The sequence below is a fragment of the Salvelinus fontinalis genome, chromosome 18 (assembly GCF_029448725.1).
Source record: "Salvelinus fontinalis isolate EN_2023a chromosome 18, ASM2944872v1, whole genome shotgun sequence".
Lineage (NCBI taxonomy): Eukaryota > Metazoa > Chordata > Actinopteri > Salmoniformes > Salmonidae > Salvelinus > Salvelinus fontinalis.
This window is the reverse complement of record NC_074682.1, coordinates 40,752,333-40,812,743: the sequence shown is the minus strand read 5'-3', so window position 1 is coordinate 40,812,743 and position 60,411 is coordinate 40,752,333. Positions and strand designations below refer to the sequence as shown.

Here is a 60,411-nt window from a genome sequence, read left to right as displayed (position 1 = left end):
AGAGCCCATGTAATTGATGTAATTGAGATTGATATGTACATATACTGTAGGTAGGGGTAAAGTCACTCGGCAACAGGATAGATAATAAGCAGTAGCAGCAGTGTATGTGATGAGTCAAAAGAAGGAGAAGGAGCATGCCAGCTGATTGGTGAGTAAAATATTGATGTGGCATATCAAAGAGTGAAGCATTACTCCCATGTTTGTTCAGAGAAGACTGCGTGAATCAGGCCTTCATGGTCGAATTGCTGCAAAGAAACCACTACTAAAGGACACCAATAATAAGAAGAGACTTGCTTGGGCAAAGAAACACGAGCAATGGACATTAGACCGGTGGAAATCTGTCCTTTGGTCTGATGAGTCCAAATGTTAGATTTTTGGTTCCAACCGCTGTGTCTTTGTGAGACGCGGAATAGGTGAATGGATGATCTCTGCATGTGTGGTTCCCACCGTGAAGGATGGAGGAGGAGGCGTGATGGTGTGGGGATGCTATGCTGGTGACACTGTGATTTATTTAGAATTCAAGGCACACTTAACCAGCATGGCAACCACAGCATTCTGCAGTGATACGTCATCCCATTTTAGTGGGACTATCATTTGTTTTTCAACAGGACAATGACCCAACACACCTCCAGGCTGTGTAAGGGCTATTTGATCAAGAAGGAGTGATGGAGTACTGCATTAGATGACCTGGCCTCCACAATCACCTGACCTCAATCCAATATAGATGGCTTGGGATGAGTTGGACTGCAGAGTGAAGGAAGGAAAAGCAGCCAACAAGTGCTCAGCATATGTAGGAACTCCTTCAAGACTGTTTAGAAAAGCATTCCAGGTGAAACTGGATGAGAGAATGCCAAGAGTGTGCAAAGCTATCATCAATGCAAAGGGTGGCTACTTTGAAGAATCTAAAATATAAACATTTACATTTAAGTCATTTATTCTTATTCAGAGCGACTTACAAGTACATACATTCATACTTTTTTTGTACTGGTCCCCCGTGGGAATCGAACCCACAACCCTGGCGTTGCAAGCGCCATGCTCTACCAACTGAGCCACACGGGGCCCGTGTATTGTATGTATTTGTTGAACAATTTTTTGGTTACTACATGATTCCATATGTGTTATATCATTGTTATGTTATTTCATACAATGTAGAAAATTGTAAAAATAAATAAAAACCCTTGAATGAGTGTCGCGACTTCCGCCGAAGTCGGTTCCTCTCCTTGTTCAGGCGGCGTTCGGCGGTCGGCGTCGCCGGTCTTCTAGCCATCATCGATCCACTTTTCATTTTCCATTTGTTTTGTCTTGTCTTCCCACACACCTGGTTTCCATTCCCTCATTACATGTTGTGTATTTAACCCTCTGTTCCCCCCATGTCCTTGTCCGGAATTGTTTATTGTAAGTGCATGTGCACGTTTATCTGGTGTGCGACGGGTTTTGTACCCATTGATTGTTTGTTCTGGATTCCAGTGGTTTTATGTATTAAACTGCTCCGTTGTAAACCCAGTTTTTGCTCTCCTGCGCCTGACTTCCCTGCCGCCAGTACGCACCCCTTATAATGAGTAGGTGTGTCCAAACGTTTGACTGGTACTTTGCCTAACTCCAGAGAGATAGAGGTATGCCGTTTTCATGTTACAACACTGATAGCATTTGTTATGTCAGATGGCTACTGCGTCTGCTATACAGATATAGACGTACAGAAGGAGGGTAATTAATACATTTTTTCACCGGTGTGCACTGCCTGCATATCATAGGCCTGCAATAGCTGAAGCTTAAAAATAGCCACACCATACTGTACCAAACCTACAAACATTTCTAAACTTTATTAGGGTAATATCAAAAGTAAGTCCAGCCACTGTTTATAGGGAAAATACAAGCAGAAGAGCGAACATAAACCAGGGAAAAAATGCACTACCCTCCCCTGTGCCCAATAAAAAAACACACAACCCTCCCCTATTTTGGACCACCCCTCCCCCCAGTAAATGTCGATCTGTCCCTTAGGTTGTCTTCACCTGTCCCTTATATACTGTTCTTATACAGTTTATGTGTTATACAACTCAGTGATATACACTTCAGACTACCTCACTATGATTCTGATGCTGACCTCACAAAGAGCATTTCCATAATTTACTAAACTGTTGAAAGAAGATTTGCAGAGTGATTTTGGATGAAAGGGGTTTTTCCTGATTTTACATGTGGTGCTTCCACATTTTATTAACCTTAATATAACAGATCATGACTTACATTCATGTTAAATGTGTATATGAAATAATCTTTAAGAAATGTTTAATTAATTAATCACCCAAGCACATCAGAGAGGTTCGGCATATAGGGAGGCTAATAAAATCACAGATTTGATTCGATCAAAGCATTTCTTTGACATTTTATTCAGTTGTTTGATTAAGTCCAAAACAAATCTGATTCCTCTACAAAATCAGCATGACACATGGAGCCACACTCTCTGTAGTTATGTTAAATATTCCAATAGAATTCAGAGTACTGTTTTCCGCCCATAATATAAAACCGACCAGGCCTCTCCATGATGCAACTGTTGACAGGCTAGAATGGCCTAATTATCTCATATCTGCATCCTTGAGTTTGCTTGAAGATTGCAGTATTTAACATGTTAGTGATCTTACAGAAGGACAGTGGTGTAAAGTACTTCAGTAAACATACTTTAAAGTACTACTAAAGTAGTGTTTTGGGGTATCTGTACTATACTTTAATATTTATATTTTGGACTACTTTTAATTTTACTTCACTACATTCCTAAAGACAATCATGTATCAATCATATATCATTTTTACTCCATACATTTTCCCTGAAACCCAAAAGTACTTCTTACATTTTGAATGCTTAGCAGGACAGGAATATTGTCCAATTCACGCACTTATCAAGGGAACATCCCTGGTCATCCCGACTGCCTCTGATCTGGAGGACTCACTAAACACACATGCTTACTTTGTAAAACGTTAGCTAGCTAACAGTACACTTTAACTTGACATTAGGTTTATGCAGTTTTACTACGCGAAAAAAAAAAATGAAAAGCCGCATTCGACACGATTACCTAAACATACTGACCAGCTCCAATCGACAGACGCGGGCTATATGGTAGACCAATCCAAACTCATCTCTCAGCATGTCCAGCACACTCATTATCTCAGTCAATTATGGCTAGCGGGAAGGTTGCTCTCTTTTTTCTGTGGCTAAACCAATTAGGCTTGTAATTTAACAATTTTATTCATATTTACAGATGGCATACAAGGCACATGAAAGTTCACATGTTCGAGAAGGCACTTCTGCCAAAAAAACGCATTTTGATAAAAACATTTATTTTACATTCAAACAGCTCTCCTGTGAAGTCGTGACTTGGAACATACTCCTACTTTCCTGAATAGGGTCACAGACGATTTCTGAGTGTTGAGGTGTGCCCCTGGCTATCAATAAATAAAAAAACAAGAACATCGGGCCGTCTGGATTGCTTAATATTGTCACGTTCCTGACCTTATTTCCTTTGTTTAGTCTTTGTTTAGTTGGTCAGGACGTGAGCTGGGTGGGTATATTCTATGTTTTGTGTTTCATTGGTTTAGGTGTGTATTATTGGCCCGATATGGTTCTCAATCAGAGACAGGTGTTTTACGTTGTCTCTGATTGGGAACCATATTTAGGTAGCTGTTTTCACTGTTTGTTTGTGGGTGATTGTTCCTGTTCATTGCGTTCTTTGTTTTAACTAGGTTCACATGTTCAGGTCTGTAGCGTCGTTGGTTTCATTCTGTTTATTGTTTTGTTCGTGTTTATGAAGTGTTCCAATAAATATGGAAACGTACCCCGCTGCGATTTGGTCCTCCTCTCTTCCACCTAACGACGAGCGTTACAAATATAAGGAATTTGAAATAATTTATACTTTTAGTTTTGATACTTAAGAATATTTTAGCAATTCCATGTACTTTTAGACTTTTACTCAAGTAGAATTTTACTGGGTGACTTTCACTTTTACTTGAGTCATTTTCTATCAAGGTATATTTACTTTTACTCAAGTATGACAATTGGACAACTTATCCACCACTGCAGAAGGATACAGAAAGGAAGCTTGAAGAAAGCATGCAGGGTTTTGAAAAGACCTAACCTCCCCATTCTCCTCTATTCAATAGAACTCCTACAATGGTGTCGTCTCAAAGATTCTTCTTAGCCACTATTCTGAGTCCAATTGTGTCACTGCTGAAAATTAGCCCAGACCCATGTGTCATTGTATCAACTGATTTCCCATGGTTCTGTGGTATAGTCTACTACAGTTTGGTGAGAGGGTGGTTGGAAGAGTGGGTCAGGTTTAGGTTCAAGATCATGGTGATGGTGGCCCATTCAGGGCAACACCAGAGGTGTGAAATCAGCTTTATGACACAGACACCAGTAAAAGCAGAACAACAAAAGTCCTGATGAGTGACTGTCTTTAAAGACGGTGCAGATGGCCAAAGCAGCTGGGCACATTACAGACGGATCTGGTTTAGAATGGCCCTTCAGTCTGCGCAGTTATGACATAATGAGGTTCTGAATACTCCCTTAGGAAAGGATGGATTTAACACCAAAGACGAAACGCAATCTCTCTGTAAACTGTTCTTGTTTGGTCAATCCCAATTCCCTCTCATGCTCATTTGTATGATTTTCATTATCTTTTCAATTATGTGAGTGAGTGTGTGTTTACTTGTGTCTTCTTTGTATAATCCCACAACAAGCAAAAACTCCAACATCTGGCCATAAAGTTTTCTAATTGAGGAGATGCATAGCCTCCCAACCTCAGCTGTCTGACCGTACGTACATATCTCAACCAGAAGCCATGGATTACAGGCAACATCCGCACTGTACTAAAGGCTAGAGTGGCCGCATTCGAGGAGTGGGACACTAATCCGGACACTTATAAGAAGTCCCGCTACGACCTCAGATTAACCATCAAACAGGCAAAGCGTCAATACAGGACTAAGATCGAATCCTACTACACCGGCTCTGACACTCGTTGGATGTGGCAGGACATGCAAACTATCATGGATTACAAAGGGAAACCCAGCCACGAGTTGCCCAGTGATGCAAGCCGACCAGGCTAACCAAATGCCTTTTATGCTCGCTTCGATGCAAGCAACACTGAACCATGCATGACAGCACCAGCTGTTCCGGATGACTGCGTGATCACGCTTTCTGTAGCCGACGTGAATAAGACCTTTAAACAGGTTAACATTCACAAGGCAGACGCACTACCAGGACGCATACTCAGAGCATGCGCTGACCAGCTGCCAAGTGTCTTCAGTGAAATGTTCAACCTCTCCGTGACACAGTCTGTAATACCTACATGTTTCAAGCAGACCACCATAGTCCCTGTGCCCAAGAACGCCAAGGTAACCTGTCTAAATGACTATCGCCCTGTAGCACTCACATCTGTAGCCATGAAATGCTTTGAAAGGCTGGTCATGGCTCACATCAACACCATCATCCTAGACACACTGGACCCACTCCAATTCGCATACCACCCCAACAGATCCACAGATGGCGCAATCTCGATTGCACTCCACACTTCCCTTTCCCACCTGGACAAGAGGAACACCTATGTGAGAATGCTGTTAATTGACTACAGCTCTGTGTTCAACACCACAGTGCCCTCCAAGCTCATCACTAAGTTAAGGACCCTGGGACTGGACACCTCCCTCTGCAACTGGATCATAGACTTCCTGACCCCAGGTGCTAAGGGTAGGCAACAGCACATTCGCCACGGTGAGCCTCAACACGGCAGCCCCTCAGGCATCCGTGCTTAGTCCCCTCCTGTTTCCCCTGTTCACCCACGATTGTTTGGCTGTGCACGACTCCAACACAATCATTAAGTTTGCTGATGACACAACGCTGGTAGGCCTGATCACCGACGACAATGAGACAGCCTATAGGGAGGAGGTCAGAGACCTGGCTTTGTGGTGCCAGAACAACAACCTCTCCCTCAACGTCAGCAAGACAAAGGAGCTGATCGTGGACTGCAGGAAACGAAGGGCCGAGCACACCCCCATTCACATCGACTGGGCTATAGTGGAGCAGGTTGAGAGGTTTAAGTTCCTTGGTGTACACATCACTAAGAATCTATCATGGTCCCCCTTAGGAGGCCTCAGATGTTCACATAGCCTACTGTAGCCTATATACTATATGCTGCAAATACTGCATCCAAAATAACACCGTTTTTTTTTACTGTAGTAATTTGCAGTGTAACTGCAGTTAGTGTAACTGCAGTTAATTACTGCATCCAAAATACCACAGTGTACTGCAGTTACTGCACATTTACTGCAATTTCAAAACTGCAATATTGTTTTGTAAGGGTAAATTATTCAGGTTAACCATATAGTAAATGTCTATGTCCCTCGCCCCTCCTCTCTTTCTCTCTCTCTGTCACTCACTGGGCGGATTCGATTATGCTGAGCTGCAGGGGACCAGGCAAAGGCCGGTCAAGTAATCGGGAGAAATGAGCGCCATTCTCAAATCAAATAGTAATCGAACGTTTAGTCAACAGGGCAGCATGGTGCATCGCCCAGCTCTTTTCCATAAAGTAAATGTTATAATTTTTCCCCAAAAAAATAATTGGCAAGGAAGATAAAGCGTTTAGGCCTAATATCAAAACCAATCACCTTTGGATGAGAAAACACAGAATCCTACTAATTATGCTACTACATGTGCTTAATTACGTCACTTTTGTTTTGAGCCAACTTCTCCGTGGGCTTTTAACAGGGCGCTTGGCTCAAGCCCGGGAGGCAGCCGGCGAGATTAATCTAACCCTCTCATTGACACACACACACAGACGGTTCTTACTTTATCTGTACTGTGAAATCTCTCCAAAACAAGATGCTGCCAAGAATGTGTCGATTGGTTCTCGGCACACTTCAAAGGATATCCAGTCATAGCGTACGAGGCAGTCAGTGAAGACAATGATGCAGAAGGGATACCGCCGGAGCACGTATTTTTGAATTACTAATTTCTACAATCCATTTTTTTTCTATACACTTTTATTTCTTCACAACAATATAAAACACGTTATGAGGTGTCTTTTTAAAAATTCTTTACTCTATTTTAGTTAATTAAATACATTGACTACATCAATAAAATGATAACATATATTTTAGAAATAGAGATGTTGAAGTCCACAATAAAAGGTCACCACTGTTCTATAGTTTCTCTATATTATCACATTAGAAAGAAGGTCTAAATTCTGTGTTATCACTATAATATCTTGATTTTGTATGTGGTTTTTGCTCAGGAAAAAACAATTCAATAGTGTACAGCATGTCTAACATCCATTCTCTCTATACCCCATAGGACCGCACACCCAGCTCCTCTCCTGAGAACGGGCCCCATCCCCTCTCCTCCTTCCTGGCCAGACCCTGTGGCCAAGCCCGGCTGGGGGGCAGTGGACTGGGGCAGGAATGGCCACACTCATCCTACGAAGGGACCATGAGTTCCATGACTGGGATGCTCCAGCTATTGGGCAGTGAAGTGGCCCAGAGCTCCAGTCTAGGGGTCCAACAGGTGGCAACTCTGACAGTGCCAAAACTACATTTTCCTGGACACGTCCAGAGCGGACTGGACCTTCACCCCCATCCCCACCAGCACCACCACCTCCATGAGCTGCCTCTCACCACTCCTGCTGAGCCCTCCTCCGCCCCGGCTGCCTACACCTTTGAGCTCCCCCCAGAGAGGATGCTCGCTCCTCAGGTCCAGGTTAGCTCTCATACTCCATACTTCCACCCCCAGCACAATGGTATGGGGGAGAACTTTCCTAACTTCCTCCAAGGTTCCACAGCAAGACACCCCCACCACCCTGGTCGGCATACAGAGGAAGGTCAGCAGTGGTTCATAAGCAACCTCATGGCCAGACCCACCATCACCACTCTCACCCCTTTGCCCTGGGCAGACAGCAGGTGTTGGGGAACCAACCTCAGATTGCAGCCCTCCTCCAAGGCTCCTCCAAGTGGCTGCTGGCCTCCACACGCTGCTGCAGGTGCTGCAAGTGCCCCAACTGCCAGGCCTCCTCTGGGTACACCAAGGGGGAAGGGCCACGACAGCCAGGGCCCCCAACAGGAAGCTCCATAGCCACAGGGTGGCACCAGAGGACCAGCCAGGAACATCAAGAAGGAGTAGAGAAAATACCAAAATCCAAGTGACTCGCGGTCAGTGTGGTGTGTTTTATTGAGATCCCCAGCTCCTGTCTCTATGTGTGTGGAGTTCAGGCCATGAGACCCTCAGAAAGAGCAGAAAGACAGAAGGGTGGAGACAGAGTCAAGGGCAGACCAATGGCCTTTCTCTGGAGAAAGAGACTTCTTACAAACACACAAACTTTTACACCATCAAACCATTGTCATAACAACATGTTTGTCATGGTCATTGTAGCCAGCATTGTCCACTCCGCCAGCAGGAGGCCTGTGATCTTCAGATCATGTTCTGTTCAGCATGACTGCCTGTGTGGAGATTGGTAATAAAAGCAGAAGAGTTGTGGTGGTTGAATATTCCTTTCTCATGGACCTCTAATGGAGATAACTGGTCTCAGAGAGTGACCAAAAACATCAGGGAGGAAGTCACAATACAAATCATTTTGGAAATAATGCTGTAATGCTGTTTACAGTGGCCATTTTTATTCAGTCAGCCAGTAGAGAATATCTGAATGCAGTGTTATGCTTTTCAATAACACCACACTAGAATGTATTGTACTAATTCATCCTTAGAGGAAGGACCAAATTCTCTTTTGTATAAGTAAAAAGTAGTGGTTTATTGGGCTTATTTCTTAAGTGTGTATTTTTGGGACATTTGTATTGATATAATACAATGTATTGTAAATTAATTAGATATATTAGTCAATTTAGCATGATGCACAGGATAACTGACGTTAATTGTAATTTGGTTGTCAGAAAGCCAAAAAAAGTAGTGTGATTCAATTAACACTGATCTACATTACATGAATATAAAATCAGAAATAATCAAAACTATGTTTGAGTAAAACAAACTGTTTGACCTTGGTTTCATTCAAATAAAACAATAAAAGACGGAACACTTTCAGTCATGTCACGGATTCCCCCGGTACTGCTGGTCATTCCGTGCACCAGCTTCTGAGGTCTACGTCACCAGACTCTAGGCGTCACTGAACTGTTTCATTATGCACACCTGGTTCCCATTCCCCCTGATTAGCAATTGTATATATGTGCCCTCTGTTCACCATTGTTTTGTTCGGTTATTGTTCCCAGGTCCGTTGGTCTTTTGAGTACCTGTACTTTGTTTCGGCTTTGGCCCTGCGTGTTTTGTGTACTCGTTATTACGGGTCTCGTCCTGTGCATTGTTATTACGGGTCTCGTCCTGTGCATTGTTATTACGGCTCTCATCCCGTGTATTTATTAGAGGTTGTACCTGCTCTTTTGTTTGGGATACATCCCTGTGTTTTTGTATATGTGTTTGTTTTGGGATTCGTCACCGTGCCTTTTCATAGCATGTTGTATTTTTGGGTGGAGTATTGAAACTCCCTATTACGTATTCCTACGCCTGTCTCCAATCACTTCTACAACGTGACAAGTAATGATAACTCAAATGATTGTTTAGCCATTTTGTCAACTTTTGTCAATTACTGTTGACAATATATTTGAACATGTGCGTGAGCATCTTCTATCAGGTAGCCATCTATCACCAAGTGCCCTATTTTGAGCATTTAAAGTTGTCCCTCAACTCACCATTTGAGGAAGTTAAATACCTGTAGTATTTTTCCAATACCCTCCCAAAGCCTGTTAGGTAGGCAAGATGAACCGCATGGATGCTAAGCAAATCACCAATGGATGTGGAACGTTATTGTTTAGTTTTTTACTGGATAAATTGAATTACTCTTAGTGGTGCTATTGTTGACTTTTGTATTGTTCTTGTGTGGTGGAAATATTAATCTCAAAGGCAACAGTTAGTGTTGGCTACGTGAAGGAAATGGTCATTCTGGGAATTTCCAGGATATTCAAGTCATCTCACAATCAGTTCCTTTTTGGCAGTCTTATAACATGACCAAGACCAGAAGTATGATGGGGGGGAGAAACAGCAGCACAGTGTTTCATAAATGTTTTTTATTGATATGATCCCACAGCAGATTATTTACATTCATGATGACACTGACAGATGAGCACGCCCTCTCTGTGTTCCCTTTTCCTCTCTCTCCTTCAGAGTTTGGAGTGGGCTTTGTATGAGTTTGTGTGTTTTCTTCAGATAACGTTGGAACAATGGCCGGGTTTAAGTGGCCCCTTAAATGAAGGGGAAAGTATGCATACCGAGCAACACAGAAATAATGGATAGAGTAGACAATCATGACTGCTCAAACCCTGGACAAATTCAGTCCCACAATCAAGCTCAAATATATCTCCGGCCCACAATGTCAACACTCTTGACCCAAAGGCTACTTTATGAAATGGTGGTGAGGATGAATTCAGAATAGGAGGATAGCTATTTAGGAAGAGGGACAGAATAGATATGGCATTACCTCCCCACTGCTGTTTTACTTTCCGTGTTGTGATCAAATCTGTCACACTTAGCAGTAGCATAATGGTAATATGGTCCCCGTGTTCAAGAAAAAGCAACATGAAAGGGCTGGCGACTTAAGTGGTTGTTCCCAAATGTCTATTTCTATACGAAAACAAATGGCGTTAAGAATGTCACCATATGAGTTGTACTGTACTGTAGAAATGGTTTGCAGTGTGAATAGCAACCGTTGCAACGCAGATGCATTCCACCAGTCACACACATACCAACATGCACACACAAACACACTGAGTCCATTGGTTACTTTTCCTTTTCTCTCACAGAAACATCAGAGGGCTGCATTTCTGCTTCACTTCTCGCATCACAACAGTAAGTACAGGTTTTAAAATAGTAGAAAATGTAATATGATGACAGAAATACCAACAAAAAAATCCTAATTAGAAGCTAGAGATACCATAGTAATCATAATGTTATTAGGGTAATCACAAGAGTTGTGATAGTGAAACTGTGAAGTAACCCCGCCCCAGGCCCCTGCCTGTCCTAAGTGGAGCCAGGTTAACCAGGGCTCTATCAGCCTGCCCCTCATTCGCTCTGGAGTGAAGGTTACACTAGGTACAGATCTAGGATCAACTTCCTCATCCCCCAAACCTAACCTGGAGAAAATTCTAAACTGACCTAAGATCAGCGTCTAGGGGCAACTTCACCCTACACCCCTTCTTTCAGGCTGTGAAGTCAAAGGTTATCAGCACTCATGCTCATGCAGAGAGAGTTCAGTTAGCTGATCCAGGTTGCCTGAGCGATGCGATGCGTAAGCCCCTCCCTCCCCCGGCATGGCTCCATGGTAACAGTCAGTACCACCCTGAGAAGACCGGAGTAGACAGAGGCAGCGTGTTCAGTTACATACACATAGTGGAGTCATACCTGGGGCAAGAGGCCTAATATGTCAACTTTTATATCAAAGCCTTTATTACATATTCCGTTTGTACAGCTGTGCAGTCTCTGAGTCATATTCCGATTGAATCTCTGTATCTGCTCCCGAGTGGTGCAGCGGTCTAAGGCACTGTATCGCAGTGCAAGAGCTGTCACTGCAGTCCCTGGTTCGTATCCAGGCTGCATCACGTTCGGCTGTGATTGGGAGTCCCATATGGCGGTGCACAATTGGCCCAGCGTCATCTGGGTTTGGCCGGGGCAGGCCGTCATTGTAAACAAAAATTAGTTCTTAACTGATTTACCTAGTTCAATAAAGGTTCAATAAAAAAATCTGTTACACGGAGGCCTGTATATTGTGTATAGGAGGAAGTTGGTAAATGTTGACTTGTGCCCTGGCAATACCTTACTTACTGTCGCTGAGGGGGTTAAGGAAGTTATTGGAATATACTTTAAAGTTAAATTATTTCTAGTGGATTCAGAGTTCCTTTGTTTCCTGGACCACCTGCATATCCCCACAGTGAGCTGAGCTCTTAATCTCAGAGAGAAAGAGATGGAGAGACACAAACACACACAGATAAATTGAAACCCTACCTAGCCTTGCAAAGAGGAAAGACAAAGGTGATTGTATGTTGAATGGTTATAAAGCAAGTTCCTATCCTTACATCAAGCCTGGATGGAGACAGGAAGAGAGGGTGACCAAACAGTTTGAACTCACTCAGCCTTCACACAATGCTAACAGTCCTCTCACCTTCTCTATATCTATTGTAGCATACATCTCTTTCCAAACACAAAGAACAGTTTGAAATAGCCCTCCTCAACCCACTGACAGGACTACACTAAAGTACCCTATCCCCCTGTCTGCATCTACCAGAGAGAGAGGAGGAACTAAATGAAGTGTGGAAACATGCATGACAAGCCTCTCTGATAAGAGCCCTGAAATCAAACCCATTTCCTCCTTTTAATGGAGAGTCTGGCTAAATAAGATAAACCACCAGTCAGGGCACTGGGCTAGTTATCCCTGGGAACTGACTGGAGAACATTGGGACAAAGGAATGTTTTTAACCCCTGAGCCTATCCAAAACTGACTAGGGATCAGATTGTCTCCTGAAGATGAAGTCATCCTCAGAGTATTCTGACTTGGGATCAGTGGGACTTGACAGCTATCTTTATGGTTTCTATAGTATTTCTAGGAACTGACCACAGATCAATATGACAGCCAGCCAGGGTGCAGTTAGTAGTGTAACCCCAGCTGGGAACAACAACAGGATATCTCCATTCGTACAGAGCATAGGACTGGCCCAGTCATTTCCCTCTAGCACTGGCAACCACGACACCTGATAAAACAGTAAAGAACCTGGGAAAGAGCTGAGTTCACAGTTATTCCCCTCATCCTAACCGTAGAAGAGCTATTTATAAACTAAACTAGTCACTGATCTGTAGTGATGAGAGTTTATGGGAGGTTAATGACAGATCCGGCCCATTTTTTTATTTTATTTAACTAGACAAGTCAGGTAAGAACAAATTCTTATTTACAATGACAGCCTACCCCAGCAACACTGGGCCAATTGTGCGCTGCCCTATGGGACTCCCAATCACAGCCAGTTGTGATACAACCTGGAATCGAACCAGGGTTTTTAATGACACCTCTAACACTGAGATGCAGTGGCTTAGACTGCTGCGCCACTCAGGAGCCCAAATGGCAGTGAGGCCTAAGTTAACTCAGACTTTCCCGTACTGTAAATCATGCTTTGATTATATTTCTGTAGAAATGTATGGTCGCTCTCAAAAAAGGATTTGTCAATGTGGATAGCAGTTGTGACTTATCAGAACCGGCAAGATACTATATCACTGCTATACTGCGACTGTTGGAGTCAGTGGGTTCTTAATGCATTTCTCTGCAGTGTGGTTGAATACCTGTAAGCTGTGCTGGGTAGGGGGGCACAGGCCGTTGGACACCCCCTGGCAGTGCCTGGCCTCTTGGGACAAGGTGAGCTTCAGAGGGAGGTGAGAGGGACGGGGTGTTGCAGGGCTAAGGTACAGTGGGGACTAAGAGGGGGTAATAAGAGAAAGATGTACAGAAAGGGAGAGAAATAATTAGATTAAATATATTCGTACCAGTAGCTACTAACACTATTGTATCATCACTTTCTGTGGACAGCGTCCCAAATGGCACCCTATTCAATAGGGCTCCGGTTCCCTACTATGTAGGGAATAGGGTGCCATTTGGGATGCAGAGGGTTTTTATTAGTGCCTACCTGTGTGTCTGCAGTGGGTCTCTGGCTGGGCAGGTGCAGGGAGGGCAGAGAGGTGTTGTAGGAGTGCAGGTAAGGTAGCCGGTGGCGGTCAATGGAGGCCGAGGAGTGGGGTCGCAGGTCAGAGGTCGTTGCCGCGGGTGCCCTCATGGCTCGTCCCAGGCTGTTGGACTCCCTGCGCTGGTACTCTATAGGAGACTGGAGAGCTATGGACCACAGGAGATGGGGGAAGACAGGAGGTTAGTTGTAGGGAGAAGTGAGACACAATCATGCAGTTGACACTTAACAAATGGTACTATTTATTTATTTATTGAGCATCAATAAATGTATCCATACGGCAGAATCAATCAATTGATAGTGTTGCTCCCCTATTGCAAATACTTAATAAACACAGCTTAAAAATATCATGAAATGTTTCATCATATTTTCAAACATACACTGAGTGTATAAAACATTAGGAACACCTTCCTAATATTGAGCTGCACCCACTTTTGCCCTCAGAACAACCTTAATTCATCGGGGCATGGACTTAAGGGGTTCCACATGGATGCTGGCCTGTGTTGACTCCAATGCTACCCACAGTTGTGTCAAGTTTGCTTGATGTCCTTTGGGTGGTTGACCATTATTGATACACACGGGAAACTGTTGAGTGTGAAAAACTAAGCAGCGTTGCAGTTCTTGACACTCAAACCAGTGCGCCTGGCACCTACTACCATACCCCGTTCAAAGGCACTTCAATCGTTTTTCTTGCCCATTCACTCTGAATGGCACACATACACAATCCATGTCTCGCTTGTTTAAGAAGGCTTAAAATCCTTCTTTAACCTGTCTCTTCCCTTTCATCTACACTCATTGAAGTGGATTTAACAAGTGACATCAATAAGGGGTCCTAGCTTTCAACTGGATTCACCTGGTCAGTCTGTCATGGAAATGTTTTGTATACTTGTGTGTGTAAACATCAGAGAAAAAAGTAGTACACTAAATAGGGAATAGGATGTCATTTGGAACACATGATGTATATGGCCCTGGGTCCAGCTGTCAGCAGCAGTACCGTTGAGGAAGTTCCTCTGTGTCTCCAGGATCTGGACCACGTCGTTGGCCCAGGCACTCCGCGTCTCAGAGGACGATGCCTGTAGGATGAAGCGGGTCACGCTCCCATCGGGCCCGCGGGACGTCAGGACCAGACGACATGGGTCCTCCGCACAGTGGTCCTCTACACCCAGACAACTGAGCTGCAGTAGAGAGAGAGACAAGGGTCACACACACACGCACACGCACACACACACGCACACAAACACGCACACAAACACACACAGTACTGTCATTCTCACCTTGATGCTGTTTTTAAAGGTGTACCCTGGCAGAGAAAAGCCCTTTTTCCTGTCGATTGGCTCACTGATAATGACCAGCTGTTCAAACAGGAAGACACGCCTCTCCTTGGCGCGGGACAGGAAGCTGCTGTCCTGCTCACTGACTGTAAAGGTGTCCTGCTGGAGCAGCTTCCCCTGGGCTGTGATCTTCCCCTGAGAGAGACCCCATAAGATAGAAAGAAAAACACTCATTTGAGTCATTTAGCAGACACACTTTTCCAGAGCGACTTACAGTAGTGAGTGGATACATTTACATACTTTATTGTACTCATCATGTATAATGTTTTTGTATGACAAGTAATGTAATCAAAATGGTTTCCACCTGTTTTCAGTAATCTCATACATGCTTGCCAACTGTACTAGAAAACACAACATCACATGGAGAACAGCGTCTGGTGTCTATCTCACCTCAAAGCCCTGCAGCCTGCCCACATTCATCATATCATTACAGCGCTTGGGCACGAAACACATCACCTCCACCGCTCTCTGTGGGTGAGAGAAGAGGAGGGGTGGAGAGAGAAAGAGATGGTGTGGGATAGACAATTATGGTTTGCAACTTAAAACAGTATTTTTTTTCTCGTTCTCCAACAGAGCTGTGTACATGAGAGAGAACTCTGTGTGTGTGTGTGTGCAGTTCACAGTAATATCACAAGTAAGTATTGGAAATGTTTTGACCATGACTGATTGTACCATGGTTTTGGGAGAACTCTCACCTCCAGCTCTGAGGTATCCCTTCCTGCTTTGGTGTAGTACTTCAGGAAGTCCTGAGGGAGCCAATCAGAGAATAGTTACTGAATGTTTCGGAGTGATTTCTGAACAAAATGAGACTGTACTGTATCTTGTGTTTCATGTAAGAGTGACATATTATCCACTGTGAGATTAGGGAGCTGATAAGAGGACTTGGGACTCATGGGACAAAAGCTTTCAACATTCATCTCTAAATCACAGTAAAAGCTCCCACAATGCTGGGGGGCAGGCTGCTTATTCTCCAGTCACTCACAATTTGTCTTTCTTCCTGCCTTTCTTTCTCTCCATCTCTTCCAGTGACAAGTCATTCAATACAGCTCCATTACACGATGACTCAAATCAGCTAGGGCTAGATGACATCATGCTAATTATACCAGTTATTTTCCATATTCCAGAGGGATTTCAAACACACACGTATACGCACACAGGCGGACGCGCTTAGACAAGTACACATGCAGATGCGCACGCAAACACACACACACACACACACACACACACACACACACACACACACACACACACACCTTGAGCAGTAGTTGGTATTTCATGATCCTCTGCACTGGTTTGATGAGCAGGTCGTTGAGTTGTAGTCTGTGGCCCAGCTGCTGCCTCAGCTCCTACAGAACCAGACAGATTAGCTCCTCATAGGACACACACATAACTAAGGGCAGCTTTGGGTCAGTCACAGAACCCACTGAACAAATATTGATTGAATTAACGTTGTTTCAATGCCATTTCAACAACAACAAAAATGTATGTGATGTTGAATCAACATGGAAAACTGATTGGATTTTCAGGAAACTTATTTTTTTGGTTGAATTCACATTGAATTCAAGTTAGTTGACAACTCAATCCAAATGTAAATCAAAATTAGACGTTGAACTGACGTCTCTGCCCAGTGGGAAGACATACAGAACTAAGGGCAGGTTTGAGTCAGTCATAACCAGACACAGAATTAGCACTTAAGATACAAACAACCCAAACCAGAGTTAGAGAAATAAGAAGAATTAGGCTAGAATGATGCCTGAGTGGGATTCAACTGCTCTTAAACTATCCTTGTCGTTGTACTGTGAAGAGTCACTCACCTCGAAGTAGGTCTCGATATACTCTGAGACAATGTGCTCTGACTTGGGCTTGTTCTGACAGTACACTACGTACATGTGGAGACGCCGCTCCTAGAGGTCCAAAAACAAACACAGAGATGATGAGAGAGCTATACCAGATGGTGGCGCCTGTGGTCCCTGTGTGTGAGAGAGATAGTGTGAGCAGGTCTGTGTGTGTGTGTTGGTGTGTAGGCTAAGTGTCTCCCCTATTATGGATGCCCTCTTATTCCTCTAAGTTTGACTCAGTTCTCCTTCCCCTCCAGGCCCTTTTGAAATATGTTAAATAAGAGCAGGAACTTTGCCTTATTAAATGGTTCTGGCAGCTTGGGAAGAATCGTTTAATTCACTCTTGCTTAATTAAACTTGCTGGACTAATGAAGGGAGAGAGAGGGGAGAGAGACAGGGAAGTAAGAGAGAGAGGGAGAGAGAGAGTGTGCGTGTGTCTATAGAAAATAATTTAAGTATGTGTGCATGGACTATTTCCTGCCATGGTCCTACTCTTCTCACTCGGCCTTATTTTTTCTGTGAGATCCTGACCTTCACACACAAACCCAGCTGTTTGTGTGTGCATGTGTGCGCGCACGGTTGTGTGTGCACTAAGTACAAACACAGCTGTTTATTTGCATTGAATGTCATTTATCTGTCATTATGGCTCATTTGGTTCTGCAGTTTCACAAACAGCCTGGCGTTTGAACAATGGCTCTTTGTAACTGGACCTGATAGCTGACCGTAGCACAGTACAAAGCCCTGTAGGATAATTATGCCTGCACTTATTATTATTCTACTGGCTTTCGCCTCTCCTCTCCTCCAGGCAGCCTGAACGATCAAGACACATCTGGATGGCAGTGAGCCAGAGACAGGGACAGTAAACAGTCAGTACTCTGAAGAGATCAGGACTTCTTACCAGACACACAGAGGGACACCCTGGAACTTCATTCCAAATACAAGAAAACAGAATCAAAGACCATGTAAGGGGCTAGGTTGTCATGGTGTGTCCGCAAACAAAGAGTTACACTTATGCAAACACACACTCATTTGCACATACACACACAAACACACATATGCACACACACAGACTCACATGCTTGATGAAGAGTTGGGCCAGTCTGTCGGGCTCAGACACACACTTCTCCAGCTCCCCCAGGAGATAGCTATGACACACAGTGCAGAGGGGAGGGTTGAACACCAATATACACTCGTCTACACACACACAGACAGAGGGGAAGAGACACACAGATACACACACACACAACTATACACATGGAAACAGATAAACACAGAAGGAGCGAGAGAAACAGATCCGACAGGTTTTCCCGAGACCACACACACACACAGGAAATATCTCACAGCCATGTGGATTCAGTGTGAGAGCATCAGACTTATATCATACGTGCTGATGAACATGCTCCAGTCTCAGTGAGCTCTCACACACACTCCACACACGCTCTTCACATAAACAGCGCTCAGTATTCACATTCACACACACACACACACACACGTTTAGCCAAGAACGTGAGACCTACTCTTTATGCCAGTCATAGATCTGGTGGATGTTCCCGAACACTATCTTGTCTTTGCCCTTCATGTCCTCTGGGATCCCCTGACTGGCCATGCTGGCCATGTAGCCCTGGGCAGAGTAGAAGACACACACACCCTACCTCAGGACAGGAAATACTGCTACTTCACAGGAGGGCATCTGGCTATAGTCATCATTGTGTAATATGGTTGAGATAATAGCATAATAACTTCTATGGCATAACAACAAAAAAAGGAGACTTTAGGTGTACTGTACTTTATATCACAAAAATAACTGATAGGGGGTCAGCATAAAAAATGTCACATGATCGATTTGTCACACACCTCTACTATGAGGCCCAGGTCGTCCACATACAACTTCTCTGTCTCCATCAGCTCTGTCAGCACATATCTGAGAGAGAGAGAGAGATGAGTTGGCTGTAGTAATAGAGGGCAGCCATTAAACAGTGTCTTTTCTCATTACAGTGAGGGATGGGATTCTCCCAGAGTGCAGCCAGCACTACCACCACACCGTTAGCTCTCATCAGGACACAGCATACAGAATTACATCCCAACTGGCACCATTTTCCCTGTATAGTACACTACTTTTGACCAGGGCCCTTAGGGAACAGGCTGCCATTTGGGACACTACCAGGGACATAATGACTGCAGCACCAGGAGCACTTAGATGCTGCATTATACTGTGGTGGAAAACTGACAGTCCATTAATGGGATAGGGACCATAAGACTGGACACATTGTGGGTTCACGTGGAGGTCACAACCACCTACATGCTCTTCTCTAAGGCACTCCTCCTGTCCTCCTCACTGTCCATGGTGGCTGACCATTGGCTGGTCGAGTCATCAATCAGGGAGGAGCAATCTTCTTCTCCTGGGAGAATAGTAGAATAATGATGGTTCTGAAAGAAGAGGGTGGAGAGGTGAGCTCATACATGTATCCACTCCATGTCTGTTGACTGTAAGCATATGTCTGCTATACAGAGAGAGCATAGAGTCCAGGCCTGACAGACAGTTCATGAATTGGACCTATGGCTGGTAGCTCCTAATCCAGGAAGCAGACGTCCATGGGAAGTAGAGGGAGGAAGTAGGGAGACTCCTCAGGACATGTCCAGGCCAGCACCCTGTTGGCTGTTCCAAGAGGGAGACTACCCAGGACAAGGCCAGCACCCTGTTGGCTGTTCCAAGAGGGAGACTACCCAGGACAAGGCCAGCACCCTGTTGGCTGTTCCAAGAGGGAGACTACCCAGGACAAGGCCAGCACCCTGTTGGCTGTTCCAAGAGGGAGACTACCCAGGACAAGGCCAGCACCCTGTTGGCTGTTCCAAGAGGGAGACTACCCAGGACAAGGCCAGCACCCTGTTGGCTGTTCCAAGAGGGAGACTACCCAGGACAAGGCCAGCACCCTGTTGGCTGTTCCAAGAGGGAGACTACCCAGGACAAGGCCAGCACCCTGTTGGCTGTTCCAAGAGGGAGACTACCCAGGACAAGGCTAGCACCCTGTGGGCTGTTCCAGGAGGGATTCTCCTCAGGACAACTCTAGCACTGTTTGGGCTGTTCTAGGAGGGATTCTCCTCAGGACAACTCTAGCACTGTTTGGGTTGTTCTAGGAGGGATTCTCCTCAGGACAACTCTAGCACTGTTTGGGTTGTTCCAGGAGGGAGACTCCTCACTACTTATCCCCTCTGATAAAAACTGCCTGCCGTGACACTTAGTCCACATCCCCTGTACTCTGATATCAATAAGCACGTTTCCATCTCTTTTCCTTTCTCTCTTTCTTGCCTAGGTGATCGCAGGCTGAAATGGGAAGAGAGTAATATTTCAAAGAATAAATAAGTCTTCACCTCAAATACAGCCTAATCTCTGGATAGGAATAAGAATCATCTTCTCTTTCTAAGACTTCAGCCACCCCTGTATTTATCTGCACCACCGCTCAACCCCTCTCTCTACTACACTAACACGCCCATTCAGTCAATTTATGGATCAGTTCTCTCTCTCTCTCTCCTGGCCTTGTCTTGTCCCCCTACTTCCTCTCTCACGTTCCCTCTCTATGACCTGTTTTTAATGCTGGGTTAAGTTATCCTTCCATCACTTTCACCTCCTGAGTGACCAATCCAGGCCTGGTTAGGCTCAACAAAGCCCCCAATCATGACAAGATCCTGAATCGCCACACACACACACACAAATGGGTGCTGATGTCCATGATAGCCATTGCGCGTCTGACTCATGCTTCCTCATATCCTAATGTTACCACTGCCAGGCAGCCCACAGACAGTAGGTCTATTCACCAGTACCTAAGCTATGTTAAAGGAATGGCAGAGCTCCTGATGGACCTAGTGAGGTAGCCTATTCATGGCAGCTCAGCTCAGTGTCATCTCTTCTGACCGGGGAGGTAAAGGCAACGGCAGAGCTGTGATAAGAGTCCTAAAGATTTACATATTTATTGACCCTCATGGAGAGTTTCAGTGGTTAGAATGTGTCATGAAGTGTAAACGCTGGAGTTTCAGTAAGAGTTAGGAGGGGGGAGGGAGTGAGAACATTTCCAGCCTGGCCATTCCCCCTAGCCCCCCCCCCCCTTTCCGTGAATTCTCCAGTCTCTCTAAGCCTGACCTAGACTCACCCAATACACCCTGTTCTGACCTCCAGTCCCCCTCTACCTCCCTATTCCCTCCCCTTGACAGCCTCCCCTGGTTTCTCTTCTATCCCCCATTACCCACGTCTCCCTCAACCCCTCTCTACCCCTACCTCTGCTCCCTAACCATGTTATATCCAGCATCCCTGTAGCTCTTTCTCTAACACCCACGTCTTAGTCTTCCCCGGACCTCTACTAACCCCCCTCCACCCACCCCTCCAGCCCTCCAACCCCAGCCCTGACCCTGTTTTCAGCTTCCCAGTGAGTCTGTGGACGCAGTAGGCTGCCCGGGGCTGATCTGCTGCCTCGCTGCTTGATCACTTCCAGATGCAGCCTGGAAAATCCCACAGGATTGATCCCACTGCGCAGGGCTTTTTAAGGGTTCTTTAGATTTAAAGTGGTGAGTTTTTTCCTGATTGTTTGAGGGCGAGAGCGTGTGTGTCACGACTTCCGCCGAAGTTGCCTCCTCTGCCTGTTCGGGCGGTGCTCGGCGGTCGTCGTCACCGTCCTACTAGCCGCCACCGATCCCTTTTTTGTTTGTCTGTTTGTTTTGTCTTATTAGTTTCACCTGTGTTTCTGTTGTTTTCGGTTAATGAGCTTCCCTATATTTAGTACGTAGACCCGCCCTTGTTTTGTGCAGGATTGTCTTTATGTTACGTGTGTGTGTTTTAGGTAGAGGTGTATTATTTTACTATTTACTTGGCACCCTGTGTTTTGGGTTGTCAAGTTGTTCTCTGCGCCCTGTATGTTTGGGCTTATCATTTTTTGTGTGCAATAGTAAAAGGAGCACTTTTCCCCAGTGGAAGTCTCTGTGTCTGATTCCTTCACCCACCTAGTCCCGTGTGACAGTGTGTGTGTATTTGTGTGTTTTTGTGTGCATGTGCGTGTAATAACTGATAAGGCAAAGTTGTTCTTTGAAGGTAATGTTTGGGTGAATTGGAGTTACTGCCAGATACACTGAATATACTGTACAGCATTCCCAGTGACTATGTATTTGCGGGGGAAACTTATGTTTTATAAACATTAGCTGTACTAATTTAGCATACTCCTCTGGTTTGTTTGATGACTAGCATTGCTTATGTGATCTGTTTGAATGTTAATGCTCTAATTTCCAGGATTTTTGCATTAACCAATAAGCGGTTGCCCAGCAACAGCGGTATCTCAGGTTACATGAGGAGAGACTTGATGTTTTCTGACCTTACATCTATTTATGGTTAATTCTCCTCCGCTTTCTCTGTGGGTCAGGATTCTCTTTCTCTCTTTCTCCCTCTCTTACTTTCTTTTGTTATTTTTCTCTCTCTCTCTCTCCTCTTTCTCTCTTTCGCCACCTCCCCCCACTCTCTCCTTATTGAATATTGATAGGGGTTTTAAAGGGAGTTGTTTCAGCCTCAGTGCCAGTGTTTGACTAACAGGGAAATTAATGCTCTGACAGCTGTAATATCTCTTTGTTCTCTAAATCGCCACAGAATCAGCCTTTGTGTACAGAGCTCTAACAATCAAATCAAATTGTATTTGTCACATGTGCCGTAAACAACAAGTGTAGACCTTCCCGTGAAATGCTTACTTACAAGCCCTTAACCAAGAATGCAGTTTTATGAAAAGTTAAGAAAATATTTAATAAATAAACTAAAATGAAAAAATATATTTTTTAAAGGAATGCAATAAAATTGCAATAACAGTGCCTTCGGAAAGTATTCAGACCCGTTGACCTTTTCCACATTTTGTTACGTCACAGCCTTATTCTAAAATATATATATTTTTAAAGAATCATCAGCAATCTACACACAATACCCCATAATGACAAAGCAAAAACAGACTGTTAGAATTTTTGCAAATTGATAAAAAATAGAAAACAGAAATACCATATTTACATAAGTATTCAGACCCTTTGCTATGAGACTCAAAATTGGGAGCAGGTGCATCCTGTTTCCATTGGTCATCCTTGAGATGTTTCTACAACTTGATTGGAGTTCACCTGTGGTAAATTCAATTGATTGGACATGATTTGGAAAGGCACACACCTGTCTATAAAATGTCCCACAGTTGACAGTGTATGTCAGAGCAAAAACCAAGCCATGAGGGCGAAGGAATTGTCCGTAGAGCTCCGAGACAGGATTGTGTCGAGGCACAGATCTGGGGAAAGGTACCAAAACATTTCTGCAGCATTGATGGTCCCCAAGAACACAGTGGCCTCCATCATTCTTAAATGGAAGAAGTTTGGAACAACCAAGACTCTTCCTAGAGCTGGCCTCCGAACCAAACTGAGCAATTTGGGAAGAAGGGCCTTGGTCAGGGAGGTGATCAGGAACCCGATGGTCACTCTGACAGAGCGCTAGACCTTCCAGAAGGACAACTATCTCTGCAGCACTCCACCAATCAGGCCTTTATGGTATAGTGGCCAGACGGAAGCCTCTCTTCAGTAAAAGACACATGACAGCCCGCTTGGAGTTTGCCAAAAGGCACCTAAAGGACTCAGACCATGTGAAACAAGATTCTCTTGTCTGATTTAAACAAAGATTGAACTCTTTGGCCTGAAAATGTCAAGCATCACATCTGGAGGAAACCTGGCACCATCCCTATGGTGAAGCAAGGTGGTGGCAGCATCATGCTGTGGGGATGTTTTTCAGCGGCAGGATCGAGGGCTCCAGAGTGCTCAGGACCTCAGACTGGGGTGAAGTTTCACCTTCCAACAGGACACTAAGCACACAGCCAAGACAACACAGGAGTGGCTTCGGGACAAGTCTCTGAATGTCCTTGAGTGGTTCAGTGGACTTAAAACCCAATCGATCATCACTGGAGAAACCTGAAAATAGCTGTGCAGCAACGTTCCCCATCCAACCTAACAGAGCTTGAGAGGATCTGCAAAGAAGAATGTGAGAAACTCTCCAAATACAGGTGTGCCAAGCTTGTAGCGTCGTACCCAAGAAGAATCATGGCCGTAATCACTGCCAAAGGTTCTTCAACAAAGTGCTGAGTAAAGGGTCTGAATACTTATGTAAATGTGCAATTTCAGTTTATTATTTTTAACAAATTAGCAAACATTTCTAGAAACCTGTTTATGCTTTGTCATTATGTGGTATTGTGTATAAATGTTAGGCTAAGGCTGTAACGTACAGTAACAAAATGTGGAAAAAGTCAAGGTGTCTGAATACTTTCCGAAGGCACCGTGTACAGGGGTTACCGGTACCGAATCAATGTGCAGGGGTACAAAAGGCTGCAGTGTCCACTGTCTGCTCTGTTTGTGTGTGTATGTGAGTAATCCTTACCAGACTGTGTGTATCCCTGTCCTGTAGTAGGTCAGATAGGTAGCTGTGACAGAGAGGGTGTGTTGGAGAGTACACCGCTGGACTCACCAGGCCATCATTCCCCTGCACAACACACAACATAGACAATATTACACGCACACACACACACACACACACACACACACACACACGTAACCTATTCATGTTACTTGGGCATTCATATTAAGTCATTGGAGTCAGGGGTTTGTCCTGAAGTGATGTTATCACAATCTTTAATAAAACCTCTGTGTGGATTCCAAGGCTATAGTAGTGTAATGCCTCACCAAGTCCACATCAGTGCAGAGGAGGATGGTGTAGTTCTCCCCCTGCTCCAGAGGCCTTCCAAGGGCTTGGCCGTTAGGGAGGAGGGGAGAGGGACGCTTCCCATCCAGCCTGTGGACCTGCCTGTCCTCCTTGCATCCCCCTCCTCCTTTCACTCCTCCTCCTCCCCCCACGCTCAGCTTGCGGACGGGGTTGGTGAGCCACTTCTTCAGGGCACTGACGGAGTGCCGCGACCCCCCAGGGGAGGAGGGAGAACAGGGGCTGGAGATGCCAGAGGCCTGGGGGGCCACGGAGCCTACGGATGGAGTGATGCTGCCCTCACTGCCGGCCACAGAGTACGACTCTACAGGGGATACAGAGAGAGAGAGAGGTTTTGGTTATTCAGTTATTGAGGTAATTTAGTCCGACTTGATTTAAGCACAGGTTTTTCTATTGGTTACTTCCTTAGAATACCTTGAATTTATAGACTAATGTATTAACAGTACTCCATTTCCCAGCACCAGCTTTTAATACCACAGCAACCAGGCCATTTACTGCTTTCTAACCCACACAGAGCTCTCATGTGGATATTGCCTTTCCACCTCACAAAAATGTGCTTAAATGATCTGTTTTAAAACAATAAAGTATTTATACCAATGTAGCACAGGGAGTCACATGCCAGGCCAAAATAAACCACATTTAATCAACAAATCCACAGGTGGAAACTCACTTCACAGTACAAAGAAAGAAACAGAAAGAACAAGATACTTGTTCTTTCTGGCTCGGACGCTGGCTCGGACGCTGTTTATCTACAGCGGTGCTGTGTGTGTATGTGGTGGGAGGCGGAGGGGGGGGGGGGGGGGGGGGATAGGGGGGTAGGAGGCATTCTTTAAACTAAGCTATGGAGAGAGCTGTTGATTAGACGTCCTAAAATAGTTTAAACGCGACAGCTGACACAGCCATCGAGTCAGCCTGCCGATGTGATATCATCACTGAGAGAGAGGCAGGAAGAGGAGGAACAAGAGTGTGGAGTGGGTCTGCAGGGAGAAAGGGGTAAACATATTGGAGGAGGTTTATGTTAACACATACTGTATATGTCCTCAAAGAGAGTGTGGATATGAGTTTTAAACTCATGCCGTGCTGGGCTGAGCCCGGCCCACCCTGTCTTCTCTCTCAGGGGGTAAGGAGCTGGTGTTTACAGAATGGTATACACTGGCTGACCCCACTGTATATTTGGATTCCAGTGAGACATTGCAATGACAGTGAAAACGAGGAAAGGAAGAGGTACAAAGGGGAAAAGGAGTGAGAAAGAGTGAGAGGAATTGAGGCAGGAGATGGAGGGATGAACACAAAGTAAAATAGTTTGAGAGGAGAGCGAGGAAGACAAGAGTGAAGGGTTTTCTTGGGAGATGAATGAGGCCTTGAGAGAACACACTGTCAGCAAGAGCAAGCTGACTGAGACACTGTCTGTCTAAGTCTGTCTTGTAGTGATGGAAAAGCAGCTGATGTAAATCATGACACCCAAAGCCAGCCCTAATCACACATTCTATCCTAACCATTGTTTCCTGTACTCCCAACTTAGCATTAGTGGGCTGTGACTCAAGTGCTGTCACTCACTCACACCACAGAATGAATTCCATTAACTAAGCCTTTAGACTATGGAAAAGAGTATGATCTCAAACACACTGCTCTGATTAGGAAGCCCCAACATTAACGTTTGATTTTGTTCTGCTGATCTTAGCAGTGGCTTAAGCTCTTTGTGGCTTTTTGCTGCCACTTTGGCCACCTCCCAGACTCTAACTATGTACCGTCAGCACATTGATTTAAGCCGTAGTCATAAGAATGGGGTATCAGGGGCCCAGAGAAAAGCTGAGACAGATATTCTGTAGAAGTCTGACACAGCCATTTTTAGGAGACACCACATTGGCGGTAACACTGTTAATAACATGGCCATTTCTCTGGTACTGGTCACTTTTAATTTATACCCAGCTAGCACATTTAGTTTCTTGGAAGTTGTGCAAATGTATGTTTTGGTTTCACATTGGTTGTGGGAATGAAGCCATACGTTTCCTGACCGTTAAAACTGAACGTTTTTTGAAGTGGAGATTTCATCTGTTCAGGGAACTATTATTTTTAGGTTGCAGGGAGGTTCTGAGAACATTTTACTTTTATCAATGCTCTGAGTATGGAAACTGTAGGTTATTTTGAGTTTCTTTGAACTTCCCTAAAACTTCTACTAAATATTTCAATAAGAGTTTTAATAACACTGCTAGCTTATTTTCGGGTAACTTTTTTTTACTCCAATCACAGATAGGACACATGGAAATTAATTTCCTTAGGCTTTAATCATGCAAACACATTTATTTTTTATTGTGACATGACATCAGTGAGATTCAAACCTATAATCTTCTGTTTTCTATCCATGAAAGTAGTCCACTGCGTCACCATGATGGAGCTAGAATACAATGTTCTTTTACACATACATTAATTTTGGTCTCTTCAAACAGACTCCATTTCAAAGGAAACAAGCACACATTAAGATGTGTGGCCAATTAGAGGGCAACACACCTGAACACACTTAACAAGATTCAGGATAGAGTTTTGTTGATGCTGAGAGCTAAATGTTTTGTAAATGTTTTTACCGTGCATTCAGAAAATATTCAGACCCCTTCCCTTTTTCCACATTTTGCTACATTACAGCCTTATTCTAAAATTAATTAAATTAATTGTTTTCCTCATCAATCTACACACAATAGCCCATAATGACACAGGAAAAACAGGTTTTATAATTTTTTGAAAATGTATTTAAAATAAAATGCATAAATACCTTATTTACGTAAGTATTCAGACCCTTTGGTATGAGACTCCAAATTGAGCTCAGGTGCATCCTGTTTTCATTGATCATCCTTGAGATGTTTCTACAACTTGATTGGAGTCCAAGGCACACACCTGTCTATATAAGGTCCCACAGTTGACAGTGAATGTCAGAGCAAATCCAAGCCATGAGGGCGAAGGAATTGTACGTAGAACTCCAAGACAGGATTGTGATGAGCAACAGATCTGGGGAAGGGTACCAAAACATTTCTGCAACATTGAAACCTGACCAAAGATTGGTTCACGTCCATAGATCTGAAGGATGCGCTTTTTCATTTAGTCATAATTTATACAGCCTCCACACAAACGGTTTAATTTTGAGGGTGTGGCCTACAAGTTTCTGGTCCTGCCTTTCGGGCTGTCCCTAATCCTTGCACCTTTTCTACAGTTATGTTACGTTTGATGCTGGAGCTCCGAGATATGTGTCAAAATCGCTAAGTAGTGTGCCGATGACTGACTGTATCATTTTATCGGAAGCACGTGATCAATGACGTCCAAAGCTTAATTTCCTTGAACAACCACGTGATTGTTTTGGTATTGGTGGGACAGCATCTATAATCATGTGGCTGCTCTAAATACTTTTGACCAGCAGGTGCCACTAGCGTATACTGTGCTGATCAATGCCTGGAGTAATGAACCTATTTCAATGTAATTATCTGAAAAATCCCAATGCTTCAGGAAGCTTTGTATCCCTGTCATTACTTTTCTATGGTGGTGGAAGCGGATTTGGCACCGGTGGGGCCTATCTGGACGTTTGGCTGTAATTGAGGGAACAGGTGGAGCTCCACACTGCCACGCTGGTTTTCCATATTCAGTCTCTGGGGTTCATAGTGAATCACAAGAAAAGCTGTTTGTCTCTACCTCAGCATCTTTGTGTTGTTCTGAACTTGGTTCTGAAGCATGCATTTTTGTCTCAACAAAAGAGGGTCGCATTCCAGCTCTGTCTGGCACAGTTTCAGCTGGGGCACTCGGTGCCTTTTTGCTTGTGGCTGCAGTTATTTGGTCTGATGGCCTTTATGATACCTGTGGTGCATCTGGGACTTCTGTGTATGTGTCTGTTTCAGAGCTGAGTGATTGCTACAAGTCTGGACGCATCTCACAACTGACATCGGTTGCTCATGGTATCCCTGTCTTGCCTAAGGGCGTTGACTCCTTGTAAGGTCCGATAACAGGACAGTGGTGGTGCACATAAACAGGCAGTAGGGATGGAGTTTCTCTCTTTGCTGAACCTGGCCCATTATCTGCTCTTATGGAGCAGTGAGCATGTCCTGTCGCTCAGGGTGATGCATCTTCCTGGATCTCTACGTGGGTGCGGATCTACTTTCCCGGGGGGGGGGGGTCGTATCTCTATGGCGTGGAGACTGGTGGTTGTCTAGATATGGGACCAGTTAGCCAGGGCTGACATAGATCTTCACTCATTGTGAGAAAACGTGCATTGTTGTCTGTTCTTCTCAATGGGGGAACTGGGCACTCCGTTGGGAACGGATGCTTTGGCATATCAGTGGCCTCGGACCCTACTCTATGCGTTTCCTCCGGTGGGCTTGATTCAGGCCACCGTAGAGAGGGTCCGTCAGGAGGGTCTGTTGTTGAATCTGGTAGCTCAAACCAGTGTCTAAGCCTATGTCACCAACCTGGGACCTGGCTTTGGTCCTGGATGTTATGTGTAAGCCTTCGTTTGAACCACTGGAGTCTGTGGAGCTGAAGGTCCTTTCCTACAATAATGCCCTGCTCATGGCCGTGGCATCGGCCAAGCGTGTTGGAGATCTCCACACACTATCAGTACAGCTTTCCTGTTCGGAGTTCGTGCCTGGTAACTCCAAAGTGATGTCATGTCCTAATGCAGCTTTTGCTCCCAAGGTTATGTCTATTTCTTACAGGTCCCTGGCTTTTGAGACGGAGCACCTCCTCCGTTTGCTTCCTGTGAGCAATGGAGGTTGAATGGCTAAAGAAATAAGTACATGGAACTAGGAGATAGCCTAGCCCTAAGCCAATTTAGCAGTAGGCCTATATCTTCCTTGTCAACTAAGTAAAAATACATAAAGCCAACAAATAAAAATAGATTATGAAAATGCAGGTTATTTCAATCACATTCACCTCTCTACTCTGCCTGTCTGCCTCCCTTTGTATCTGTCTTGACTTGAGCTATCGCTAGTGAAGTGCAACATTGTATTAAATCAATCAACTGAGTGAGAGTCCAGCCAAATGACTGTAGCCTAAACATGAGAGTCTGGCCCGAAGCTGTCCCTAGCGAACTTGTAACATTGTAGCAGCTAGCCTATTCCAGTGAGCTTGGGACATACACAGCTGTTTTTGCCCAAAGGGAAATGTGTTCAGGTATTTTATGACGTTTCCACTGGATATATGGGATCCTCAGAGCATGGCATTTTGCCCTTTTACACTGAGGCCTGGTGATTATCAAGGGGGAGAGTATTGTAAATATTTTTCAAATAGCCTAGCCTACTGTCAGGAACGATTATTATTCACAATGGATTTTATTTTTAAAAACTGACTTTGTTGACTGTGAGGTGAAGAAAAAATAACTGAGAAGCTCAGCTTATTAGTGGTGGTGAGTTAAGTCGATAAGAAATCAGACATCGCCAAATGGGTACTTTCATACATTTGCTTGCAGCAGGCTAGTTAGCCTACTTCTGTGCATGCTCAGGTGCGCACGCTGATTCAACATTAAGAGGACAGAGAAAACAGACACATCCTAATTGCTCACACGAAGCACTCCAAACAAAATACAATGACAAAATTGGGGGGAAAACTTAAATGACAGTATGAAATAAACCAAAACTTGTTACTCACAAGTGTAGCAGGTATTGGGACAAATTCACTTGTGTATTAAAGAAGTAAAAAGTTAAATATTTCGTCCCATATTCATAGCAGGCAAGGACTACATCAAGCTTGTGATTCTACAAATTGGTTGGATGCATTTGCTGTTTGTTTTGGTCGTGTTTCAAATTATGTGCCCAATAGAAATTGTTGGTAAATAATGTATTGAGTCATTTGGAGTCCCCCACGAAAAATGCTAACCTCCCCTGTTATTGTAATGGTGAGAGGTTAGCATGTCTTGGGGTACGATATTTGCGTGTGTAACTTTCTTACTCACCATTATTCACGATTCATTAACGAGTCACCCTCCCGGATCCGGGATCCTCCTCATCAAAAAAGCTGACTAGCATAGCCTAGCCTAACGGGACAGGGATATCATATAATATAATTTTCATGAAATCACAAGTCCAATACAGCAAATGAAAGATAAACATCTTGTGAATCCAGCCATCATTTCCGATTTTTAAAATGTTTTACAGTGAAAACACAATATGTATTTCTATTAGCTAACCACAATAGCCAAAGACTCAACCGCATATTTTCACCATGTTTCTACCGCATAGGTAGCTATCACAAAACCGACCAAATAGAGATATAATTAGTCACTAACCAAGAAACAACTTCATCAGATGACAGTCTTATAACATTTTATACAATACATTTATGTTTTGTTCGAAAAATATGCATATTTCAGGTATAAATCATAGTTTTACATTGCAGCTACCATCACAAATAGCACCGAAGCAGCCAGAATAATTACAGAGAGCAACGTGAAATACCTAAATACTCATCATAAAACATTTATGAAAAATACATGGTGTACAGCAAATGAAAGATAAACATCTTGTGAATCCAGCCAATATTTCCTATTTTTTAAGTGTTTTACAGCGAAAACACAATATATATTTCTATTAGCTCACTACAGTAGCCAAACACACAACGCAATTTACTCCCTGCCAAAATAGCTTGCACAAAACCGACAGAATAGAGATCAAATTAATCACTTACCTTGAACAACTTCATCAGATGACAGTCTTATAACATCAGGTTATACAATACACTTATGTTTTGTTCGAAAATTTGCATATTTAGAGCTGCAAACCGTGGTTATACATTGTGAATATGTAGCAACATTTCCCCAGAATGTCCGGAGCTATTTTGGACACTCACCTAATCTGACCAAAGAACTCATCATAAACTTTACATAAAAATACTTGTTGTATGGCAAATGAAAGATACACTGGTTCTTAATGCAACCGCCGTGTTAGATTTTTTAAAATAACTTTACCATAACAAACAGCTTGCGTTATTGCGAGACAGCGCTCGCCAAAACGGCGGAGAATAGGAATCAACATTTTCCACAGAAATACGAAATAACATCATAAATTGTTCTTACTTTTGCTGAGCTTCCAACAGAATGTTGTACAAGGAGTCCTTGGTCCAGAATAAATCGTTGTTTGGTTTTAGAATGTCCTTTTCTTCTGTCGAATTCGCGCCACAATGCTAGCCAATGTTGATAACATTCCCAACTTCTCTCGACGCAAAGAACGGAAAACTCCAAAAGTCCCAATAAACGTTGAATAATCTGATAAAACTCGGTTGAAAAAACCTACTTTACGATGTTATTATCACATGTATCAAATAAAATCAGAGCCGGAGATATTCGCCGTGTATACCGAACGCTTATCAGAAGACAATGTCGAGGTACTTCGCGCGCCTTGGTAGACAAAGAAAATTCCTGACCTGCCACTCCAAAAGCTCTTGTTCAGCCTCAGATCAAGCTAGACACCCCATTCCACCTTCCACTGCCTGTTGACATCTAGTGGAAGGCGTATGAAGTGCATGCATATCGATAAATATAAGGCAATTGAATAGGCAGGCCCTGAAACAGAGCCTCATTTTCAGATTTTTCACTTCCTGCATGGAAGTTTGCTGCAAAATGAGTTCTGTTTTACTCACAGACATAATTCAAACAGTTTTAGAAACTTCTGAGTGTTTTCTATCCAATAGTAATAATAATATGCATATTGTATGATCTAGAAAAGAGTACGAGGCCGTTTTAGTGTAATTAGGGTGGATATTTTATCTCGCCATACCCTCTGGGTTTTTGTGCGGGATTGTTACGTTTGCTGTCATTTCGTTTGGGTTGTGTTTTCTTGTGTTCTGTTGAACAGGTGTTTTTTCCTGGACGGTGTCTGGTTGTTTTGAGGCTACTGTTGTAGTCCTGTTTCCTGTTCTTTAGACTTGTTAATAAAACGCCCGGGTTGAAATTTGCTCCCTCCTGCGCCTGACTCCACACCCACTTCTCCTTGGGGAGATTATCTGACATGCAGTCAACAAACTCTCATTTTGACCCTGCTGGTCATCTATGAACGTTTGAACATCTTGAAGAACTATCTGGCCTTAATGGCCATGTACTCTTATAATCTCCAGCCAATAGAGGACTGGCCACCCCTTAGAGCCTGTTTCCTCTCTAGGTTTCTTCCTAGGTTCCTTCCTATGGAGTCATTCCAATCCACCATGCTTCTACATCTGCATTGCTTGCTCTATGGGGTTTTAGGCTGGGTTTCTGAATAAGCACCTTGTGACATATGCTGATGTAAAAAGGGCTTTATAAATACATTTAATTGTTTTGATTGATGGCTTGGCAGACCTATCAATTTCCAGACGTGTGTGTGTGGGTATTAAGCTACACTGCACTTTAACCTCATTGTATAATTTCCTCATTGTGTCACTGTCTTAATACTTTTGGAGCTCACCGTATATCCTTTTGTCTACTTTTTACTGTTACCGAAGAACCCTTGTTGAACCCCACATGCCTGCTCCCAGACAGACTAAATTACTTTTTTGCTCGCTTTGAGGACAATACAGTGCCACTGACACGGCCCGCTACCAAAACTTGCGGGCTCTCCTTCACTGCAGCCGACGTGAGTAAAACATTTAAACGTGTTAACCCTTGCAAGGCTGCAGGCCCAGACGGCAATCCCAGCCGCGTCCTCAGAGCATGAGCATGTCCTCAGACCAGCTGGCTGGTGTGTTTACGGACATATTCAATCAATCCTTATCCCAGTCTGCTGTTCCCACATGCTTCAAGAGGGCCACCATTGTTCCTGTTCCCAAGAAAACTAAGGTAACTGAGCTAAACGACTACCGCCCCGTAGCACTCACTTCCGTCATCATGAAGTGCTTTGAGAGACTAGTCAAGGACCATATCACCTCCACCCTACCTGACACCATTTGCTTACCGACCCAATAGGTCGACAGATGACGCAATCGCAACCACACTGCACACTGCCCTAACCCATCTGGACAAGAGGAATACCTATGTGAGAATGCTGTTCATCGACTACAGCTCAGCATTTAACACCATAGTACCCTCCAAACTCGTCATCAAGCTCGAGACCCTGGGTCTCGACCCCGCCCTGTGCAACTGGGTACTGGACTTCCTGATGAGCCCTCTCCTGTACTCCCTGTTCACCCACGACTGCGTGGCCATGCACGCCTCCAACTCAATCATCAAGTTTGCGGATGACACTACAGTGGTAGGCTTGATTACCAACAACGACGAGACGGCCTACAGGGAGGAGGTGAGGGCCCTCGGAGTGTGGTGTCAGGAAAATAACCTCACACTCAACGTCAACAAAACAAAGGAGATGATTGTGGACTTCAGGAAACAGCAGAGGGAGCACCCCCCTATCCACATCGACAGGGCAGTAGTGGAGAGGGTAGTAATAGGGTAGTAGTTCCTTGGCGTACACATCACGGACAAACTGAATTGGTCCACCCACACAGACAGCGTTGTGAAGAAGGTGCAGCAGCGCCTCTTCAACCTCAGGAGGCTGAAGAAATTCGGCTTGTCACCAAATGCACTCACAAACTTCTACAGATGCACAATCGAGAGCATCCTGTCGGGCTGTATCACCGCCTGGTACGGCAACTACTCCGCCCACAACCGTAAGACTCTCCAGAGGGTAGTGAGGTCTGCACAACGCATCACCGGGGGCAAACTACCTGCCCTCCAGGACACCTACACCACCCGATGTCACAGGAAGGCCATAAAGATCATCAAGGACAACAACCACCCGAGCCACTGCCTCTTCACCCCGCTATCATCCAGAAGGCGAGGTCAGTACAGGTGCATCAAAGCAGAGACCGAGAGACTGAAAAACAGCTTCGATCTCAAGGCCATCAGACTGTTAAACAGCCACCACTAACATTTAGTGGCTGCTGCCAACATACTGACTCTACTCCAGCCACTTTAATAATGGGAATTGATGGAAATTTATGTAAAAATGTATCACTAGCCACTTTAAACAATGCCACTTAATATAATGTTTACATACCCTACATTACTCATCTCATATGTATGTACTGTACTTTATACCATCTACTGCATCTTGCCTATGCCGTTCTGTACCATCACTCATTCATATATCTTTATGTACATATTCTTTATCCCTTTACACTTGTGTGTATAAGGTAGTAGTTGTGGAATTGTTAGGTTAGATTACTCATTGGTTATTACTGCATTGTCGGAACTAGAAGCACAAGCATTTCCCTACACTCGCATTAACATCTGCTAACCATGTGTATGTGACAAATAAAATGTGATTTGATTTGAAAAACTATTCCACTTTCCCCTCACTTCTATATATATCGTTTATGTGTGATGTAAAGGTATGCAGAGGCCTTAACATAGATCAAATCTCATATGTTTAGAAATAGTAGGTTTACAGAGGGATAACTGGGGGATGAAAAAGAATGCTCCATTTACATAAGTCACACGCACTTACACACACACACCTTATGGACCTGTAGGCGTATGTCTTTTGTGTAACAATCAAAAGCTCTCTCTGGCTGTGTGCCGTGATCTTCCTGTACCCAGTCTGTTGAGAATGTCTCTCTCACACCACTGCTCTCCTGTTGTGGTGGGTTGGATTTCCCAATGATTGAGTGACAGCTCAGCTCATGGGGCGGAGCGAGGTCTTGTGGGTTTGTGTGTGTGGGTGTGTCCCAAATGGCAGCCTATTCCCTACATAGTGCACTACGTTTGACCAGAGCCCTATGGGCCTTAGTCAAAAGTAGTACACGTTATAGGGAACAGGGTGCCATTTGGGATGTAACCTGTGTTTTTCTAATCCCATAGGCCCAGTGCCTGTATCTGTCATGACTGACTCTGTGACTGCTTACATCAGGACCTCCAGCACATCAGCAGCCAGCCAGTTCAATCTCTACAGGATTAAAACTTGACTTTACCATTGTGATAGACAGACAGAGACAAATCAACTGATAAAATACAATAATAACATGTTGGCTACTATGGTACTGTTTTCACGTCCCCCGAATCCTGAATATTAGTCTTGAGAATTAGAAATGGCAAATTTCACAAATGGCAAAGCTCCATGGAGCAGGCTGCTGTGGACAGGAGTGATCTGGCTCATGACTGCAGAAACAGGGCATATCAACAGGGCTTATCTTGTCCTGCTGGAAACTGGTCAGTCACACACGCACGCACAAACACAATACACATACAGTTGTAAAGTTGGACGTTTACATACACTTAGGTTGGAATATATAAAACTTGTTTTTCAACCACTCCACAAATTTCTTGTTAACAAACTATAGTTTTGGCAAGTCGGTTAGGACATCTACTTTGCATGACACAAGTAATTTTTCCAACAATTGTTTACAGACAGATTATTTAACTTATAATTCACTGTTTCACAATTCCAGTGGGTCAGAAGTTTACATACACTAAGTTGACTGTGCCTTTAAACAGCTTGGAAAATTCCAGAAAATTATGTCATGGCTTTAGAAGCTTCTGATAGGCTAATTGACATCATTTGAGTCAATTGGAGGTGTACCTGTGGATGTATTTCAAGGCCGACCTTCAAACTCAGTGCCTCCGCGTGACATCATGGGAATATCAAAAGAAATCAGCCAAGACCTCAGAAAAAACATTGTAGACCTCCACAAGTCTGGATCATCCTTGGGAGCAATTTCCAAACGCCTGACGGTACCACGTTCATCTGTACAAAAAATAGTACGCAAGTATAAACACAATGGGACCACACAGCCGTCATACCGCTCAGGAAGGAGACGCGTTCTGTCTCCTAGAGATGAACGTACTTTGGTGCGAAAGTGCAAATCAATCCCAGAACAACAGCAAAAGACCTTGTGAAGATGCTGGAGGAAACAGGTACAAAAGTATCTATATCCACAGTAAAACGAGTCCTATTTCGACATAACCTGAAAAGCCACTCAGCAAGGAAGAAGCCACTGCTCCAAAACCGCCATAAAAAAACAGACTATGGTTTGCAACTGCATATGGGGACAGAGATCGTACTTTTTGGAGAGATGTCCTCTGGTCTGATGAAACAAAAATAGAACTGTTTGGCCATAATGACCATTGTTATGTTTGGAGGAAAAAGGGGGAGGCTTGCAAGCCGAAGAACACTATCCCAACCGTAAAGCACGGGGGTGGCAGCATCATGTTGTGGGCGTGGTTTGCTGCAGGAGGGACTGGTACACTTCACAAAATAGATGGCATCATGAGGTAGGGAAAGTATGTGGATATATTGAAACAACATCTCAAGACATCAGTCAGGAAGTTAAATCTTGGTTGCTAATGGGTCTTCCAAATGAACATTGACCCAAAGCATACTTCCAAAGTTGTGGCAAATTGGCTTAATGACAACAAAGTCAAGGTATTGGAGTGGCCATCAGCAGCATACCACCCTGCATACCACTGCTGGCTTGCTTCTGAAGCTAAGCAGGGTTGGTCCTGGTCAGTCCCTGGATGGGAGACCAGATGCTGCTGGAAGTGGTATTGGAGGGCCAGTAGGAGGCACTCTTTCCTCTGGTCTAATAAAATATCCCAATGCCCCAGGGCAGTGATTGGGGACACTGCCCTGTGTGTAGGGTGCCGTCTTTCGGATGGGACGTTAAACGGGTGTCCTGACTCTCTGAGGTCATTAAAGATCCCATGGCACTTATCGTAAGAGTAGGGGTGTTAACCCCGGTGTCCTGGCTAAATTCCCAATCTGGCCCTCAAACCATCATGGTCACCTAATAATCCCCAGTTTACAATTGGCTCATTCATCCCCCTCCTCTCCCCTGTAACTATTCCCCAGGTCGTTGCTGCAAATGAGAACGTGTTCTCAGTCAACTTACCTGGTAAAATAACGGTAAAATAAAAAATAAAATAAAAAAGCCCTGACCTCAATGCTATACAAACTTTGTTGGCAGAACTGAATAAGCGTGTGCAAGCAAGGAGGCCTACAAACCCGACTCAGTTACACCAGCTCTGTCAGGAGGAATGGGCCAAAATTCACCCAACTTATTGTGGGAAGCTTGTGGAAGACTACCCGAAACGTTTGACCCAAGTTAAACAATTTAAAGGCAATGCTACCAAATACTAATTGAGTGTATGTAAACTTCTGACCCACTGGGAATGTGATGAAAGAAATAAAAGCTGAAATAAATCATTCTCTCTACTATTATTCTGACATTTCACATTCTTAAAATAAAGTGGTGATCCTAACTGACCTAAGACAGGGAATTTTTACTAGGATTAAATGTCAGGAATTGTGAAAAACTGAGTTTAAATGTATTTGGCTAAGGTGTATGTAAACTTCCGACTTCAGCTGTACACACACACAGACAGACACACACACAGAAAGATGGGATCCACTTTTGTGACCTACTTAAGGTAGAGCCCTGCTCTCAGACAACCATGGTAAAAGGGGTCTTCCCAGTCTAAAGAGGACAGGACTACTACTACCCATATAGAGCCCTGTGTTACTCAGCATACAGCTACACATGGTTATGGTCACTTATAGCCAGGCCATACAAAACCCTTATCTACAGTACACTACAGTACACCTACTTACTCGACAGCAGGACACTACACATGGACCCTCACAAGTGGAGAGATGTAGTCCTAAAGTTTACCTACTACAGACAGTAGCCATGGAAATATGTGACAAATGTACCTTTTCACAGGGTTATTTAGATCAGCCATACTGGTTAGGGTTGAATTGGCTCCAAAGTCAAACCAAATCTCTTTGGAAATATGTGGGGTGTGATAACAGGGTCAGAGACCAATGATTTATAACCCGTGGGCGGGCTTAGGGTCATGAAATATTGTGTAGCTGAAGGGCATTGGGTGGCGGCTTGAATAAAGAGAAAACAATACATTAAACAACATGTATAATTATTGTGAAATTCATATCTATAGGCTACATTGAGTTTTTTTCCATTATTTTTGTCTGGCATTAGTGGGTAGCCTAAGCTTTAGGGCCTAACTGAAGCGTGCCAAATACACTCAAATTGCAGGTGCATCATGCAAGTATGTCAGAATGGCATGCAAGTATGTCAGGATGGCTGTGGGGTCGTCTAAATGTTATTTTTTCTGCAATCTAGAGCCATAAATCATTATGCTTAATTCTACATAAAAAATATTTCCATTTTTCTGCATGTCTAAGCATACCTCTTGAGCTGTGTGTATCCTCCTGACCTGTGTTTTTTTGCTAAAATCTGGGTAAAGGTTGAACGCAACGTGAGTCAGTACAGTTAGTAATTGCTTGCTTTTCTTAAGTCTACTAACCTTGCCAGCAGGCATGCCAGCTAATAAAGTTAGACAAGCTAGCTACTCAAACTTGATTGATAGCCTTAAATGGCTTCTTGGTAGCTAGTTATGAAGTTTAGAGATTGGGAAACTATCTGGGCTGGCTAAAGCCAAATTGCTAGGTGGCTAGTAGTATTACAGAGAAGAAGAAAAATCTTAAACAAAAAATAATATGTACATTATTATGCAGGACAAATCTGAGGTGGCACATGATTGTATGTAGTTTCTTGCAAAAGCCCTCTGTGACTAAAGAATAATTGTAGAAATGAAATGCTTTTTATTGTGTGACGGAGTTGACATGAATCCAGTTACTGTAGTTGCATTTTAGGAGGTTGGTTTGATAGCTAATGCTTTGGTCTATCAAAATATATGTTTTAAATGTTGTTAATATTAACACAAATATTTTATATTGTCCCATCTTTTAAGAATCCTTGAGCTGTAAAACCGCAACATTGTCTCCCAGCTTCATGGCAAAACATGTAAAATAGCATGAGATTAGCTATAAAACTGCAAATCTTTCATGGGCAGTACACAATTTTCTATACAGTGAATTTCAATCATAGATGAAGACAGTAGGTAATTTAAGACAGAAACAATAGGATGGAGGTTGGTCGGGGAGGATGGGTAGGCTTTCAACACGAATGTCTAGCAACCTGAAGGTTGTGTGTTCAAATCATGGAGAACTTTAGCATTTTAGCTAATTAGCAACTTTGCCACTAGTTATTACTTGTTAACTACTGTGCAACTACTTAGCATGTTACCTAACCCTTCTCCATAACCCTAACCTTAACCCTTTAACCTAACTCCTAACCTTAAACTTAACCCTTTAACTACTTAGCTAGCATGTTACCTAACCATAACCATAACCCTTAAACCTAACCTTAATCTTAACCCCTAGCCTAGCTAATGTTAGCCACCTAGCTAATGTTAGCAAAAACAAATTGGAATTTGTGTAATGTACACGAACGAATGCGTTATAAAGAAATCAAATTGTGTAATACACACAAAATACATTGTGATGAACTTAGTGTTATGAATTTCGAATAAAGAATTTGTGTCTAATTCAAAATAAACTGTGCCTTTAGATGAGGTCATCCCCACTGCAGTAAACTGTGGACTGTTTGGCTGTGATGGCTCCTATGGCTAGCTGCTCTAAACTTCCTGTCGGAAAGCTGCCAAGGCAAATACCCCTCAGTGCACACTGCTCTCATCAGCAAACTATGAATCTGTTATAGAACAATTTAACCCTTTCCTATCCTCTCCCATCCAATTAGTATTAACTCTGCTCATAGCCAAAAAAGTGTACAGAAACTGTCACTGTCCATCCCTGGAAAGCGAGGGATTATACTGTGTTTTATACACCGAACATAATCATTCTGGTTTCACATGAGCCTGAGTAATTTAATCTGATATTGATCCTTAATCTGGTACACCCAAATAAAACAGGACTGTTTGTTTTTGTGACCTGGTTCAATCCACATTGTTTCCATGTCATTTCAATCCCAAAATTTTATGTGATGGCGTTAAATCATCATGGAAAACTGATTGGATTTGGAAAGAGTAATCAGTTTAAGGGAATTTAATATTTTTAATACTTTTAGCCTAACCTTTTTGTTGATTTCACATTGAATTCATGTTAGTTGACAACTCAACCAAATATAAATCAAAACTAGACGTTGAAATGATGTCTGTGCCCAGTGGGTTCTCTAAATGTCAGCAATCATAGATACACTGTAGGGCCAGGATCATATGTTCAAGAAAAGGAAAAACTCCAGGCCCTGATCATAAACAGTGTGCATTAGGAAAGTCTGTGGTGAAGAAGTGAATACAACACACTGGCTATTGCTTCATCTTGACATTCCATCAAGAGCAGCTGACCCAGAGGAACTCCCTTGGTTCCATCTAACTCACAGCAGAGGCTTTCACACTGATGAGACCAGCGATGGAGCGTCAGCTCAACCACACTTCACCACCATCATTTCCTTTTTAGTTACTTTGTATCAGGTTTATTTTTACACTTACCGGCAGTGATGACCTCATACACACACATACAGACTGGGTAATTAGTCAGAGTTTATGTGCTGCAGTAGTTTAGGAGTCAGAGACGCTAAATTCTCTTTGAGGGCTCTGAGTGTGTTTCCGAGCACGTTTTCCCAAACATTTTCATAACATATTCAGTCTTTCTCACTTTGTGTTTGTATACAGTTCACTGATTATTGAGCCTAATGAAAAGTGGGAAGAGAGGATGAGGAAGAGAGGAGAGAAAAAAAATAAACGTTTGTGTGTGAGTGACAAAATTAGTGAGCAAGTTCGAGGAAAAGACATTGGCCTTGATAAGTACAGTATAAAAACCTCACAGCCTCCGAATTCAGTTAAATTTGCTTGAATTGCTTTCAATTGTGAGCTATTAAAACTATTAATACAGATTTTTCCATCATGAAAGGAGGGGTCTTGATTCTGCCTTATAAGCTGATGACATAGAGAGAAAACACAGCTAGCACATAATGTTCTGAAAACCGTGTTTCTTAGAGCTTGGTGAGAGCTTGATTGTCCTATGGTTATTTTGCATACAACCTTCCCATAACTTTCTGGGAATGTTGCAGGATATTGCTTGGCTTTGGAACATTCTCAGCACATTTAAGGAACATGACAAAATAAGGCTATTTTCTTGGCATTTCATTACTTTAACAGAACGTTTCCTAAAAGTTCAAACATAGTTACATTTAATTATATTTTTGGTCAAGTTCTAGGAACGTTCTCCAACTGGTTTGACATTGGGAATGTTGTCAAACAGTCCAGAGAACGTTAAGAAACAATGTTCTTGTCACGCCCTGACCTGAGATATCTCTGTTTTATTTATATTTTGGTTAGGTCAGGGTGTGACTAGGGTGGATTACGCTAGTTTTGTATTGTCTAGGGGTTTTGTATTGTCTAGGGATTTTGTATGTCTAGGGTTTTGTAGGTCTAGGTATTTGTATGTTTATGGTGGCCTGATATGGTTCCCAATCAGAGGCAGCTGTTTATCGTTGTCTCTGATTGGGGATCATATTTAGGTAGCCATTTCCCCTTTGGTGTTTGTGGGTTTTTATTCTATGTTTAGTTGCCTGTCTGAACTATTCATATAGCTTCACGTTTCGTTCGTTTTGTTAGTTTGTTCACTGTTCTTTCTTTAATAAAAGAAGAATGTACGCATACCACGCTGCACCTTGGTCCGATTCATACGACGAACGTGATAGTTCTTCTGTGTGAATTTCAATATTTCAGTATAACGTTTTCTGCAGGTTTCCTCATGGTTCTATTTAAAGTCATGTTCTCAGAATGTTCAGAGAATGTTAAGAAACAATGTTCTTCTGTGGGAATTTCAGTACTTTAGCATAACATTTTCTGCCGGTTTTCTCATTGTTCTATTTAAAGTGATGTTCTCAGAACATTAAGACAACATTCCATAAAAAAACACAAAAAACATTAGTAACGTTCAAAGGTCTTGATGAGTGCTTGTTTTCTTTGAAATTAAAATTAACAGCTGTCACGTTCCTGACCTGTTTTCTGTTGTTTGGTATGTGTTTAATTGGTCAGGGCGTGAGTTTGGGTGGGTAGTCTATGTTATGTGTTTCTATGTTGGTTTAAGGGTGACCTGATATGGCTCTCAATTAGAGGCAGGTGGTTTTCATTTCCTCTGATTGAGAGCCATATTAAGGTAGGTGTTTTCACATTGTTTGTTGTGGGTGGTTGTCTCCTGTGTCAGTGTCTGTGTATGTTATGCCACACGGGACTGTTTCGGTTTGTTTGTTCGTTCGGTTTTTATGTAGTCAGTTTTCCTGTTCATGCGTTCTTCGTGTTTCATGTAAGTTCGTTGTTCAGGTCTGTCTACGTTGTTTATTGTTTTGTAATTATTCAAGTGTTCGTCATGTTTTCTGTTTTGTTTATTAAAATATCATGTCGTATCACACCGCTGCATTTTGGTCTAATCCTTGCTACTCCTCTTCGGATGAAGAGAAGGAGGAAGCCCGTTACAGAACCACCCAACCAAACCCGGATCAAGCAGCGGGACCACGAACAGTGGTCCACAAAAAAAGGATTGCAGGATTTCTGGAGTTGGGAGGAAATCATAGAAGGAAAAGGACCATGGGCTAAGGTGGGAGTGAATCGCCGCTTTGAGGAGGAGAAGGAGGCAGCCACAGCCCAGGACCGGAGATATGAAGGTACGCGGCTAGCACGGAAGCACCTGAAGAAACCCCAAAAATGTCTTGGGGGGGGGCTAAGAGGTAGTGGGCCAAGGGCAGGTAGGAGACCTGCGCCCACTTCTCAGGCTAACCGTGGAGAGCGGGAGTACGGGCAGACACCGTGTTACGCAGTAGAGCGCACGGTGTCTCCTGTACGTGTGCATAGCCCGGTGCGGGTTATTCCACCTCCCTGCACTGGTAGGGCTAGATTGAGCATTGAGCCAAGTGCCATGAAGCCGGCTCTACATATCTGGCCACCAGTACGTCTCCTCGGGCCGGCTTACATGGCACCAGCCTTACGCATGGTGTCCCTGCTTCGCCTACGTAGCCCGGTGCGGGTTATTCCACCTCCCCGCACTGGTCAGGCGACGGGGAGCATACAACCAGGTAAGGTTGGGCAGGCTCAGTGCTCAAGGGAGCCAATACGCCTGCACGGTCTGGTATTTCCGGCGCCACCTCCCCGCCCTAGCCCAGTACCACCAGTGCCTAGACCACGCACCAGGCTTCCAGTGCGTTTCCAGAGCCCTGTTCCTCTTCCACGCACTCTCCCTATGGTGCGTGTCTCCAGCCTAGTGCCTCCAGTTCCGGCACCACGCACTAAGCCACCTGTGCGTCTCCAGAGCCCTGTACGCACCGTTCCTTCTCCCCGCACTAGCCTTGAGGTGCGTGTCTCCAGTCCGGTACCACCAGTTCCGGCACCACGCACCAGGCCTACTGTGCGCCTCAGCGGGTCAGAGCCATCCGTCTGCCCAGCGCCGTCTGAGCCATCCGTCTGCCCAGCGCCGTCTGAGCCATCCGTCTGCCCAGCGCCGTCTGAGCCATCCGTCTGCCCAGCGCCGTCTGAGCCATCCGTCTGCCCAGCGCCGTCTGAGCCATCCGTCTGCCCAGCGCCGTCTGAGCCATCCGTCTGCCCAGCGCCGTCTGAGCCATCCGTCTGCCCAGCGCCGTCTGAGCCATCCGTCTGCCCAGCGCCATCTGAGTCATCCGTCTGCCACGAGCCATTAGAGCCGCCCGTCTGTCCCGAGCCATTAGAGCCATCCGTCAGTCAGGAGCCGCTAGAGCCGTCCATCAGTCAGGAGCCGCCAGAGCCGCCAGCCAGTCAGGAGCTGCCAGAGCCGCCAGCCAGTCAGGAGCTGCCAGAGCCGCCAGCCAGTCAGGAGCTGCCAGAGCCGCCAGCCAGTCAGGAGCTGCCAGAGCCGCCAGCCAGTCAGGAGCTGCCAGAGCCGCCAGCCTGTCAGGAGCTGCCAGAGCCGCCAGCCAGTCAGGAGCTGCCAGAGCCGCCAGCCAGTCAGGAGCTGCCAGAGCCGCCAGCCAGTCAGGAGCTGCCAGAACCGCCAGCCAGTCAGGAGCTGCCAGAGCTGCCCTACAGTCATGAGCTGCCCTACAGTCATGAGCTGCCCTACAGTCATGAGCTGCCCTACAGTCATGAGCTGCCCTCCAGTCATGAGCTACCCTCCAGTCATGAGCTGTCACCCAGTCCGGAGCTGCCACCCAGTCCGGAGCTGCCACTCAGTCCGGAGCTGCCATTAGTACAGAGTTGTCCCTCTGTCCTAAGCTACCTCTCTGTCCTGAGCTACCTCTCTGTCCTTAGCTACCTCTCTGTCCTGAGTTGTCTCCTCTATGTAGGAGGGGCCTTAGTGAGGGTTCCTGGACCATGGTCGGGGGCGAGGGTCGCCACTCAAAGGACGCTAAGGAGGGGGACAAAGACAGTGGTGGAGTGGTGTCCTCGTCCACCGCCGGAGCCGCCACTGCGGACAGATGCCCACCCAGACCCTCCCCTTGAGTTTTAGGGGTGCGCCCGGAGTTCGCACCTTGAGGGGGGTGTTCTGTCACGTTCCTGACCTGTTTTCTGTTGTTTGGTATGTGTTTAATTGGTCAGGGCGTGAGTTTGGGTGGATAGTCTATGTTATGTGTTTCTATGTTGGTATAAGGTTGACCTCATATGGATCTCAATTAGAGCCAGGTGGTTTTCATTTCCTCTGATTGAGAGCCATATTAAGGTAGGTGTTTTCACATTGTTTGTTGTGGGTGGTTGTCTCCTGTGTCAGTGTCTGTGTATGTTATGCCACACGGGACTGTTTCGGTTTGTTTGTTCGTTCGGTTTTTATGTAGTCAGTTTTCCTGTTCATGCGTTCTTCGTGTTTCATGTAAGTTCGTCGTTCAGGTCTGTCTACGTTGTTTATTGTTTTGTAATTATTCAAGTGTTCGTCGTGTTTTCTGTTTTGTTTATTAAAATATCATGTCGTATCACACCGCTGCATTTTGGTCTAATCCTTGCTACTCCTCTTCGTTACAACAGCTTTGTATGAGTTTAAAAAAAACATGGCACGGTAGCTACATCCTGGTGGCGCAGAACAGAATATAGAGAACAGAAGATCATAGGTTGGAATCTCACTGACGACCATGCCATAATAAAAAATAAATGTGTTTGCATGATTAATGACAAAGCAAATTAATTTCCATGTCCTATCTTGTCATGCCCTGACCTTAGAGATCCTTTTAATTCTCTATTTGGTTAGGTCAGGGTGTTATTAGAGTGGGCAATCTATGTTTTCTATTTCTTTGTTGGCCGGGTATGGTTCCCAATCAGAGGCAGCTGTCTATCGTTGTCTCTGATTGGGGATCATACTTAGGCCGCTTTTTCCCACCTGTAGTTTGTGGGAGCTTGTTTTTGTATTGTTGCTGTTGAGCCCTACAAGGCTGTACGTTTCGTTGGTTTCTCTTTCTTGTTTTGTTGCTGGTTATCATTAATAAATATGATTAACCTACCCCACGCTGCATCTTGGTCCGACCATTCTTACAACGACGAGCGTGACATATCTGTCCTTGGTGTTCAAAACAGTTAACCCAAACTAAGTTAGCAGTGTAATTGAAAATCTTGTTGAAACATTCAGTGAAAGTTTAAAAAAAATACATTACAATTTCGTTCAAAACGTTCACTAGATTTATAAAATGTTCTCAGAATGTTTTTTAATCATGTTCAAATAATAAAACCGTTCAGGGAACCATAGAGAACCATAGTAAAACATTCTCAGAACCTCCCTGCAACCTAAAAATGTGCATTACCAGAATAGGCAAAATTGTCCCTTCCATTCTCAGAAAGTAAAAAAAAACGTTCAGTTTTAATGGTCAGGAAATGTATGGCTTTATTCCCAGAACCTATGGGAAACCTAAAATGTACGTTTACACAACTTCCAAGGACCAAATGCACTAGCTGGTAATGCACTAACATTACCAGGCATTCCTGCCTATTTATCCCCCAAAAATGATGGCGTCTCTGACATCACTGAACAATGTTCACATCAACATATAGAAAGTCACATTACATCTTCTTAGATGAACTGGGAGAAGGGGGAGATAAAAAGAGAGAGGATGAGAGAGTAAGAGAGAGAGAGAAAGTGAGGGATTGAGATGTAAAGAAGAGAGATTATGGTTCTGTTTTGACTCTCTGTCTCAGGTTAATAAACAAGGGAGACGGAGGAGGAACAGAACAGGTTGGGTCACTGGGGTGTTGGGGGAGAGGTAATGGTTAACACAGAGAGAGGGGAGGTAGAGCGTAGAGAGATAAGATAAGATGGCGCCGGAGAACAAGGCTGACGTTTTATGTATTCCTAAACAATTGTGTTTTTTTGTTTGTTTCTTTGCAATGTTTGTAACTTATTTTTTTACTTATTTTGTACATGCTTCTACTGTCTCTTATGACCGAAAATAGCTTCTGGGCATCAGAACTGCAATTACTCACCACGGACTGGCAGAATCCTTTTTTTCCTTTAATGATTCCGATGAGCCCGACGTGAATGACAGACTGTTTCCCCGGGAACAGGCCCAGATCCCGTAATTTACGTAAATAGAAGGCGGAGAAAAAGAGGCCATAGGGCAGGCTGCCTTCTGAGAATTCGTAGGCGATCGAATGTACCCCCACTTCCTTCCATTCTGCTAGCAAACGTGCAATCTTGGAAAATAAAATCGATGACCTATGCCGAAGATTAAACTACCAACGGGACATTCAAAACTGTAATATCTTCTGCTTCACGGAGTCGTGGCTGAAGGATAACATTATCAACATACAGCTGGCTGGTTGTACACTGTATCGGCAGGACAGAACTGCAGCATCTGGTAAGACGAGGGGTGGCGGACTATGTATTTTTGTAAATAACAGCTGGTGCATGATATCTAAGGAAGTCTCGAGGTTTTGCTCACCCGAGGTAGAGTATCTCATGATAAGCTGAGTTTTCATCTGTATTTTCATAGCTGTCTACATACCACCACAGACTGATGCTGGCACTAAGACCGCACTGAATGAGCTGTATTTCGCCATAACCTAACAGGAAAATGTTCACCCAGAGGCGGCGCTCCTAGTAGCCGGAGACTTTAATGCAAGGAAACTTAAATCTGTCTTACCAAATTTCTATCAGCATGTTAAACGTGCAACCAGAGGGGAAAAAACTCTGGACCACCTTTACTCCACACACAGAGAGGCGTACAAAGCTCTCCCTCGCCCTCCATTTGGCAAATCTGACCATAAGTCTAAACTCCTAATTCCTGCTTATAATTAAAAATTAAACTCGATCATGAAACAGTGGTCAGATGAAGCAGATGCTAAGCTATAGGACTGTTTTGCTAGCACAGACTGGAATATGTTTTGGGATTCCTCCGATGGCATTGAGGAGTACACCACATCAGGCAATGGCTTCATCAATAAGTGCATCGATGATGTCATTCCCACAGTGACCGTATGTACATACCCCAACCAGAAGCCATGGATTACAGGCAACATCCGCACTGAGCTAAAGGCTAGAGCTCCCGCTTTCAAGGAGCGGGACTCTAACTCGGAAGCTTATAAGACATTCTGCTATGCCCTCCGACGAACCATCAAACAGGCAAAGCGTCAAAACAGGACTAAGATCGAATCATACTACACCGGCTCTGATGCTCGTTGGATGTGGTAAGGCTTGCAAACCATTACAGACTACAAAGGGAAGCATAGCCGAGAGCTGCCCAGTGACACGAGCCTATCAGACGAGCTAAACTACTTCTATGCTCGCTTCGAGGCAAATAACACTGAAACATCCATGAGAGCACCAGCAGTTCCGGAAGACTGTGATCACGCCCTCCGCAGCCAATGTGAGTAAGGCCTTTAAACAGGTCAACATTCACAGGGCCGCAGGGCCAGACGGATTACCAGGACGTGTACTGCGAGCATGCGCTGACCAACTGGCAAGTGTCTTCACTGACATTTTCAACCTCTCCCTGTCCGAGTCTGTAATACCAACATGTTTTAAGCAGACCACCATAGTCCCTGTGCCCAAGAACACTAAGGTAACCTGCCTAAATAACTACTGACCCGTAGCACTCATGTCTGTAGCCATGAAGTGCTTTGAAAGGCTGGTCAGAAACCCTAGACCCCCTCCAATCAATAAGCTAAGGACCCTGGGACTAAACACCTCCCTCTGCAACTGGATCCTGGAATTCTTGACGGGCCGCCCCCAGGTGGTAAGGGTAGGTAACAACACATCCTCAACACAGGGGCCCCTCAGGGGTGCGTGCTCAGTACCGTCCTGTGCTCCCTGTTCACTCATGACTGCACAACCAGGGAAGACTCCAACACCATCATTAAGTTTACCGATGAGACAACAGTGGTAAGCATGATCACCGACAACGACGAGACAGCCTATAGGGAGGAGGTCAGAGACCTGGCCGTGTGGTGCCAGGACAACAACCTCTCCCTCAACGGGAGCAAGACAAAGGAGATGATTGTGGACTACAGGAAAAAGAGGACCGAGCACGGCCCATTCTCATCGACGGTGCTGTAGCGGAGCAGGTGGAGGGCTTCAAGTTCCTTGGTGTCCACATCACCAACAAACTAACATGGTCCAACACACCAAGACAGTCGTGAAGAGGGCACGACGAAACCTATTCCCCTTCAGGAAACTAAAAAGATTTGGCATGGGTCCTCAGATCCTCAAAAGGTTCTACAGCTGCACCATCGAGAGCATCCTGACTGGTTGCATCACTGCCTGGTATGGCAACTGCTCGGCCTCCGACCGCAAGGCACTACAGCGGGTAGAGCGTACGGCCCAGTACATTACTAGGGCCAAGCTTCCCGCCATCCAGGACCTCTATACCAGGCGGTGTCAGAAGAAGGCCCTAAAATTTGTCAAACACTCCAGCCACCCTAGCCATAGACTGTTCTCTCTGCTACAGCACGGCAAGTGGTACCGGAGCACCAAGACTAGGTCCAAGAGGCTTCTAAACAGCTTCTACCTCCAAGACTCCTGAACATCTAATCAAATGGTTACCCAGACTATTTGCATTGCCCCCCCCCCCCCTTTCACACCGCTGCTACTCTTTGTTGTTATCATCTATGCATAGTCACTTAACTCTACCCACATGTACATATTACCTCAACTAACCGGTGCCCCCGCACATTGACTCTGTACCGGTACCCCCCCGGTGTATAGTCTCGCTATTTTTATTTCACTGCTGCTCTTTAATTACTTGTTACTTTTATTTCTTATTCTTACTCGTAATTTTTTATATTTTTCTAAACTGCATTGTTGGTTAGGGGCTCGTAAGTAAGCATTTCACTGTAAGATCTACATCTGTTATATTCGGCGCATGTGACAAATACAATTTTATTGGATTTGATTTTGATAATGAGAGGGAGAGCAAGAAAGAGAGCGAGAGAGAGAGAGGGATAGGGAGTTGAGGGGACAAACATGCACCGCGGGGTTGTGAAGGGAATAGAGGTCAAGAAACAACAGAAACACACAGAGAAAGAGAAAAGTAGGAGGTGGAAAGAAAGGAAAAGTAGAAGGCTTAACCACTTTTCTCGCCTCATGTGTCCTAAGAGTGGAGGATGGAAAGCCAGATGAGAGAGTGGAAAGACAGAGGACAGAGAGAGAGGAAAGACAAAGGAAAGAGAGAGAGGAAAGACAGAGAGAGCGAGAGGGGAACGACAGAGGAGAGCGAGAGGAGAACGACAGAGGAGAGCGAGAGGGGAACGACAGAGGAGAGCGAGAGGGGAACGACAGAGGAGAACGAGAGGAGAACGACAGAGGAGAGCGAGAGGGGAACGACAGAGGAGAGCGAGAGGGGAACGACAGAGGAGAGCGAGAGAGGGAACGATAGAGGAGAGCGAGAGAGGAAAGACAGAGGAGAGAGAGAGTGGAAAGGGGGGCAGAAAGCTCCATGAGAAGACAGTCAGACACTTACACCCGGCAGTGTCAATAAAGAGCACACACACATACACATACATTCTAAATCAGAACCAGACTTAACAGTGGGCAGAGATAGACAGGGGTGGGGGTATAAGGATACCCATCCTCTCTCTCTCTCTATCAATTCAATTGCAATGCTGTCACTTGCTTTGAAAGACAACAAGGTGGAATGAGTGAGAGAGAGGCAGCATAATAAGAGTGCCATCCTAACATAATGCTTTCCTAGTTTACCCATTTCGCACATCTACTCTGTCTCTACAGCATGGATAGAACTGCACTTTAATCACTGCCTGAGCAACTGGAACAACAGAGGATTTAAGAGGGGGAAGAGAGAAACAGGGACAGAGAGAGGGAGAGAGTGGTAATCTGTCCCACCACAGTGCTGACTCCCCCGCGCACACACACCACTCTGTGCAAACCAAACACTGTCACAGAAAAAGAGGAAAGGCAGACAGACACTTGCACATATACTTACAACCACACTGGGAGATGTGACACACACACACACACACACACACACACACACACACACACACGCACACACACACACACACACACACACACACACACACACACACACACACACACACACACACACACACACACACAGACAGTGGGCATTAAGCTCTCTGGTTGATCAGTATTATCTTGTTGGTGCAGAAGTGGATGGTCCCAGTCAGAAGTCAGATTATAACAGCATGATATTCTGGAGTCTCCATCTTCTCCTGGTATATCAGCTCTACTGCACTATGGCGCATAGCAGTTGTTCCTATGGTACATCACTGCACTTTGATGAATTAAACTAGGTCCATGTCCCAAAAGCAACCATATTCCTATGGGCCCTGGTCAAATATAGTGCACTATATAGTTTGCCTGTTTGGCTTATGATAAGGTACGTAGGTGTTATCTACACTGACATGCTAAAAGGTTAACATGCTCCACAAATGGGTTGTTCAATTGACTATCTGCGTGCATGTTCGTATGTGTGTTTGTGTTTGTGTTGGCTCGTATTTGAGGATGTGTGCAGGATGGATAGAGGATGTAATCCTCAGTCAGCCAGGCAGCAGATCTGTCATTCAAACAGGCCTCAAGCCTCAGTATCTTTATATTTAGCCTTTGGTAAATTAGGAAATGAATCAAAACAGGGTCGGCAGAGAGAGAGAGGAGATTATCTCTACACTGTACAAACACACTTAAACATGTACACACACTTAAACAACCCCCCCCCCCCCCTCCCCCACACACACACACACACACACAGTTGTGGTTACAAGAGTACAAATATTTTGGCAGGGAGGGAGCTCTCTGACATCCCTAACTCATGGAGAGGAGAGCTCTCCTGTACAGCTCCTGTGCCAGGGCAGGCTCACAGCACCGCTAAATTGTGCCAAAGACAGAGCTTTGAGGAACTGAGAGGACCTCTAGTCAAAAAGAGGAGAGAGTACGGGCCTCCCTGGTGGCACAGTGGTCTAAGGCACTGCATCGCAGTGCTAGCTGTGCCACCAGAGACTCTGGGTTTGAGCCCAGGCTCTGTCGCAGCCGGCCGCGACCGGGAGGTCCATGGGGCGGCGCACAATTGGCCCAGCATCGTCCGGGTTAGGGAGGGTTTGGCCGGTAGTGATATCCTTGTCTCATCGTGCACTAGCGACTCCTGTGGCGGGTCGGGGGCAGTGCACGCTGACCAGGTCGCACGGTGTTTCCTCCGACACATTGGTATGGCTGGCTTCTGGGTTGGATGTGTTTTTTCACCTTTATTTAACCAGGTAGACTAGTTGAGAACAAATTCTCATTTGCAACTGCGACCTGACCAAGATAAAGCATAGCAATTCGTCACATACAACAACACAGAGTTACACATGGAATAAACAAAACATAGTCAATAATACAGTATAACAAACGAAAACAAAAAGTATGTATACACCGAGTGCAAAGGAAGTAAGATATGGGAGTTAAGGCAATAAATAGGCCATGGTGGCGAAGTAATTACAATATAGCAATTAAACACTGGAATGGTAGATGTGCAGAAGATGAATGTGCAAGTAGAGATACTGGGGTGCAAAGGAGCAAGATAAATAAATAAATACTGTATGGGGATGAGGTAGGTAGATAGATGGGCTGTTTACAGATGGGCTATGTACAGGTGCAGTGATCTGTGAGCTGCTCTGACAGCTGGTGCTTAAAGCTAGTGAGGGAGATATGAGTCTCCAGCTTCAGAGATTTTCGTTCGTTCCAGTCATTGGTAGCAGAGAACTGGAAGGAAAGACGACCATAGGAGGAATTGGCTTTGGGGGTTACCAGCGAGATATACTTGCTGGAGCGCATGCTATGGGTGGGTGCTGCTATGGTGACCAGTGAGCTGAGATAAGGCGGGGCTTTACCTAGCAGAGACTTGTAGATAACCTGTAGCCAGTGGATTTGGCGACGAGTATGAAGCGAGGACCAACCAACGAGAGCGTACAGGTCGCAGTGTTGGGTAGTATATGGGGCTTTGGTGACAAAACGGATGGCACTGTGATAGACTGCATCCAGTTTGTTGAGTAGAGTGTTGGAGGCTATTTTATAGATGACATCACCGAAGTCGAGGATCAGTAGGATGGTCAGTTTTAAGAGGGTATGTTTGGCAGCATGAGTGAAGGATGCTTTGTGGAGATATAGGAAGCCAATTCTAGATTTAATTTTGGATTGGAGATGCTTAATGTGAGTCCGGAAGGAGAGTTGACAGTCTAACCAGACACCTAGGTATTTGTGTTAAGAAGCAGTGCAGCTTGGTTGGGTTGTGTTTCGGGGGACGCATGGCTCTCGACCTTCGTCTCTCCCGAGCCCGTACGGGAGTTGTAACAGATGATAATGAACATAACATTTCTTCACCACAGCGCTCCATAAATCCCCTTTCAGTTGTCGGAAACAGTTTTTTGGGGGGGGAAAGGATAGCTGTTCAGAGTTTGTGTGTGTATTGGGGGGTCAGGGGGTTGCTTAAGCCTAGCTTTTTGGGGGAAAGGAATGTTCGGCAGAGTGACTCAGTGACTCCAGCGTTTCCATGATCCAATGATCCGAAAGCAGCACATTCCGAGACACTGCAGATTTCCAGATGTGAGCGTATCGCTGACTCTCTCGGGATCTACGTAAACCCTACATCACTGAGCAAAGAGTCACAGTGTCTATTGCAACTCTACATCACTGAGCAAAGAGTCAGTGTCTATTTAAACCCTACATCACTGAGCAAAGAGTCACAGTGTCTATGTCAATCCTACATCACTGAGCAAAGAGTCACAGTGTCTATGTACATTTTGCAACCTTAGTTTAAACCCAATGGTTTATATACAGTGCCTTCAGAAAGTATTCAGACTCCTTGACTTTTTTCACATTTCGTTACGTTACATCCTTATTCTAAAATAGATTTTTCTTTTTTTAATCTTGAGCAATCTATACACAATACCCCAAAATGACAAAGCGAAAACAGCTTTCTAGAAATGTTTTCAAATGTATTAAATGTAATAAACAGAAATACTTTATTTACTTAATTATTCAGACCCTTTGCTATGAGACTCAAAATTGAGCTCCGGTGCATCATGTTCCGATTGATCATCCTTGAGATGTTTCTACAACTTGATTAGAGTCCACCTGTGGTAAATTCAATTGATTGGACATGATTTGGAAAGGCACACACATGTCTATATAAGGTCTCACAGTTGACAGTGCATGTCAGGGCAGAAACCAAGCCATGAGGTCGAAGGAATTGTCCGTAGAGCTCCGAGACACGATTGTGTCGAGGCACAGATCTGGGGAAGGGTACCAAAACATTTCTGCAGCGTTGAAGATCCCCAAGATCACAGTGGCCTCCATCATTCTTAAATGGAAGAAGTTTGGAAACACCAAAACTCTTCCTAGAGCTGGTCGCCCAGCCAAACTGAGCAATCGGGGGAGAAGGGTTGTTGTCAGGGAGGTGACCAAGAACTCGGTCATCACTCTGACAGAGCTCCAGAGTTCCTCTGTGGAGATGGGAGAAATTTCCAGAAGGACAACAATCTCTGCAGCACTCCACCAATCAGGCCTTTATGATAGAATGGTCAGACAGAAGCCACTCCTCAGTAAAAGGCACATGACAGCCAGCTTGGAGTTTTCCAAAAAACACCTAAAGACTCTCAGACCATGAGAAACAATATTGTCTGGTCTGAACTCTTTAGCCTGAATGCCAAGCATAACTTCTGAATGCCAAGTGTCACGTCTGGAGGAAACCTGGCACCATGGCAGCATCATGCTGTGGGAGGTTTTTCAGTGGCAGGGACTGGGAGAGTAGTCAGGATCGAGGCAAAATAAACGGAGAAAAGTACAGAGAGATCCTTGATGAAAACCTGCTCCAGACGCTCAGGACCTCAGACTGGGGTGAAGGTTCACCTTCCAACATGACAACGACCCTAAGCACACAGACAAGACAACGCAGGAGTGGCTTCAGGACAAGTCTGTGAATGTCCTTGAGTGGCCCAGCCAGAGCCCGGACTTGAACCCGATCGAACATCTCTGGAGAGGTATGAAAATATCTGTGCAGCAACGCACCCATCTAACCTGACAGAACTAGAGAATCTGCAGAGAAGAATGGGAGAAACTCCCCATATACAGGTGTGCCAAGCTTGTAGCGTCATACCCAAGAAGACTCGATGCTGTAATCACTGCCAGAGGTGCTTCAACAAAGTACTGCGTAAAGGGTCTGAATACTTTTGCAAATGTGATATTTCAGTTTTCCGAAAGCACTGTATAGTTACTGTTTTTGTTTGAACTCTATATTACTGAGAATACAATAATTATGTCACTGTTCTAACTTTATATAACTGATAACTCTAACTAGATGTGTAGTGTGATACATTTTCACATTATGCACAGCTTCCCGGGTCCGCATGAGACTAGCAATGTGTCTGCTGCAAACCCCAGAGCAGAGTGAACACAACCAGGGCCCAAAGAAATTTAATTTCCTCTGGAGGAGTTGGAGTCTCAGCAAAACATCACCATCAATTATCGTCAGCTGTCTCTCCCCCGAGAGAGAACAAGAGAGAAGAGTGCAAAGGAATGAGGAGTTAAAGGGAGAAGGACAGACAGACTGACAAAAAAAATAAAATGAAAGAGTGAGAGAAAGATAGAGACACTGACGTACCACACACCTCCTAGAGGTCGCCCCCTTAGAATTAGGACTTAGAATACTAGAATTGGGTGAACCTTCTTATGATGGAATAAAGGTCAGCCATTTTGGTCAGGGAGTTGGTCAACCATGGTTTGCCAGTGCTGTGATAAGATATTGTGTAAAATAATGAATTTGAAGAATTTGTTTGCACTGTATGTTTGTTTGCTAGCTAGCCAGTCAGTTTTAAACGAACGATTCCTTTAATGTTTCAAATTAATTGCCAATATGTCAACATTCCATTCAAACAATGCAGTCAATCCACAGCCATCCACTGGCTGAAAGCAGTAGATGTTAGGACAAGTTGGAAATGCAACTAGTACTGATATTCTATCATATAACAGCACTCTCAGCTTTCCAAGAAAACTAAAGTTGAGACATTTATGGTCAGTTTACATATATTTTAGAAGCTATTTATACGGAACATTTGTATAAAATGCATATAAACCTTATTTATGATTACATGACAATATTTTAGGTTGACAAATATATTCTATTACACAATTTCTGATATATCACATGCCTTTGTTTTATTTTCCTGCATAAGTAAAATCAGGATTATGCCTCTACTGCCATTCATTCCAATAGAGTACCAAAGTGTGAGCCATAATACCCCAATAAAAAAGGATAAATTCTCTCAGCCTATAGCTGTGGCAGTGTCTCGGTCTCAATATCTGATCACAGAACAACAGATTTGGACAGTGAAGAAGAGTATAGGCTATACTTAATGGTGCCCATTTGCTAGTATTATCTGACCTAAAAACAGATTGAATATCAACCAACAATCGATGGAGCACTGCTGATTCTCTCTCATCATCTGATCTCAGACCATCTCAGACAAACGTGTATGTTTACAGAAGCAAAAAACACAGACTTCACAACTGCACAGACCATCTGACCTACAGTATAACTGAGAAAGCAAACTAAACTCCATCTCATCGGAGACCAGTAAAGCGAAGAGAAGTAGCTGGGTGAAAATGACAGACATAAGGCAGAGATGTACCAACCTCGGACTCGGGCGTAGCAGCAGCCACACTTAGCCAGTACTTTTCGGAACAGGTGTTGACACCCGCACCCCCGCTGATGGTGACCCCCCTTCATGCTGATCCACTGCCGTTAGTCCCAAAACGACCAGGGGTGGGCATGGCACAGGACACACACACTCACACACACTCACGCTCAAATGCACACACACAGGAGGTATTCCTGTTGTAATCCCCAGAAGATAAAAAATTTCACGAAAGAAAAAGAAAGAAAGCTTGCTCTGCTCTCAGTAAAGAAAGCGTGTTCTACTCTCAGTTAAATCCCAAAGCAGGAGGAGGATATCCAAAGAACAAATGGTCCAGGCTTTTAGGATCCAATGTGGAAGAGTGAAAGAGAGAGGGAGAGAGAGATGTGGAGAAACAATATGCTTTCCACAATTCACTGAGCTCACTCTGTGGTCAGATAGTGGGCTAGCATTCTCTGTGTGTGAAACAGAGAGAGAGATAGAAATAGAGAGAGAGAGGGAGGCAGGGAGAGGGAGGGTGGAGTCTGCAGCCCTGCTCGCTGGCTATTCCAGCATGTAGTTCCCTCCTCTTCCTATTTTCCCTCACCACACCAGCCTGAGCTTTCGTTCTCATTTACTCATGGTGCTTTTCCAATGACACTTACCCCCACACCAGTCTGTCACCAATGTTTATGTCAGCTCGAACATAGTTGTGTGTCCATCAGGAGTGTGACACTAAGACTTGGGGCAAGCAGAATCAACAACTTCTGCATCATTCAAGACAGTTGCTTTTCAAGAAGGTGTTAAAGTTCAGAGTTAGCCATTGTTAGTAAATTGAGGCTGAAAAGTACCCAGGGCCTGGGCTTGGCCCCTTGTCAGGGCAGGTTCGCCGGAGCCATGCCCCAGTGAGACATGGCTGCAGGTCTGAGTAGATGGAAACAGAAAAGTTTGAGTCTTTTGGGTAAAACACCATGGTAAATCCTCAACTGAAATGCACCACCGGTGTCTGCATCTCTCACCCAGGGTTTATCCTGGCAACCCTGCCTCACTCTTTTTCTTCCTATGGACTTTTTGTGGGAAAGTGTATGTTGTTTATAATACTCACTGTTAATTGATGGTTAATTATGGTATACCTGTTTGCTGTATACCTTCTGTTCTCCTTTATTCCTGGTAGTGTCATTAAGGTCTCCATGTAAGTGCATATATATTTGCCTAAATGTTTGATTGGAGTATAAGGAATGAAACTGGTCAATATAGAACTGGGTGTATATCAAATGTTTACTCCAGGATGATATCTTTGAGGAGGCTCATTTGTTTATGTAAACACATGTGCATATCAACAGTGTTCAGCAACACACATTCAAAATGCACACACACTCACGCACGCACACACACACGCACGCACGCACGCACGCACGCACGCACACACACACACACACACACACACACACACACACACACACACACACACACACACACACACACACACACACACACACACTCCTGTAATTCTCACAGAAACCACTTCATGTCACAAAATCCTTTCCCTGGATGCCACTAGTCATGCTCAACAAAAAATGTCATCTGTCCAATCTCAACATTTTAAATCACTCCAACAAAAATATTTTGAGGTACATTGATCTAATATTTTGAGGTACATTGATCTAATATTTTGAGGTACATTGATCTAATATTTTGAGGTACATTGATCTAATATTTTGAGGTACATTGATCTAATATTTTGAGTTACATTGATTTAATATTTTGTCATTTCTAAATGCTGTCGTTTACCACTAATGAAGCCTAAAGATAAATAATCATCTTGGTTAAAGAGAAAAAATATATTTCATTTTTAATAAAGTAGTACAATTTAAAGTGAGTATGTTTTGTTGCAAACATGTATTTACAGAGAACTTATATAATATATTTTCTATAATAATGTATTTTACTAATCATAACACCTCTACAGTCTCTCCCTCCCTGTCTCTTGTTAATCAAGAGGACAGCTGCCTTCTAAAGGAGATTTGTAGATGTAAGTGGACATAGTGTGTAGTCTGTAATGTACACTTCTCCACTCTCCAGTATTGATTATAGATTTTCCAGATGTTCGTGGCGGTACAGACAGATACCAATCCCAATGGACTCCATTGCGTGTTTAGACCGAGGCTTATAATGTCAGTATAGAACTCTCTCTCTCTCAATTAAATTCAAATGGCTTTATTGGCATGGGAAGCATATGTTCACATTGCCGAAGCAAGTGAAATAGATAATAAACAAAAGTTAAATAAACAGTCAGAAATGAACAGTAAACATTGCACTCACAATAGTTTCAAAAGAATGGTGGCATTTCAAATGTTATATTATGGTGAATTAAATAAACATAAATATGGGTTGTATTTACAATGGTGTTAGTTTCTCTCTCTCTCTCTCTCTCTCTCTCTCTCTCTCTCTCTCTCTCTCTCTCTCTCTCTCTCTCTCTCTCTCTCTCTCTCTCTCTCTCTCTCTCTTTCTCTCTCTCATTCTCTCTCTCTCTCTCTCTCTCTCTCTCTGGGGTAAGCAGCGATGTGCAGGTAAAATATCCCACACACATTAAATAACAAAGCGTGCCCGAGGCCTGGAGTCTTGTTTTCTCTAATCTCAGATAAAATAATTATGACCAGATGATCTCAGCAGCACAGGTGCGTGTGGCCGTGGTAGCGTTTATTCCATGGAGAGCTACGTGTAAAATAATTTATATAAACCTAGAAATGGAGAATGACTGCAGCAGGCTTACTGGAGCAGAAATTATAGGAAGGTTGTGAAGAAGCAGCATATGTGTCTCTCACTCTCTCACCCTCTCTGTCTCACCATCCATCTCGCTCCATCCATCCTCTATCTCACGCCCTCTCTCCATCCATCCTCTATCTCACGCCCTCTCTCCATCCATCCTCTATCTCACGCCCTCTCTCCATCCATCCTCTATCTCACGCCCTCTCTCCATCTATCCTCTATCTCACGCCCTCTCTCCATCCATCCTCTATCTCACGCCCTCTCTCCATCCATCCTCTATCTCACGCCCTCTCTCCATCCATCCTCTATCTCACGCCCTCTCTCCATCTATCCTCTATCTCACGCCCTCTCTCCATCCATCCTCTATCTCACGCCCTCTCTCCATCCACTCTCTCGATCATGGGTGGACCAGCACAACCCAGCAATCTGAATCTACCCAGGAGATTAAGGCTATAAAAATATCTAAATGCGCTTGGTACCTTGGCCATCTACTTAAGCCTCTTTAAAAACCCTGCTTAAATGACAAACCCAGTGAGCTGAAAAGTGTTGATCTTTCTCCAATGTGTGTGTGTGTGTGTGTTGCGTACGTGTGTATGTTAAAGGGTTGGATCACTGTGTTGCTGGTAGTACGGAATCGTTGCTCAGAAGGTGAGTGTAGAGTAGACATAACTATGCTTCTAGAATCAAAACACCTTCAGATCAGCCTTTCCTTCCCAATCCAAACTGTGTAAACATCTGCACCCTGACCCAACCCCAACCCGGTACCACTTCTTCCTTTCTGCACTCTCCTGAAACCATTTCCAACTCCTGCTCAAGGAAATGTGGCTTGATTTCTCTCCCTACCAAATCTAATTTGCCCTCCTCCTTCCTTCCCCTCCCTACCCTCTGCTCTGGTTGGGGCTAAGGAGCCGTCAGATGTTTGTCCCAAATTGCACCCTGTTTCCTATATAGCGTACTACTTTTGACCAAGGCCTATAGGGTTCTGGTTAAAAGCTGTGCACTATGTAGGGAATAGGGTATCATTTGGGATATAGTCAGACAGTTCCTCTGGTGGAGACGGGGAGGAGAGAGAGGGGGACTT

General features: G+C 44.4%; 1 protein-coding gene and 1 pseudogene across 2 annotated transcripts; one reads left to right on the top strand and one right to left on the bottom strand.

The window, feature by feature from the left end:
* The first annotated feature begins 4,338 nt into the window (after positions 1 to 4,338).
* LOC129816035 (transcription factor Sp5-like) lies at positions 4,339 to 8,177 on the top strand (annotated as a pseudogene).
* Positions 8,178 to 10,083: 1,906 nt separating this feature from the next.
* Positions 10,084 to 57,086, bottom strand: LOC129815518 (rho guanine nucleotide exchange factor 25-like). Of its 2 annotated transcripts, XM_055869413.1 has the most exons (16): positions 56,581 to 57,081; positions 24,646 to 24,986; positions 24,344 to 24,445; positions 19,220 to 19,347; positions 18,775 to 18,841; positions 18,438 to 18,541; positions 17,996 to 18,065; positions 16,897 to 16,986; positions 16,336 to 16,428; positions 15,778 to 15,828; positions 15,473 to 15,550; positions 15,026 to 15,217; positions 14,746 to 14,926; positions 13,698 to 13,900; positions 13,357 to 13,488; positions 10,084 to 11,371 (listed from the first exon to the last, which is right to left on the bottom strand). In XM_055869413.1, exons 1-16 carry the CDS (start codon positions 56,672 to 56,674, stop codon positions 11,255 to 11,257), a joined length of 2,043 nt encoding a protein of 680 aa, XP_055725388.1. In that variant the 5' UTR covers positions 56,675 to 57,081; the 3' UTR covers positions 10,084 to 11,254. The 2 variants fall into 2 exon arrangements, with proteins under 2 accessions (XP_055725388.1, XP_055725389.1); XM_055869414.1 differs by lacking the exons at positions 17,996 to 18,065; positions 18,438 to 18,541; positions 18,775 to 18,841; positions 19,220 to 19,347 and having other exon boundaries at positions 56,581 to 57,086.
* Positions 57,087 to 60,411: the final 3,325 nt, after the last annotated feature.

What these genes read in the sequence shown, in the direction of transcription:
- LOC129815518 (XM_055869413.1), bottom strand. Translation starts at nt 56,674, where the DNA reads ATGAAGGGGGGTCACCATCAGCGGGGGTGCGGGTGTCAACACCTGTTC. An exon ending in AATACCAACTACTGCTCAAG is followed by an intron (nt 15,829 to 16,335) that starts GTGTGTGTGTGT and finishes TGGCTCCCTCAG; the next exon opens with GACTTCCTGAAGTACTACAC. An exon ending in ACAGAGGAACTTCCTCAACG is followed by an intron (nt 13,901 to 14,745) that starts GTACTGCTGCTG and finishes TGTGGTCCATAG; the next exon opens with CTCTCCAGTCTCCTATAGAG.